Here is a 54,606-nt window from a genome sequence, read left to right as displayed (position 1 = left end):
GATCATGTTCTTTTTCCAACTTTAGACCAAGCTGCAATCTTCAGGGCTGAAAGATTATGGCATCACAAAAATGCAGTTCCTGGAGGCGCCGCTTGAGGCTGCCTTCAAAAGCCAGTCATCCCAGTTACTCCCCATATCAATATGTCCAACATAACAGCAAAAACACACATTTATATACCTGGTACAAAACATGTTTTAGTGTTTAAATGTATAAACCTTGCTATAATCTCTCTGATTTAGATGAGTAGTAAACCATGAAACTGTTACCAGTTTTATCTGATCTCAGAAAAAATTCTTTGTGGTCTCATCTGGTCTCGTCCGGTCTCGTCTCGTCGTTTGCCTGGGCACTACAAACAAAACAGCTGCACCAGACAGTTACAGCTTTACCAAACTTTAATCGTATTGTATTCTCTGTTATCCATTTAAAAAATCTGCTCTTCTAAATATTGTGTGTTGTCGCAGAATATATCTTTTTCCAGTAAATAAGCCTGATGCTCAGTATTACATGGCGGTTAAAGTTAGCCACTGGCTGGATAACAAAGCAGCATTGAGCAAGCTAAAATAATGTATTTGGCATTGGGGGGAAACCTTAGAAGAGTTAATGCAGCGCATTAAAACAGGAACTATTTTCTTTTGAGGGTCGGCAACATTGTGAATAACATTTTTGTAATTTGATTTTCAAGAACACACAGTTAAGTCGAGCTTTGGTTACAGCTCAATTAGGCCATTTAATTGGACTTCCACTTTTGTTCCAGTATACAAGCACCAGGGGAGAATCAATATAGTGACAGAAGCACGTCATGTACTCAAAGGTATACAATGGTATACGATGCACTGCTGCATGTAGTATGTACTCTTGCACTGCTTTACTTAAGGTACGAATGAGATGCACACTATCCTTCATGCTTATGTTGATATCTGATAGGTGACAACGCTCTATACTCCCAGAGTGTTCCAACAACTTCCAGGTATGGAAGACGGCATGGTACTATGAAGCATGCTCAGAACGCCATGGCCAGATTGGATGCAATTGAGGAGTATACATGCAAGATGGACCGCCACCTACATTACCTAGTTGTGAAATTCGACTTGGTACGATTTCATGTGGACTTACATTACATGTACTGTAAGAGTCTAGAATCTAGTTTTAGTCGGACTGACACAATAAATTGACTTTTTTTTTCACATTATGTGACATTAACAACTGACTGCCAACAAACAAACTGAAGTAGAGCAGGGTTGATCCATCGATTGTTAAGTTTTCCTTTGGCCTGTTTTCTTCCGGATGATGTGCACTTGTGCCAAGAGTTCAGCAGGAAGACTGAGGAAACAATTAATTTCTCTTTGGGGTAAAGAAAGTTAACCCCGGGGTCACTGCAGCAGGCGGCGCTCATATGTGGGCACCGATGAGGCCCCTGGTGTCAATTTCCTCCACTCATGTCTGACGGAAATATGCTTCATGCTAAAAACAACACAGAGCCCTGCAGTCCAGATGAGTTTTGGATTACGCGATCAAAGAAGCTAATTAGGTGAGAACAGGTCAACTATACATCACAGTGACACAAAACAGAACAATGTGATTCCTAAACAGTACAGAGTGAAACTCAAAAGATTAAGACTATATGACCTGTTGTGAACTTTCATCTTTCTTGAGTAAAAATAGATGCATTGAGCTTTGGTAAAATATTTATTTAGCCATATCTTTCAATAATCCCAGCAGAAAAGTATGGATGACTTCACTGAATGCAGAGGATTGATTGGTCCTCATCAGATACAAACTATATAATAAATAATTCCTGATGACTTGGATGTTTTAGATCCTCAAGAACAGATTTACAACACATACTGAAAGAAAAAATCTGTCTTAATATTATGAACGTCTATTTGCTTTGGATACTTTCTACGTGGACTTTCTGTTCTGTTAAAATAATCAGATTTTCTTGTTTCAAGTTGTCTCCTTGTTGTTGTCTCTATTTTACTGGCCTCAAATGTCTTCTGGGTTTGAAAGCGGGGGAGGGGGCTGGGGCAAGATGACTTAAACAGACGAGCCAAGACCACGAAACTGCATGTTAGGAAAGAGGGGGGAAAGTCTTCAGAGCCTTGGCAGTTTGGAGGCTCAGGCTCAGTTAGGAGGGAGGATTGTTGAAGTACAAGTTGGAGATAGCGAACGGGGGGGGGGGGGGGGGGGGGGGGGGGGGGGGTTTCCGTTGTAGGAAGTTCGATCATAGCTTACATCGCCTTGGAGGCTTTCTGCCTGTCCAATCAGATCTTTTAGAAGTTTTACTTTCAGTGTAACTAATCAAAGGTTTGGTGTTATGTTACTGAAGGCATCATCAAGTTCAAGGATCAAGTTTAACCATCCTCAGGTTAAAGAAGTTGATCTGATATGAAGTCTTATCTTAAATGCACAGTTTGCACCAGGGTTAGCTTCAGAACAGTACCTAACACCTGAAACCAGGCTCCTAAGACATGCCAAAGTTTAGAAACAGTCCTTATCTGAATCTAGAACAATTTTAATGTGATTTTACTGACCAAATATACAATGGTTAATGGCCCAACTCCAATTTACAGTTTGGACTCCTTCCACTCTGGAATGCACCATTAGTTCTGCCAAGAAGTTTCTCCTTGAACTTCCCAAACATTCAAAAACTATCATGCAGAAGTAGTAAGAGCCTGAAAACTTCACATTTTGTTCCAAACTTTGAGAGGGTAATCTAAACTAGACAACCAAACAGTAGATAAATGACAAGAAATACAACGTGGCAAAGATCAGGAAATACATGGTACAGTGGACTCCACACAGAAGTTTAGAGTAGCTTATAAATTGGGCTGAAAATCCCCCAAATTTTATCCAACATTAGTATTGAAAGCAAAGAGGTGTCTTCAAAAAAGTCAAAAGGGGGTGAAAGTCAAACAGGGTTGTCCATTATCGTGACAGGGTCAACAGATCGGTGGGAAACTGCCTTTTCCTATAGTTCACATGGGTATGAAATAATCCTCAAAAAGACCTTAAATTAGAGTTACTGATATCACTGAGTAACTTCAAGAGTATCATAAAGAATGTCGCGAAAGAGGAATGATTGGTTGTTATCTTGAAAAGGCTGCTTTTCATTTGAAAGCCACCATGTTGTGTTGTTTAAGTTGTTTTTTTTAAATGTATTTTGTGATTTGTGTTTTTGCTGATACTTTGGCCAGGTCCCTCTTGTTAAAGAGACTTTGGATCTCAATGGGACTTCCTAGTAAAAAAAAAAGGGTAAATAAAACTATGGTGACCCTGGAGGCCCAAGCACAACATTTTGGAAAACACAACAAACTTTCACAAAACAATCCAATTCAACACCATAACATAAAATATTTCAGGTTTTGGAAATAGTAACACAACAATTCTTGTCCATAATTGGAAGGAACCAAAGTAAAGGAGGCTGCTGTTTTTGTAATAGTTTTGTCAAAATATCACAGTGCTTACAGGAAGGCTGTTGTGATTGACCTTCAGGGCCACCATAGTTGATGATACACAGCTGATGTTTACACTTTACTACACCATCTTTAAAAGAGTTATTCATAAATGTCAATAATTCTTACAAATGTAAGTGTTTAATGTCCTCTGATACTTATTATTGATGCTCTTATTCTCTTGAGCCTCTTGAAGAAAATTGCTTCATAAATAAAGATAATATCAATATGATTATTACAGTGCAGCTGTGTCAAATATTTACAAGAATGTAGGCCATCTTAGAGGGTCTTTTTTTTTTTATCTCTGCGTGATGGTTTGACGGCATCCTCTCTGATATACAACATGGAGGTCTGCAATGTACAACAGGCTCCATCTGCTCTCCATCTGCTCCCACATTCTTCCTGTCCTATCCAATGGTTAAGTTTACATGAAAGAAACACAAGTAAAAGGAAATATTTCTGAGCATTAAAATGCAAGCTTTAAAAATCATAGGTGGAAATAGAAGTAGCTCTTGGTAAAGGATGGCTTCTTTGTCTGTGGAGAGCTGAGCTCACTGATGGTGTGTGAGCTCTGGCTGCACAGTCTGTTTATTGCAATATTTTGGCAGGCGTATCCTTGGAGACTTTGACACAGCTAATTATTTCCATCCTCTGTTTCAGTCCAAAGCTAAGGTTATTTGGGAACATATCAAAGAAGCAAGCCCATCATGTCTGTCAATACCTTCAAATCCAACAATGTCTGGAAAAGCGCACATAATGTGCAGTTGCATTTTTTCTTCTTCGAGCGTAAAGACCAAAAAATATTATTTTAATTCAACTTGAAGGAACGCAAAAAAAATGCTGACTTTCTATAATTTTTAAAAAAGTTCTATTATTAGATAGGTATTTCCAACTGTGAACTCCTGGTTTCCAAAATTACTTCAGCAGACATTTTCTGTAACTGCTGCCGTCATCAGTTTTAGCAACAAAGACATTTTAACACCACATTTGAACAGGAGAATGTCTAATGTCTGGATTTAGGCTTAGTATGTGGACCTCGTTGGAAAAATATCAGTAGGAGGAGTTTAATATTCTGTGAGGAAATGGTGAAGTGAATTGGAGGAGGATGTCTGCTGTTAAAAGTATTTGTTAACCTCTTCCTTGTACTGCAGTCCTAATTAATTTTTAAATTAGCCTATCGTACCCTTAAAGTCTCTGTCTTGAGTTTTTTATTTAAACCCAATGGAACGAGATGGGTGTGTCCTTGTTCAGCTGTGCCTGGGGCATTTGACCATATAAGGAGTTCTGGGACTTTGTGATGTCACAAAATCTACAACGTAGAAAAAATGTGTGTGAAGCTAACAGATGGCTTTCTGAAGACTGAGGGGTTACTGGGTGATACTTTTACCTTCTGATTTAAAACTTGTAGAACAAACGTGTAGTACACGATTATCCAACACTGTAACAATAAATGAAAATGTGTACGCACTTCTCGCGAGATGCCCTGGGCCCGCTGCAACAAAAAAAATCCATACTGCAGTATACAGGTGATCAGGCCGCTCTGTGGACATGTGAGAGAGACACCATTCTCCATGTTGAACGTTATTGTGCTATTAAATCCACCTTTAAATTACTATTTTAAGGCGGAAAAGTTACATAGTGTTGCTTTAAACCTTGCTCAGAGATCAGGTTAGACCCTTTAATTTTAGAATAATATAATATACTGGTATTGTCTAATATGGAATAAATCTGTATGTAATAGATCTTTAATGTCTGACAGGAGAGATTCACAAGCTCAGAAAGTTGCCAGAGCATAAAAACAACAAAATTTGTACAAAACAGCTGTATATTCATTTGATTCCCTTCTTACTGTATAAAGCATTTATCCATGCAATAACTGGGTATCTGTCCTTCCATACAATTCACATAATAAATACAATCAAAAGCTTCAAATTTGTAATGTAAATTCTAAAAACCTTTAACAATCCAGCACAGACTGAATTTGACAATTTAAAATATATACAGAGGAAAGCAGTACCTGAATGAAGTCTGTTTGACTAATGCTAAGTCATTCTTTTGCTCACATTGATACCCACTTTGACATACTCTGTCACACATACACAAAATATTTGTTTCATTCATTCCAAGCCAAAGAAAGGAGAGTTGTATTACACAGTAAGGTAAAAGGTAACAGGCTTTTTTTTTATGTATCAAGGCAGGAAGCAGAGCTGGATAAGAATCTCCAAACCTCCTGAAATCTGAATCAAAATAGTCCTTCTGTCTTTTGAATTACTGTATGTGATGACAGCATAATGTTTGAAACTGTGCCTTTATGGAACAGGAAACCTGGAGTTGTGGATTGATCTGCTGCCTTTAGATGGAGATCACCAGAGACGCAGACAGACACTGTGCACTCAGCAGATTTGCATTGTGGACATTTGATTACATTTGTTAGTACTAATGCAACTTTTGGGCTATTTTGTCTCTTGAAATTGTTATTTTTTTTCTTTTTTCAATTTCATCTTAACCATAGCACCACCAACAGACAAAAAAAATCTGAAATAGGTAAATTAACATCTGCCTTGCGCAGTGGACCCATTTTACTTAATCATGAAAGTTCATAATGACTGAAGTGTGATGTAGATTAATTGCTGGCCTTTTATTTACCTGGAAGTCATCTCACAAACTTTACCATGCTTTGCAAGCCGTGGAAAACAGTGAGCATTATTTTTGTAAAGCTGTGATGGACCCCCCTGTTATAACTCCAGGCCCCCATAGGGGTCCTGCACCCCACTTTGGGGACCACTGGCTTGATGGATTGCCACAAAGTTTGGTACAGGTTTCTCTGATCCCCAGAGGATGTATTATATTGAATTTGATAATCCATTAATTTACCATAAATGTCAATGGTGTCAGTGGTTTGCCGGCCTCTGAACACATGCCCCAGAAGTGGCTTTCAGGTCGGCTCATGCTCTTCACATTCAGAGATGTTAGCCTGTTTATCAGCTTAAGAGAAGTTGTATGAATATAAAAACTGTAGATCAAAAAATCACAACACAAAGAGGTTTATTGGTCATTATCTGCAGTTTTTTGGACATACATTTTCAGATTTGATTACAAAAACTCCCACAGATAAGAGAGCCAACACTTGACTATGAGTTGTCATGTCCCTTGGATCAGTGAAAGATAAATGGACTTGAGCTTGTAAAATGCTTTTCTTGTTGTCTGACTACTCACACCCATTCACACACTGATGGTAGAGGTTGCTATGTAAAGTATCCATCAATGTTAATTTATATGCTAACGCAAGGGCAGTGGGAGCACCTTGGGGTTAGGTGTCTTGCCCAAGGAAACATCAAATGTGTGGCTGCAGGAGCTGGGGATCGAACCCCCAACCTTTGGTTAAAAGAAGACCTACTTTACCAACTGAGCCACAGCCGCCCCTGTTAGGCTACATATAAAAATGTCAGCAGCTCATACTGTATGAAACTGCCGAAGACACTCTGGCTCTAAATGCAGACTAAAATAGTTTACTTTCCAACCAATCAGTCCAAAGCAAGCATGTTCACAGACCAGCAGGGGACAAACCATGAAAACAGCTCCTTCACCTTCCCTTTTGGAAACATTCTTTCAGTGACAAAATCCTTTGGCAAACAAAGGACAACTGTTAGTACTGTCAGTGTTCACGGTTTCTTTTTCCTCGACTGTTTCCACACAAAATACAACTGTAGCATCTTGTGAGTCTTGTTGCACGGGGGGACTCTGGATGGGCTTACCCTGTTTGTGGGCGGGATCGACAAGAAAACAGCTGTCTTTCTCATTAGCTCTGCTTTAGTCTCTGGAACCCCCCACCTTTTACACACATACACACCATGCACACACACACCGTGTTTGATGGGAAGCTAATCACCTGATGCTTTTAGCACCACAGCTGTTTCCTGTCATTTGGTTCAGGGTTAGTTTTGTGTGGCAAAGCTTTGGGGAAGACTTGGTGTCATTTTAATACGATCAGTAAAAGTATTTGATAGTGATTTTCAAGATTTCGATATCTATTGAACACTGTTTTTTTTAAATTACATTGTAGAGAAGTTTTTTCTAAAATAACAATTCATGGATAAAAACAAGGTGTGAACAGATGCAGTATGCCATAAAATCATTTGTGTGGTCTCTTTTTAATCCTTTTTAACAATAGTTATGATACATGAAAATACAAATACAAGAATATAAGAAAGAACAAAATGTGTGACTGCTGAATGAAAGAGAAAAAAAATCAATCTCTTTGGAGAATCCTTCTGGTTTTTGGTCCCTCAGATGGGTGTAATTTCCCCAAACACGAATCAATAGCTTCTTTTATATGCTGCTTAATTGATTGCTTAATAGGACTAATGAAGTGCAGCAGATTCCTTCATGTCTTTTGGGGGGAGAGAATCCTGTATTATTCAAAGATTATCATTTTTTTTTTTAAATACTCACATTTGATCTATAAACTTGATAAATCCCTGGCTTTTGGGTGTGCATGGTATGTTGTGAGTCAAAATTGATGGAAATGACTGAATGTGTTTCAGCTGTTTTCACACATACATTCCTGAAAGTTTCTAGAAAATTTGAGGACAGCCTGTCCCTGAGTTGCTTATTCACACATGTCCCCCATGACAGCTTGAAGCTTTCCCTATTTTGCTGGAGAAGGAAATGGCTTTAAGGAGACAAAGATGTTGCGTATTATAAGATGTATTCACATTATCAACAGGAGTGGAAAAAATACTGGTGAGCAGAAAAAAGTATAAAGCAGCTTTACAACATGTATGAAGAGTGCACAAAGCTGTAGCTGTGTCCCCACATCAGCTCACCACGACTCCACATGAAAAGTTGAACAGGAAAAAGTCTGGGTATTGTCTGGGTGAAAAATTTGGGTGTTTGCTTTCACACATGCAGCTAACCCTGAAAATTTTGGGAAATTTCAGAAGTTTTGTGCATGTGTGAAAACAACAATTAAAACAGTGAACAGCAGATCCCTTCATTTTATAATACGAATAAATATTTGATCTTTGGGGAGTACATGGCATGTTTTTTCATTGCCGAAATGTGTTTCATATGTTTGTGCTGTATCTTAGGATCTGGATTAAGACTTTTAGACACATCTGCAGCCAGTGATGTTAAAAACTGTTCTCTGATCAAAGATGACTGTGGTATTGACACTGTGGGTAGGTTTCATGTTCTCACCTATAGGTCAAAGGTGTTGACCTCAGATTTCTCTCCAAATTTAAACTCTGGATTCCCAATCATGACCACCTACATCCCGACCACCCACAGACCCCGTCACACGCAGTTTCACTTTGCTTTCGACCTCTCCTGCTGTAAGATAGTCCAACCTAAGAGAAACCACTGATTTTATAAGCAAACACACAAACAAGCAATCTTGTATGCTACCAGTTCTCGACAGCAAACAATCCAGTTATAAACTCTATTCTTACTTTAATTGCCTTGTTTAAGAGGATTCTCTCAGCTTACTGTGTGTCCTTCTCGGTGCCCCAGAGACAGCAATAAAACAGCACTTTTTATGGTCGCGCTTAGCAACCACTTCTGAAGAGAGGCAACAATCAGTGACACCACCAAAAACCAAAAGTCATTTTTTTCCTGATTTGTTCCCTGCTATCTTTAAATGTAAGTCTATTAGAGACTATTAAGACTTCTCCATTCTGAGACACAGACAGAGAGAAACACTGGAAAGTATGAGAACTTGTGAACATGGGTGTAGTTCTCCCACAGCCACTAAAGCCTATGAGAGGATGGTTATGGGAGAGGGCTGACAAAAGGGGGAGGAAAATTAGGCTCTCCAGCATTCTTCTCATTTAAAGCTGTAACTACACAAAAAAAGCACTCACGCAGTCTGGGCTGGGTCTGCTTGCTGCTTACAAGGAGGGGGACTCTTGTATTCATGGTGGTGCAGTGATAACCTGAGCATTTTTCCCTCTTTTTTTCATCTTTTTTCCCCTTTTTCTTTTTGGGCACAGGGAAGGCTCATGTCTGTCTTATAGACATGATGGGCTTCGTGCATTTAAGGACTTTCTTTTTTCTCATTGTCTCCGGGGCTCAGGTTTTGATTGTTTCATGTCAAGACGGGACCAGTGGTAAGTGAACTCCTCTGCTGTTTATTTTTACACCTAATTGCTGTTGAGTATAATGTGTGAATGATGGTTGCCCTTTGAATTGTCTGAACCTTAGCTTTTTACAACTTACAAAGCAACTTTTCTCCTTCTGTGGTTAAAGCAACTGATACAGAATGTCCTTAAGTTTGGTATTAATTAAGGAGAGAGTCACTTAAGATAAGACAGATTTGAGATTTGCTCATTTCCTGGGTTAGCTTTTTTGAATAGCAGAGGGATCTCTGCTTGTACATGACAGCTTGATTTGTTCTTTTTGTTAAGAATTGTGGTTATTTTGTTGGATAGCTGCCTAAATGTTTAGTGTGTGCATTGTTCATGTAAGTTAGAGCTCTTGCTGATAGGACTGAGACAAACATAATCTCATTATTCAAGACTGAGTCTAGCTTAGAGAAGATTTAAAAGAGATGACAGCAACACCAATGTGGATTATCTGCAATTGTCAAACAACCCGTGTATGTCAGGAAACAGTCCCGGGGACATCTGCCAGTGATTGACTGTGATGTCACCCTCAGGCACTGAATATGTGTTCAGAGGAGGGAAACCAGCACCTTTGCGGTTTTGTATTTCTCCTGCACTGCTTAGCCACTTTGGAACATTCATTAAGTGTTTTTTTTTGTTTTTTTCCCCACTCTCATTCGGACAGCGTTGTACATCTGTTAAAAGAATTTGCACAGCGGAGCTTGTGCGTCGGTGAGGGAACACAGACTGCATGTTAATGCGGAGCAGATGTGAGGAGACATGAGAAGCAGAGATGCTGTTGGATTCTTTGAGTCACTCGGTGTGACTGTGGGGGCTGCTCATGTCTTCAGCTGGCAACATCCACACCTGGAACACCTGAGTGCTCGTGTTTTACTTGAACTGTGCTTCCCCTGCTTTTTTTTTTTTCCCAGCTGAAGTGTTTGATGTGTCGTGTCGTCACAGGGACTCTGTTGTTTCTGTAAATGACTACACACTGAGCTCTGGAAAGTTCACTTGATGGGCCCCTGATGGAGTGTGGAGTCAAACAGTGCAGCCAGACAGTTTTGTTTATCTTGTATTTTGAAGCTATGTGGACAATTTAAGTTTTTCTTTTCCTTATAACATTCACACATAAAGTTCATATAAAGCAGAGACAGCCGAATGACATCATGATACAAGTTAGAGCACCACCATGTGGTGAGTGAAGCACAGGGCCTAAAACATACAGATTGTGCTTGTATAAACTACGCTAAACAAACAACAATGGTGCTGGCACTAGATTAATAGTGCAACACTTCATTTTGAGAAGACTTTATGGACATTTATGTAGTTTTTAAATACATTAAAAGAAACAATATACAACTTAAGCAAGCTCTAAATGTTGTGTCTAATGTGACTCAAAAGCTCTTACTGACTAATACTTGGAACTGTCTGTCCATACTCCAGCAAAGTGATCCTGCAGGCTTCTTTCCATGCAGTGGTGGGTGAGATGATTGCATTTCGACCTAAGTCAAACAGTGGAAAGTTGATGGTTTCTGTTGACTCAGGGAAAATGTGGTTCAGCAGAGCTTTTGGACGCTGTTCTCGCGCGTGTGTGTGTGCGTGTGTGTGTGTGTGTGTGTGTGTGTGTGTGTGTGTGTGTGTGTGTGTGTGCGTGTGTGTGCGTGTGTGTGTGTGTTTAAGAGGGGGGAGGGGGGTCTTCCAGGGCTTGCTCCACGTGATGACCAGTGACAGGAGGCCTATTTGATGTTCAGATTTGTTGGAGTTTGTTAGCAAAGATGCTAAGTAATACGAAAGCCCTTTAGGAACTAAAGAAACATTTAACAAGTCCACACATGCAAATTAACTCCCACAGATGGCCACACAAATACAAGTCCCTGTGTTTCTTGCATTTAATTGGGGCTTTTATTTGGAAAATTGCAGCTTCAAGTTGAATGTGGTTAAATGTTGACGAAGCTACATAATTGCAAGCAGACTCATTCTCTCGGTAAAATATCAACATTATTCCTCTGAAAGAAACAAAAAGAAGTCAGCAAAAGTTGAGGACATTGAGGTTGTTTGCAAAGATTCCTCAGGAGCCAGACTTTAATGGAATTTAGAAAATCATATGTAGCGCATGAAAGACCGAAAACCATGTTTAAAACAAATGTTGAAATGTTTCGTTATGGAGCTCTGGATGAAAGTCATATGGCGGCACATGTGCGGAAAGTTAGCTTGCAAGAGAACACAAGTTGGCAAATGAGATCAAGGAGCAGACGTAGAGCACAGAATTGGAAAAATGGTGATGCCAGCATAAATTACCGGGATAAAACTATAGTTAAAGCCTCGATGCCAAAACCTACAGGAGAAGCAGAGGTGTTTCAATAATATTAGGAGTAAGGTTAAGGGATGTGAACATGGAACAAGTCGAAAAACCCAGATAGGTTTCTGATTAAAAAACAAACAGCAGGAATCTGTGCCCATAGCTTTAACCTCAGATAGCTTAATACATCTGCATGTGTGTGTGTGTGTGTGTGTGTGTGTGTGTGTGTGTGTGAGCATGATCATAACTCCTCCCAGACGCTGACATAGCTGTAAAACATCTTCAAAGATTCCACTTAGCGCCATACATCAAAGAGACCAAACACTCAGACTAACAGTGAATTTGGTTTGTTAGTAGAGTCATCGTTGTCTCGTGGTTTTTTTTATTTTATTTTTTTATTTCAGACTCATTCCAAGCGAAACGCATATCTGGAAAATGTTTCCCCACTCTGAGAGAAGCACTCGAGCAGAAAGCAAAAAAAATCTGGTATTCCAAATCAACGCACCAACATGAGGTCACCCTGTCCTCCAAATTGCTTCCAGTTGCTGTTGCCACATCACTGACATTGCAACAAATGGGCTGTTTTCTACCAAAGCAGAAACGTCCAAACATGTGAATTCAACCAGGTCCACAGACGGCTTTGATTAGAACCACATGCTGCATTTTTCAGCTATGACTTGATTACACGCCTCTTTTCTTCCACAGTTAAGGGGGTCGGCACACCCGATTGTACAGTGTCTTAGGTTACACGTTTTGAGGAGGGTTTTTATCAGAGAAGCGTCTGAAGTGAACCTGAGATCTTTCGGTGGCACAGACGATGGAGCTGATAAGTTTTAATGCAGCTTATGCCTCTAAGGACTGCTCCATGGGAACTACTTATAAACCAAATTATTGCAGTCAGCAAATGGAGGCTTGGGGAGGGGGGATGATTTCCAGATGTTAAAATAGTGGCTTTGGCAGTATTTGGATATTATTGGGGGAAAAAAAGATTTAGCCTTAGAGATAGTTGGAACGGGAGGACGTTAAACGGCTGATGTAAGACATTATGTGTCAATATTGTTTTAGGGTGACTTGTGCATGGATGGATGTGGCTCTTATTGGCTCTTGTTTTGCCCAAACAGTCTCCAGTATCTTTACAGTACGCTGAAATCCTCCACAGGTTCAAGTTAAAGTAACTATTCGTTCAAAGGCCTGACAATTACAGCCCCCACTGACAGGTTTCCTGCTCCCTGATTGGCACTTAGCCTCCAATCTGCCCTGTGATCCTCTCAGCCGGTCCATGTGGGAGGATGACAGGGCAGGACGTAAACACTGAATGGGCTGGGTTCCCATGTGCTGTAGCAGTTTTGGCTCATTCTAATTAAGAGTGGACCAAAAACTGCTACTGGTTCCAGTCACAAGCCGTCTCCTGAAAAAGTCCTGAAGTTTTTGCGGTGAGCTGCACGTGTGGATGCAAACAGACACATTTTACACTCTGACTTATCCGGAGTTTCTCCTGCCAACCCCCTAATACTTTTTCCGCAGGAAGTCTGAGTGAACTGATGTGAGAACTCAGCAGGATATTTCATTTTGAGCGAGTTGGAGGGGATGATGACATTTAATCCGTCATTTACCTTACCTTATACCTTATCCACCATACCTTTTTGGGGGGAAATGCAAAATAATGGAATTTCAAACATGTGATTAAAATGCCATTAAGCGCATTTAACTTTTAAATTTCAGCTTTAACCGCCATTAAAAGTGTTATCAGCCTTAATAATTACTGAGCTTAACAAGCTGCCTTTTCCAAGTTCTTAACTTGGTGTTAAAAGTTAAGAAACAAACAATGGCAACATATATAAAACAAGCACAACTTAGAAATTAAGACCAACATTATCTTTCCCAACAACTTAAAGTTTACATTGTCCATCCTAATATGCTACAAAAAACAAACACAACCAAAATGTTAATGTCTTTGTTTGGAGGAGGCCAGCCGCCAGTTTTCCTGTGCGAAGTGTTGACACAGCTGGTTGTCGTTATTCCAAAAGGAGGATTTTTGCCCTCTGGAGCTCATCCTCTGCAGGTTGGCAGGTCTCAGTGTAATATTACGCTCCCTCCGAGCATGTTCTCTGGCTCTCCCCTGCTGACTTTTTCAAAGGCTGCTGTAATTGTTTCAAATCCTCCAATTTCAAGCGAGGTTGTGTCCCATCTGGTAGCTTCTCTCTTGAGGCGAAGTGCTCTGGGCTGAGGTATGATTCAGCAGAATCAGATTTAAGTGGGGGTTCAGTAGATTTCTGTAAAATAAACGTGATTGTAGAGATAGAGAAGAAATAAATGCATCAGAGGCCTTAAGGAAGGCTTAAAGCAGAAGCACAACTGGATTAAAATTTGACTGCAGTTAAGGAACATGTATCGTACAAATTTCTAGCAGAAGCCCTCTTCTTAAAAATTTGATCATTTAGATTCTTAAGCACTACGCTTACTCGTTAAAATGCCACAAACTGGAGACTGTCAGCCATAATTGCAGGTTTCGGTTAGACCTAAATTCTATGTTGCAGCGAGGTTGTGTATATTACAACTGCTGAGGGTGAACAAGTGGAGCTACATGGGTGATGGTGGGTGACAAGGGTTAGCAATGTGGCCTGAGTTATGTTTAGGCTTTGACAGCTTGTTGGACAGCTGATTGACTCAATGGTGAAACACCTCATATAAGTGCGGCAAAAAAGCCTTCAGGTCTTGTTAAATCCAGGTGGTCTACCTGGGGAGGAGCTGATGTAGTGGATGTTATTTCTGCCGTCTTTTTAAAAACTAACCATTAACTTGTAGATAAAAGACAGAACAGTATGATTGTATCCTCGTCTTACATCAGTTCATGAAATGGTCTTTCAAACTAGATTTTACATTTGGAAATACAGTTTCCTGCAACCTGAAAGTGTGTGCCTGGATGACAGCCTTGTCTCTTGGTGGCACCATTTACGTGTACCGTAACTTTTATGTTTTTCTGCCTGGCAGCTCTTCCTCTTTCAACAAGGAAGCTGCAGCTCGTGCCCCATGAGAAACCAGAGGTTAAAATTATGTTTTAATTACACCCAAACTTTGATCATTTTCCAAACCAAACCAAATATTGTTGTACCTAAATTTAGTCTGGTAACATTTTGGCACATTTTGATTCTGTAGAAAAGGTCGGATTAAACCATCACATGTCAGGGAAGCTATACAACAATGGTTCCCGACCTTTTTTCCTTGGAGCCCCTCCTCGACTTCTATCTAAGTAAAGCTGTGGCTGTGTCAAAAAAAGTGATGCTGTCAAAGAGTTCAAATAGATTTGAATTGATTGATAAAAGTCCATGAGAATATGCCTTCATACTTGCTCTTACCGAAATACAAAAGCTTCCCAGTAAGTGTGATGTCATGATTTAACCACCACCACCACCACCAGAAATCTCTGGTGCCCCCCAAGTTGAGTATAATGGGGGCCAGACCCCAGGTTGGGAACCGATGTTATTAAAGAAGGTAGTAAATTCAGTAATTCACTTTCCAGTTTCGATCTTGCTCACAAACTCTTGCAGACTTTCTAGTTTTATTTAGAACATTGTCTTTTTACTTTAAGGCTTTGTTGAAGGCACAGAATATACCTACATGTATTTATTTATTTGACATGCTGACTTAGACTAAAAAATGAAATTCCTGTGTATGGCATGTACACAGTTCTAGACCTAATTCATGACTATTTCATGGACTCATCCATGAGATCATGATTTTGCTGTTTCCAGGTTTTTGTTTAAATTCACAATCTGTGGATTTCTTTAACTTAAGAGAAAGCTGGACCAGAGTTTCCTTTTAAGACTTACAGGATATACAGATGAAGTTAAAATGATGATGATGCCTTATATAATGAATCATCCAAATGAATGTACCATAGTCCTCAGTTGAACAGGAGACTCATGTTCAGAGGGGGAAATGTTCAGTAGTGATCCAACACACATAGTGTTGGATTCTTCACTCGTGCAACATTGCCAGATCTCAACAGAAGGTATGATGTTTCTTGAAATGTCATCTTCTATTAAGCTCATCTCGTGTACAAAGCAAATGTGGTGGCTGGGAACAGCATCTAAAACGTGGCTACAGACATTTTCCAGGTCAGCGAGAAAAAGTAAGACTAAGGGGATTCTGGCGTACTTAGATACCCCCCCCCCCCCCACACACACACACACACACACACACTAGATCATGGTCGGTTGCATCAAACTTTTCTATGTGAAAAAGGGTGCATTCTTTTAACACAATGTGAGTCTGTGCTGCCCCATACTTACTGGGCGCAACGTCCAGTCAGCGTTCCCGAACAAACACTTCTCACACAGTTAGACCAGTGACATGTGGAAATGTCTGCTTGTAGCCGGTGACTCATCGCAACAATTTAACCTCGATGATTTCACCAAACGGGTAAAACGCTGCTGCAGAGTAGAAGAGGTGGAATTTTTCGAGAATGATTTAAAGACATCCTTTGATATTGTTTGCCTTTAACGTGTCAGCAACCAGGCTTTACAAAAACAGCTACTTGGACTCTCCATCATTTCATTGACTACAATAATCTTGGAAAAATAAGAGACTTTTAAACCAGAAGAACAACAAATCTGAATGCTGTCCTGGTAATTTATAGTCTGAGCGCTTTAAAATGGTATCCATATGACTTCAAACATGGGCTCTTTAGGTTTTTGTAAATAAACTTCAGAATAAAAGCCTCGTGGGTTTTCCAAAAGACACAGTATCCTGTAAAGTAAGCGTATAATTGCTGTGGTCTATAGACATTTTGACTTCACTTTATCAGCCACATCATGTCTTACACCAACAAACACACAGGGTTCACACAGCTGCGTCGTGCATGATGCCAATATTTATTTACCTGTGTTACATTAGAGCTCTTATTATAGGCTTTGAGTCATGACTTCTATTTAATCTTTCTCTCCCTCTTGTTTCTAAGCCTTTCACTGATGGGGACTCATAATGAAAGGGATTAGCTGTAAACATTGGAACTTCATTTCATCATGATTTCATAAGTACTGAAAGGGGGGGGGGGGGGGGGGGGTGAAGGGAAAGAAAAGACCTAAGTAGAGAGATCAAGAGGGCTGAAGGAGAAAAGTAGGAGAGAGGATGGACAGGAATCAAGGCAGGAAAGAGGAAAAGAGAAATGAAAAAACAAAAGTTAGAAAGTAGGGAAGCCCAAGACGGTTGTTTGGTTATTAATGACAGATACATCTCTGTATTCGTATCCCTACCGCCTCTAGGAGATATTAGACTGATCCTAATCCAGCACAGGAAGTAATGTGAAAATGGAATTTCCTCTGGAAAAGTCGATTTCATTGCTGTTGTAAGCGAGCATTATGATTCAATGTCAATAAGAAACTAAAGATGAGATTGAAACATTGTTTTTTGGTGTATATGTAACTTGTTGTGCAAATGCCTGCCTTGTCTAAATATTGTGCACACAAAGGCAAAGCAAATGATAGCTGTTTGTGTTCAAAAGGAGACGTTAACTTTGCCCAAAGGTTGTTTTAGTTTTGCGAGAATTAGAAAACGAGATCAGCTGTGAGAAATGGAAGACAACCATGATTTTAGATGATGAGTTTTTTTCTCATGTTGGACGCGGCCTTTTGGGAAGACATTTCTAAGGCTCACACAGCTGCTGATGACATGCTGAATAAAGAATGCCCCTGTTACTAATGAAAGGGAGGAGTCTGAGCAAACAAACTGCAGCACATCTGCCAAGAACTAAACCTCTGCTGAAGGCAGTGCAAGAATGCTCTAAAGATGCTTGTAAAATGGTGCTTCACTGGTTTGAGCAGAGTGAGTGGGGTTTATTATTATTTCTTTTTTGGTAAAGTTACAAGGACCCCCTCACACTTTTCTCATTAGAGACTCTCTGCAAGAGAGAGCATCAGGTTATAAGTAGATCAGCTACAATTAAGTTTGGACTTAACTTCCTTGTAAATACTGAATAATAATACTGAATAATAATGAAATTAAATAAGGTCATGTGGCGTTTCATAATTTTTCAGTCTTATCAGTCCAGTGTAGCTGCATTCAGCAACCACTGCTGATCCTCAACTAGATGAAGTTTGGCTGCAAAAGTGGGGATAACGTACCACTGTTTTATTTGTTTTGGACACAATTGCCTATCATTCCTATGATATGATGTGATTATAGCACCTCACCATTAAGCTCATTGCAAAGACGACCATACAAGGCAAAATCATTTTGTAAAATGTAAACCATAATTGAAGTGCTTTCCTCTTCCTTTCTTTTTTCTTCTACTTAATCTTGTTAGCAAAGTTGCCTTTGTTGGATTGAAGAGCTTTCAAAAACAGGGTTGATAGATATTTGTATGAACATTTTGAATATGTTTGATAAAGTTAAATAAACGTCCATGTTGGTTGTTGGGTTGGCAAAGATGTAATCTCTGAATGCAGAATGTTTTCTGTCCTCAGCATTCCGGTTTTCATCTGTGGAGTCCATTTGTATACCAAGTGTTATTGAACAATGGTGTAACCGGGCTGTGGTTGCATGAAGGAAAAGAGTCTGTGGGAAAGTGAAAGAAGCCGAAGACCAAACTGGAATCTATCATATGAATGTGTGGAAATAATTTGGTCATAGAGTTCATCTCTCAATATTTTTTTCCTTTAAAGTTTCTAAAGTTGCTTTTGGGGCTTCAATTACTCTTCAAAGGATGGAAGCTGAACCATTGGCCTAGATGTCTGTTGTCAGTTTTATAAAAAATTGGCTTGGTACACCCAAAGTCCACTAACGATGGTCTTTGCCAACAGAGGTTAAATTGTCATCAGATGATGGACGACTGGATCCAAAAAAGACGAAGAAATAACAGAAACACTGCCTCTAAACTACTTGAAACAATTCCATTTTTATTTCCAGTTTATGTATCCGTAAACTTATACTCCAAACACAAAACTGAAATAGTCCTATTGCACTGGATTGGCAGCGCATGAACGATGGAGCTTTAGTGACTTTCACAGATTTCAACCCCCTAAGGGAATCTGTGTGGCCTCTACGTTAGCAGGCTTTTGCAACCTCGCTAACATTAAGAGCATCATAACACTGACGCTCTGACGTCGTCACCCCTCTCCGTCTGTGTCTGTCTCCAGCATTTACAAAAATGCTGGCTGCCATAAACTTCAAAGCCTCCATTTAGCAATAAAGAGAAAGTGGTAAATTCTGTTTGTCCCCCGAGGCTTCAGCCTGAGTAATATCACCTCAGCGAGCGGCCTCTTGGTGTTGACCTGTTCTCGGGCTCAGTTATCCACCCACAGCTAACAGTGGCTACTGGCCAGCAGAGCCACTACAGTGTTTAATCCCCAGTGTTTAAACTCTTTAAAGAAGAGGGTGTGTTCTGCAGCTAATGGGAGTCCCAGGTGGTTTGTACCTGCAGAGAGACAATCACTGGACACTGCCCAGGCTGTTATCCCTCTGTGTTTTTCGTGGAGCTCAGCAGGCTTTAACTGCTGCTGTTAGAATAATAGTGGATGTCTATCCAGGCAGAGTAGTAATGGATGTCTCCTGAAAGCCTGGAAAGCTTGTTGGGAACAGTTGATTTAGTTCACCTGGATTAAGTCATTGTTTCCATTTCTGAGATGATACCGAACCAAAGCCAACTCAAGCACATCACACAATGTTTGGAGGAAATTTTGGCCTAAACATCGGCTCAGACACTGTTTTCTCAACAGATTTGGACTCTGCTTTCAAAAAGCCTCTCCATAACATTGGCTTTGGGTTGGGATTTCAGGACTGTAACACAACTTTGTATTTGCCTTTCCTGTGAATACAATCATGTCAGATAACTTTGAGACAAGTATCTCCCAGAAGTGTTTGGCAAAAATATGGTACAGCTTTCAGCATTTAAAACCTTTTTGTTGTGGCATTAAAGGGCAATACAAGTATTTGAATTCATGGGCCCTATTTCCTTTCTGGGTTAGGGTTAGGGTTAGGGTTAGGGGTTAGGGTAGGCCAATGGCAGGCTCAGATTTTTTTCAGTGTCAGACAACACAAGGATGAAGATTGAATCTATTCGGTTAAAAAAAAATGAAGTGGACTTGTATATTTCTTTTCTAGTCTTCTGACTACTCAAAGCACTTTTTACACCGCATGTCACACCTACACATTCACACACTGATGGCAGATGCTGCTGAGTAAAGTGAACATCAGTATTAGCTAATCCCATTGATACACATTCACACGCTGCCGACGCAGCAGTGGGACCAATTTGGTGTTTAGTGTCTTACCAAAGGACACGCAAATCGCTTCAAGTCGTCATGATAAGGCTAATTGTAAATGTAAAACAAGTGATGTCTTTGTCTACTGCTGTATTGATTTAGTTTTTTGTTTGAGATTGTGTTACTCTTTTGAATTGTTAATTGGCAGCACTGGATCATCAGATCTCTTGTCCTGTGAGATCAAATAACTGTTTTTGTCAAAGGAGTCTGGTGAGATTTGAAGTTTGATGTTTCCAGTTTAAAACATCTTACTCAGGGGGAATCAATTTCATGATGTTATTTGACAGTTTGAATAAATATCTGAGTCTGTCAGTTGTGAAAATTGGCCTTGTAGTGTTCCTAAAGGTGCCTCTAGATCAGGTGCTTTTGCCTCAAAGGGTTAAGTGGAGGTCATTTGGATTCTGTGTATTTTAGGTATACTGGAACAGTTAAAAAACTATTGCACCTGTCAGTAGTAAAGGCCCTTAGTTTAAAGGGCCAATGTTAAAAACTATACCTGTATAACCTTTGAAGCAATGAATTGTCTTCCATTCAAGCCTGATAAACTCGTCAAAGATATAATGATTACTGTGAAAGTTTCAGAGGCTGTGTACCTCATGTATCTCTCATTTAAATGAGCTGTCTAAGAAAGGAAGTAATAAACATGAATAAATGAAGTATTGGATTTCATTAAGGGGTTTGTGCACACTCAAAAATATGATTTAACACAGTAATGCTGGATTTAGGCCAGGACAATTATTTTTTTATTTCATGGGGACTTCATTTGAACTGATTGTGTTCTTGCAGCGTTTTTTAAGGCATTCTGGATGTGAGCATCAGTTAAAGCTCACCATCTATTATAAACATAAATGATCTTTTGAACTTGCACTATGCAGTCCGGCTGAATATGTAAATATTTATGGGGAACATCATCCGTTGCCTTAGGCGCTGCACATACAACATATGATATACTCTTGTGCAGAGGCCTCTCGGTTGCATCATTTCTCTGAGCTTTAAGAAAAACAAAATGGAGACACAAAAGGACCAGAGTGAGGAAAAAAAAAGTTCTACAGGAACAGAAAAGAACAAAACAGGAACAAGCATAGGAGTGTGGAGGAAAAGTCCAGAAGGAGACAGTTTACTTTGCAAGGGATGAGGTTAGAGAGAGGGAGATTGGAGAGCTTAGATGAGAAAACTCAGGCTACGGCGGAAGAATCAGTGGGATTTAAAAAATGGAGCCTCCGGCAGCCATTTAGTTTGAGGAGAGGATGCATCATCATTCAACTGCTTTAGTACTGAGGTCAGACAAACTGTGGAGCCAATAAGTCTCTCATGCCTTAAAGGCTGCTACACACCACTTAAATAGGCCATCTTAAAAACAGCAAAATCCTTTCCATCCTGATGAATGATAACGTTTGGACATGTGATTCCAATCATTTGTTTTGTTTTTATGGTCAGCATTGCCTTCTCCTTTTAACTCATTAAAAACTTTGTTTACAGATAGTTCTGCATTCGAGGGATCTTTGTCAGCTGAGCTGCAACTTTGTGCGTGAAAGTTTTGTGTGATGAGTTTGATGTTGCTCCTGTTTTACTTCAGGTATTAAACTGCAGAAGGTGAAATGGTTAACACGATGTCAAAGTAAAATGCAGAGAAAAAGGAGGCAGACATTATGTGCCTGGGCCTTGAAAAAACAAAGGTGTAACGCTCTGATCCAAACAGCAGATGCCATGGATGGTAATGACTTACAGTATGCTGACGGTTAACCAAAACCATGAAGAACACATTTCTATCATTACCCGTTAATATTGAGCCATGCAGTCATTTCAAATATTCTGCTGAGTTTATTGGAAACCAGTCTCTAATTGAAATAGATGTATGTGTTTGTGTGTGTGTGTGTGTGTGTGTGTGTGTGTGTGTGTGTGTGTATGTGTGTGTGTGTGTGTGTGTGTGTGTGTGTGTGTGTGTGTGTGTGTGTGTGTGTGTGTGTGTGCGTGTGCTAAAGGTCTTTGACAAATTTCCTGTGAATATTCCTTTCAAAAAACTCTCAAATGTAATCAGGAATCTGCAGATCAGCTGCAGCTTTCTTAGGGATTAAACCTTCTGTGGGCACTTTTCATGTTGCTCTTTTGGTGTCGTGGGACTAATTGGACACCAGTGTCCAACTTGTCTCTGACATACTCCCTCTGTTGTTTGTTTGTAAATGTATGCATGGTCTGGATTATCTGTGGGACAGCCCTCTTTGATAAATAACATTTTCTAAGTCTAAGTCAGTGAAGGGACGTTCCAACCCCCGATGATGTCCTGGCTCTGGCTGCCCATGAGTCTATATGGTTGAGTTTTCGGGGCCAGAAGGGTCCATGTGGTAGGGTAGGTATCGCTGTTGTCACCACCTGGCTGGCTAGCATGAACGGAGCCGGGGTCTGTTGAACTTGATAACGCTGTTTTGGTTGGGGTGGAAACTAAGGGCCATAAAGTAGGTTCTGTAGCTTATCAGAAGGGCATACGTGTATAATTGGGATGAGGGGTTTCTCTACATTGACTTGTGTCAACACTGGATATAAACTTTATTCAACTTTTTGCGAGGAGTTTATTATTTATTATTTATTTAGCATTTGAGTGTAGAGATTGAAACCAATAGCTTGTCAATACAAAAACACTAGATGTCATACTGTTTGTGGGGGGGAAATGGAAATTCACAAAGCAGAGAATAAAATATACAACTGATGAAGTGTGGATAGAGAGCTTGCAATCGTGCATGATGTGATGCGACATTCAACGCTTGAGGATTTTAGATTACCAAGAGTAGCTTAGACACTGCTTGTGTCACTTTTTTGCAACATTTTCAATGTAAAGTTTAAATGCTTTGGATTCACAGCTTTGATTTGATTTGAAATGAAATGTACCAGACACTGGTTGAGTTAGAACACATTTCATTTTTTTCACAGCAAAAACATGAGGAACCCAACACAGTTAGATTTTTTTTTTTTAAAACCCAAAATGTCTTTGGTAAAATAAAAAAAAGTGTTATGTTGTTGCATTACACCTCACAGTTTATAATAAACACTCCTTGTTGAAGGACCAGTTCACCACTGTCATAAGTGTAGCTCTCATGAAGCACGTCATTCAAAAGACATTTTGTGACGGATTTTAAGTTTCAACATTTTTCCCCCTTTGTTGGTTATGAATAATTCATAACTTGTCACAGATGTGTCCAGCAGAGCAAAGCTTAGAATGCAGAGGAAGTTCAGCCACTGTAACACTTCAAACATTTCTTTCCACAGTTTCTCGTTTAAGCTGACCATATTGTCAACACATGTCCGGTTACTATATTCATGGACTTTTTTTTTTTTTTTAAGTATAAATGGCTTGAAACACAATCCTTTATTGTATTTCAGCCACACGGCAAGAACATATTGTGCTGGAAAACACTTCTCTGAGTTCCTGGTAGAGAATCCACAGTTTATTCTTCCACATCTGGCAGAGTGCTCAGTTGATGTGAAACTCCGGGGCGCTCTGACCCTGTGTATCTGCAAACGCTCTGCTAAACTGGAATGTTTGACATCACCTATTTTCCTTTGCTGCATTTCTGCTTTTAAATTGACCAGCTAATGATATTAGCATCTTTCAAAATGTAATGCAACTTGACAAACATGTCTATGAAAATAATACGAGGAGTGTGTTCACTAGAAAAATGTTCCGAGCTTGAACTGGCTTTGTACTCTGGGACTAGAAATAAAAACACTTCCTGATCAGATCTGATGGCCTGGCTGTCCTTATCAACTATTCCAGTGCTTAAAGGTACACTACTATGATAACAAACACTGTTTCCTATTAGTGCAATTTCATGAAGTAAAGGTTAGACAGGCACAGTGTTCACATGTTTAAAAAAAGAGTCAGTGTGTGTGATTTAGCTTGATCAATGCTCCTTGGACCTACCTTTGGAGGATATGAAAACCACATGTTTGACATTTAACCAGCACTTTGTGTAAGATCTGATTTCAAATCAAACAGCTCCGCCTGCTTAAAGTTGAACAGACTTTTAGGTGATTTGTTCTCTACCCAGAGGCTATTTCAACTTACATGGAGAACAGGATCTGCTTTCTGCAGTTATTGACTCAAGTCTGTTAAGTTCATTTGGTTGCAGTTTAAACACTTAACTTTCATAGTTTTTCTACAACTGTGTAAACATCCATTATCTTCAGTCTGTAGTCACATATTCAAACCTCTTACCATAATAAGCATCGCAACAGTCTCACAATTAGTGTCAATTTTGCAGCATAAGCAGCCAATTAACAGGTTTCTTTACTGGTTAAATTGACTTATACCAGTCCACTCAATACCTGCATTGGGGATATTCCATTTCTCATTTTGAAATGCTTTCAAACAAATGGTAGTCTTTCTAGTCAATGCGGTTTTACACCGCAGGTCATACCTACACATTCACACACTGATGTTAGAGGTTGCTATGTAAAGTGACCATCAGAAGCAACTAATCCCATTCTTACACATTCACACACCACCAATGAACCAGGGGGAGCAACTGGGTTGAGTGTCTTGCCCAAGGACATGTCAGACATGTAGCTGCAGGAGCTGGGGATCGAACCCCTGACCTTCCGGTTGAGAGACGACCGACGTGATTATATATAGTATGAAGCTTTAACTGCTGTTACAACATTAATTTTAAAGTCGTATTTAAACAGCTGATGAACATTTTTAAATGAACCATACATTAAAAAAATTGAGATGTACCCATTCATTGTTTAACCTACTTATTAGATGTTGTTGCATCAGTCATGTCTCTATTTGTTTTGGTTTACTGGAAAATGTGTGGCACAAACATTACTGTGACATGGGATTGTTCAAGGCAACGCATATGTTCAGTGTTCTGAATTATAGGAACCAGAATGCAAAGAGGGAACGTGCAGTTTGAAGGTATAAACTTTCATGTTTACATTCCTCGTTTTGCTATGGTAAAGGACTTGGATGGATGTATACACTAAACAACACTTCCTTCTAGTCACGTCTGCAGCAGATCTTACACAGAAGAGCAGAGCATTGAAACATAGAGCTTTCATGGTCACAGAGAAACTTGAATATTATCAAACATAAAAACCATGGAAAATGAATCAAAGAGAGACCAGAGGAAAACTCCACATGTTTTCAATCAGTGTGTTGAACTCTGTTGTACAGAGGATTTCATATTGGGCACATTTCATGCCCATATAGAGTGGCCTGTTTTTGAACCTGTCTTTTCATTCTGTATTTACAGCAAAATCATGCTCTTTCTGATACATCTTTTTTATTTCATTATGATTTTAAATACTTATGTGGTCATTTGAATTTTCTATATGACATGTAGACATAGAAGCCGTTTGTTTGTTACAACTGTAAGAACCAAATATGTCTATCTCAGTGGTTGCTCTAGCTTTGAATTATTTTCAGCTCAAAAACATATTTATCTTATTCTATCATCAGTTAAACCCCTCATTTGAGCCTCTGCTTAAAACGTCTCATTTTAGTGGAGGGCCTGCAGTATGTAAGAGGTTTCAACGGTGAACATATAGAGGCTTGAAGCTGTCTTGTGAAATTCTTGGTTTCATATCAGGGAACTATTGCATGATCTGTAGAACAAGCCGTTTAGCGCCCTTTCTAGACTTATCTTGGGATTACTCCAACATAAGTTGAAGAGGAAACTTTTCCCATGTTTAGTACAGTATGGGCATCCAGCTTGTAGCACTTTATGTGAGGTTTTTTTTCTAATGAATTGCCCTTACAGATGTTTGGGAACATGTTACTGTACCATGGCCTGCACATTAAGTCAAGACAAACATGTTGGTAACATAACGGAAAAGTCACAGTTTGATTACGTTTTTTGAAGCAAAAGCATCATGGTTTGGTTTCAAGTCAATCCGCTAGTCCTGATAAATTATAATACATGGTTTAAGTAAAGTTTCATACATGGGTTAAGCTACGTATGTGGGATAATGTCCTTGCTGACATACGCTGAGGGAAATATCGCACATTAACTAGAAAGATGTTAAAGTAAGAAAACAGATTGTGTTTCAGATTTTAATTACATTTCATACGTTGGTTACTTTGCCAATTTGTGTGTATGTGATGTTTGGATGTAACCAAAGTCCTGTGTTGTGTCCAAAAGCGAATTTAATAGCTTAACCAACTAGATTGGAATTTAGATATAGATTTCAAAACCTCTCTGTTTTTTTTCTCTCTGTTCTACATCACACATTAAGTTCTAAGATGGAGTTGAATCAAGGCAACAGAAAGCAAGAAGTCAGTCAGCCGAGCAGAAGAGGGGGGCGAGGAGGGGGGATGTGTAATTTAGCCGAACTACAATCCTCCCTGGGCTGAGCGGGGGAAAGGAACAGCTCATATCTGTGGTTGCCTCTTTAAAAGGAAGACCCATCGGAGACGGGGGCTTGTTGATGGAAAAGCCCAGACGTGTAATCAGCAAGCTGATTCATTTTAACTTTCCTGGCCTGAGCTTCCCTCCCCTCCCTCTAGATACTGAGCTTTGTTTGTTGAAGCCAAGGTGAAGAGCATGTTCGAACTAGAGCTTTATTTCAGATTTCAAGCCCCTATGAGCTCAAAACAGCAAATCCTCCATGCTTTAGGATACGGAACAGATAGACTTTGTTTTTAAAAGTAAAATCATTTTCCAAGCATTTGAAATCAGAAGGGTTAGGGGCTAATTTAAAGTGTTGATTTCCTTTGAAGAAAAACAAGGCGTTGACTTGTTTTTGACCCTAATGTGGGAAGACAACGTCTGCTTTCATGGACAGCTTCATCAGTGGAACAATCCCAGGTTGGGCTAAAGGTCCTTTACAGAGGGAAGATTTATGTTCAGCCATGACACCAAGGGGTTCAGAGCAGGAAAGTGCAGCTGCTGCAGAGCCCCCCCCCCCTCAGCAGCTGTAACTCATCTGCATCTGGACAAGCAATCAGTCCTCTCAGTATCAACCACGTAGGGCAAGTTGCTCTCACCACCATGTAGAACTTGTTCAGAACGAGTGGAAACAAACGACAGAAATGGTTTTGTAAAATCTATATCAGTTCAGTAAAAATCATTAAAAATTTAAAATGAGGCCATCAGTGTGAGTCCTGCAGTTGGACTCTTTTCTAAAGGAAATGAGAGTTCCAGTTCTGTGTGACTCATTGTTTCCATAAGGTCATTTTCTAACCCCTCGACTTGTGGCTGCAATAGATTCTCTCTGAACACAGTGTGTTGTGAGTATTAACTGGGGAAAATCCATAAACTATCTAGTTTTTTCCCTCCATCTTCTCACTGTTTTTTTCCAGCTGTCTCGTTTTTGGCAATGCAAAAGTAGGTTTTCAAGCTTCTCCCAGTAGACTGTAAACAAGGAGTGGATATTATCAAGTGACCTTTTGCTTTGCGGGCTGTTTTGCAGCCTTGAGAGAAGCAATTTTAGCAACGCTCATCTTAAGCCTCAGAAGTGACCTTATTGTCATAAGAGGGTAGGGATTTGGCAAACGATAAGTTATCATCTAGCTAACGCAAACACTAGCTTTGTTGGCAAGATACATCAGTAAATACTCTGGGATGCTAACCTAAAGCATGGTATGGTTTACATATGATTGAACTACTGAAGAAGACCATTAACTAATTTGGAAAATGTTGACTTAGGTCATAAACAAACAGAGAAAAACATTTATTTAAAAAAAACCCAAGTCCTTGGATGTAGTCTCAGTGACGTCACCCACTGGTTTCTGAAGCGGTATTTTATAGCCCACTATGTGGAGGTCGCCATGTTGTAAATCCTGTCTCAGATTAACTTTCGGTCAACCAAGTAACAGGCAAAGAGGTGTGCGGGCCTTACAGATTGTAGAATTTTTAGAGTAAAATTTCTCAATTCAATATAAATTGACTTAACCTATGTTGTATTTTTTTTTACATCAAATGTTTGAAATAGTTATCAAAGCCAGAGAAAACCTTAATTTTATAGTTGTAACAGCCTGTCTCTTGTCCTGACAGACACAACATGTTTATGGTTGCTGTGGAAATATTGGATGTGTTGTGATGGAAGTAGGAACTGCGAATGAAAGCTGCCATACTGTTGCTGCCTGTGCTGCTGTGATAAAAATGTCATGATAACTGTTCTTGGAAACATTACCTCGTCTGTAATAAAGTCATTTTACTCATCTCTGTTTTGCCTGTACATCTTGACTATGGTCAACACGGAGATCATATTCATCAGGAGTGGGGGTAGTTTAGCAGAGAGAATCACTCGCGTTATCCCCGCTAGCTTCTAATTCATCTTTTGTCATTGTTGATTGAGAGCCCCCTTGGTGGGGCGAACTTCTGCTTTGGCTTCTTATTTCAACACTGTCAGCCGATGCTTGACGCTTCATTACAATAGTACTTTTTTTTTAAACGAGCACAGTCTCCCCCTGTTGGCAGATAGAATCAATGCAAGTGAAAAGCACTTCTTGTTCTCACTTTTTTAAACGTAGAGGAACACCAACTACTCATCAAGAGTTTTTGGTTTTCACTCGTGGTTTTGATGTGTGCCATGACTCAAAGGAGAAGTCATTGGGTTTCTTTGTTATCTGTCTGGTGGGCTTCACTTAATGATAGGTAGAGTGTAGACACATGAGTCATGTTGAAAAGCTCCAGACGCCATGTTTTTTAACCAGAAGAGGAAACCGTCTGCCCTCGGAGCTGACTAGTGGAAAATCCAGATCAAGCATTTACCATCAGAAGGGAGCATGCCTTTTAACCGTTTTCACCATCAAACCGTGCTTTTACGGCATCTGTGGAAAAGTGTGGGCCCTGCGATGAATTAGCTGAGAGGAGGGGAAAAAGTAAACCTCCCTCTTCTCCTCCTCCTCAAGGCTTGTGGTGGGTTTTTTTTTTAATACCGCTCTCGAAAACCACACTTCTCTTCCAGTAAATCTCAAACTCCCAACATGAAATCTCTCAAAACCAAACAGAAAAATCACCTTCCGTGGCAGACATCCTCAGTTTGATTTATTAAGTCTCGGCAAAGAGAAGGACTCATGTTAAACAGTTTAACTCCTGTAAAGACAAAACCAAAGTAAATAGGACGCCATAAGGAAACTATGTTTGAGGCAAAAAGAACAATATGAAGACATATTTAATTAGTAACAGATTTATAAGGGAACATTTTGTACTGTGATTTAGGAAAAAATGTTTTAAAAGAAAAGTAGGTTGCTTTCCAATAAATGAAGATTCATGACATGAGTTCATCCAAATGATTCACCACAAATGAAGAGAGATGAATTGTGGAGTTCCATGAGGGGCTGTCTTTCATTTTGAAGGACCACAGCTGAGACAGTGGGATGTTTCTGGCTGTTAGAAAGCAGGAAGTGTGTTTTAATGCTGTTTAATTGAATCATCTGACAGAACAAGAGCGACTGAGAAAGCTTTGTCTACCCATTTTTATTTCTTTTTTATGAGAAAAAATTAAACAAAAAACTTAAAAGTGTTAGAAAAAGAAATAACACAAACCACATTAAGAATAGAAGATCATGTATGTCCTCCATACCATTGTCTGTTATTACCAAAACATCACATGTGTGTACTTTGGAGATCAGAGGTAAGAACCTAAAGAGAGTCTGATTACATGGTGCATCTGAACAGCTTCCAGGTCAAGTCCTTTAGTTCCAGGTATTTCAGAGGTAATGTCTTGTTATGGCATGTTTTAATGAAATGTAATTCATCACCCACATCCTCAATCTACCTACACATTAACCGTCTTAGATTTGAACCTTTTTATCCTAGAAAACAAAGTCAAGTTCATCAGCTTTTAAACAGGCTTTGATTATAAGACGAGTAGTTTAATTTGTAGCTCAGGTGAGTTCAGTGTTGTTGTTTTTTCATAAAAGGGGGAACCAAAGTTTCCAAATTCCCATTGGTGCTAACTGAAGTAAAGGTTGTGATGCCGGTTACTGTCGTTGCTGATCTTTACAGCAGCTTCCCTGAGAGCATATTTTCTTAAAGTGTAAGTCTTAAAAGGCAAGACGAGATGTCGATGCATTTGTTTGACTCAAGGACAGCAGAGCTTCAAGTTCTTGTCCTCTGGCACACGGTCACTATTCTTGAATAATTCTGCTCTCATAACTCTGATATTAGCTATATTATTAGCGAGGGGTTTCACACCCACTGTGTTAAAGTTGGCACCCAGAATTAATCAGGATTTAACTTGCACAATACTGTAAAGGTGAGCCTTGGACTAGGGGAGTGTTTCTCTCCTTCATGACTCTTCATGACACACATTTCTGATATTTTCAATGAAATATATTTATTTAATGGAAAATTGTAGAGTATGGACTTCAGACAGTGCAAAACATGTGACTGATAAAAAGGAACAAACTTCATAGACTTTTTGACAAATTTATTCCCCCAAGGCAAAGGGTTCGTGACCCACTGAAAATGACTCTGCGACCCACTTTTGGATCCCAACCCAAACCAGCATTTGGGGCGTGAGACTGTCTCTGCTCGTAGGTTATCAAAATAAGTTTCGGACATATATATAACTAAAATAGGGGCACTGGTGGCCCCATGTATGGAGGCCATGGTCCTCCAAGCGGGCGGCCCAGGTTCAAATGGCATGTCATTCCCCACTCTCTTTCTCTATCCACTGTCCTGTCTCTCCTGTCTCACAAAAGCCCAAAAATAAATATATATATATTAACTAAAATAAAGATAACACACGTACTGGTTAGTTTATTCAAAGTCTGAAGAATAAACTGTGTAGAGATGTTTCCCCTCTCAAAATATCAGACATTCTTGTCAGCAACATTTGTAACTCAGCTTACAAAGAATTCAACAATGGAACCCTATTTTTTCGTTTGGCACCTTGGGGTCTCTGAGGAAGAAGGTTGGGAACCACTTGACTAGGAATTATAATCTCAAACATTTAATTAAGTCACACTGAAGTTATGGTACAACACAAATCAAAGAAGAACATGTCCAAATCATAACAACTGTATATGAGGTCTCCGTGAATGTGCTGGCTATACATCTCTCGCTTTCCCTATACTGTACGTCTGTGTGAGTCAGTATGTTTCACTAAAGATGAGATGGTTACTAAAAAGTTAAACTTATATCCACTAAATTGGCCACTCCAGTTGATTGTGATCATTGTTTAAACATTCCTTAGTTTGTTTTCATTTTCTTTCGACAGCTGACTCCTGAGGTGAACTCTGGACTTAAATATCTAAACTGACAACTTCTGTAAACAGATACCCATTACTGCTTCTTCCTGTCACAGGCTTGTCCTAAGACAAATATGAAAAGGGGTTGAAACAGCATAAAGCCATGAGTTTAAGAACACCTGCACTTTTTCCTTCTTCTAATTGTTGCACATTTACTTTTACATTATTATTGCAGCTCTTTGATTTTTAGGATTCCCAACAGGTCTGGGAAAGTATTGTCAAACATGCACCCAAGTACCTAATGTAGCATCTGCTGTACTCAAAGAAAACTATGAGAATCTCTATCAGTAAGTCAAAGGCTCCTCTCCTGAACCTGACTTACCTGCAGTCTGAAGCTCAGAGCTGCCACCTGCTGTTTGTGTGAGGAACAGGTGAAGGATTCAGAGTGTGTCTCTGAGGACCTGAGAGGGGGGGGGGGGGGCTCAGGTTACAGAGTCCTTATACTCCCTGTTCGTGTTAAATCCAGACTCATATCACAATGAGCCCGGGGCCTCCCTCTTTATTAATATATCTTGTTTCATTATATTGTATTCTGCAAAAGATTTAATTTGAACTTTAAAAAAAATAGAAATAGCTTTTAATAATTTGCAAGTTGAAGTTCATCTGATCCAGTTGTTTGTGAAGAACAGCTTTTTGAATGTAAGTCAAGTCTCTGAGACACTTTCCTCTGGAGGAAATGACCTCATGTCTGACGGCTGGAGACCTCATAACTGCATGTTTTCCAGACCTTTTTCCTCCCCGACTGTGTCTGTGCAGAAAATGGTGGAAAATCTTGTTTCAAATAAGTTGAACAGCAACAGCTGTTCTGAGGGGCAGTAAATGAATTAACGGCAGCATGGTTTGGTGTTTAGTCTTGTTGCCTTGTGGTAAGAAAGTATTCTTTGTTTGTGTCGATGCTCTCTCAACCGCATAAAAAATGCTTCATGCGTTAACACTACAGCCTTATTTTTTTGCATGATGTCGCTGGGCCTTTAGGGAAACAAAGAAAATATAGAATGGAGGAATTCACATTAACTTGGTTGAATGTTTGAAGGAATTTACGTTCTTTTTTGTATTTGGGGTTTTAATGAGCTTACATGATCATCAGTTCAGTGTGAACACCAGCAAAAGGGCTTTTTTGTCATATCTTATCTGTTGACTCAGAAAATGTAGAAAAGCAGTGATGAAAAAAAAGTTGAGCTTTCAATTTGGTTAACTTTAAAGGTCGCATATTCTCCTCATTTTCAACAAGTTTAAATCAGTCTCAGAGTTCCCCAAAACAAAAATCAATTTATTGTTCTAAATCCACTCTGATCCTGTATTTGATCATGTCTGTAAACCCCTCAGAACAGGCTGTTTCTGTGCCTGTAGCTTTAAATGTAAATGAGCTGTGTCTGACCACGCCCCTCTAGAAGGGCTTGGGTGGCTCTGGCTTTCCATCTTGAGACTCAGAGGCCAAACAAACACCTAGCTGTGGGAGTGTCAGTAACCTGGGGGAGAGGTTACTGCCCTTTGTGATGTCATGAAGGGAACATCTCCAAGCCTGTTTGAGCACACATTTTCTGAAAAGTGGAGCAGGCATAAGACGGAGGGGATGGACTTTTCTCATAATTGGGGACTTTGTAGACAGAATAGGGACACATATTAGTGTTAGAAAAACGTGATAAAATGTATTTTGCACAAGATGTGACCTTTAAGTTGATATAGAGAAAGAAAATCACAGTCTATCAGTTAGTTTTGCTTTATTGTAACTGACCAAAAGTTAAGAAAAACTAAGTGTGTATTCTCCACCTGTGTGTGTTCCAGGAGATGAATTGGGCTGCACGGCTGACGGCCAGACTTACACCAACAAGGACATCTGGAAGCCGGAGCCATGCAGGATCTGTGTGTGCGACAACGGCCAGGTCCTGTGCGATGAGATTCAGTGTGACGAGCTGAGCAACTGTGACAAAGTGGTCATCCCCGATGGAGAGTGCTGTCCTGTGTGTCAGAGTGGCTCATCAGGCGGCGGTGGCGGCGGCGGCGGCGGCGGCGGGGGTGAGGGAGCAGCTGATCTCTGTTAAAGTGGAAAAGAATAAGAATATATTCGTACCTAGAAACGTTTTTATATACGTCTTTATATTTCAAGTATGTGGGGGGAGGTGGCAGTTATAGAAACCCACTTCAAGAAAAGTCAGAAGAAATAATAATCACATCTTAAATCAATGATTATAACGATGATGTCATCAGTTTGAAATGTTTGAGCTTCGACAAGTCTTTGTGTTGCTGCTTCAAAATCACTGAACAAATGATGCCATCATCAAACTGTTAACATCAATAGACTCTAAGAGTGAGTCATCGGGGTTCATGAAGGAGTTCAAATGGACAATTTTAACTTCATTGACCTTCTAAATGATGACAAATTGATGTGTTTATTTCACCTCTACATTCTTCTCTAATAAACTCGATATATTATGGAAGGCCTGAGAGGCAACTGAAGAAAAAGGAGTCGATTTTTTTTCTATTTATTGTTTATGACTTCAAGCCTCTTGTGGCCGAAATGAGTATTACAAAAACAAACACTAAAATGGGCCTAAGATTTTTTTCAGTCAGTTTTCAAGTCCAACTTTTTTTTTTGCACCTTGTCACATGAACAAAACAACACCCAGACTGTTTTCACAGACAAAAAGCTTGTGTTGGAGACAACAACATCAAAGTCTTTTTTTCACTAGCCAAGACTTTTTTCAGCTTTTCACCACAGCATTGAAATGAATGAATTCATGAATTAATGGACGAAAGGATGAATGAATCAATAATTTCATTATTAAAAATTATATTTGAATTTGAAGTTAAATGTTATTCAAAACAAAAAATGGAATTAGAATTACAAGCCAAGACAAACAATTGTTTTAATCATTTCCCCAAACTTTTTCAGAAACAAAAAATTTGGGAACCTACAGAAATTATTCTGACCATTTCCTAGTTTAGAAAAATAATTATCAGCATTTTTTTTTCTTCACTGCCACATAGTGCTTCTAACATTTATGTTAAAAAAATAATTATTTCATTCTTTCTCCTCCTTGTAGGTGGTGGCGGCCGGATCTTTAGGGTGAGCCCACAATTGTGATCGTTACAACATTTTTGTCTTGTTTTATATTATTATCAACATCATGGAGAATGGGCTTTAAACATTGTCTCTGTTTCTATCAGGGCCAGAAAGGAGAACCAGGGGATGTCCCACTCGTGAGTGTTTGCTATTTAAATGATTAAACACTACAATATTTGTAATAAATAAAAATATTTATTCATCTATTTAATGTTATCCTTGCAGGTGACTGGTATTAGAGGTCGCCCTGGACCTATGGTGAGCATCTTGGCCGCCTCATTTCCTGCATGTGACACCTTCCCCAGTTTCTTTTTTTTACTTGTTGAGCCAGTTAAGCTAACACTAGATGGCATAAGAGGACAGTTCACTTTCCTAACTTCCCCTTAAAAGGACTTCTGCAGAATGTGATCTACCTCTGAGTCACTGTGACATTTAAAGCTGTTGTCATATATTTACGAGCATCACATCGTTGTGCTTTGATTTGATCACTATCTGAATCTTGTTGTTTCTGTTTGTTCATCACAACAGGGACCTCCCGGCTCTCCAGGAGAGAGGGGAGCTCGAGGAAATAAAGGAAGGCCTGTAAGTCTTATCCACAAGCCTCCACAGACAGAACAGAGAACCTTAATGTCAAACTGTTATCGACTGTCGAAGGACCCCACCTTTGTCATTTAAGTAAAATTTACCAAAACAGTCGATAACAGTTTGTTTTATATTATTATCAACGTCATGGACATCATCAAATTAACCCCTCGCTTCTTTCACTTGATATCATTGAAGTAGAAATGTTTTCATGCAAACCTTAGATAATAATTGTTTTTGTGGTGGATAAATGTCAGTACACAAACAGGTTTAACAGCAGTATTTCAAAATGAATTAGGCTACATAAAACATGAACATTCCTTCAAGGACCACCCACACAGTCCCCCCCGGAGCAACAATAGAATACATTTTCTGCACATTTGAACTAAAAAATAAAAAAACCTGTAGTGGGCCCTGTAGAACCAGAGTGATTAACAAGTTACACTTTAATACAATTAATACAATTTCAAAGTTATATCATCAAAGATATTGTCTCATTCGCTCTGGCTACATTTCTGTGGTTTTATTTCAACACTATATTGAAGGACTAAATAATTAATCCTTGTGGCTTCATGGATCAAACATATTTATATTTTTTAATATATTTTTTAATAAAAATAGTGGAATGCATTATCCTGTTTAAATAATCCACTGGAAGCTTCACTCATCCAGAAGTCACATGACATTTTTGACTTGCTGCATGGGGTCGTGAGAACGAGTCCTGATTAGACAACAAGACTTTAGCAGTCTGTTACAAAGTGGTTCCTATTTTAACAAAGAAGGAAGCTCAAACGAACTTCAACATGTTATGTGCTTTTATGAAAAGTATATGAATCTGTAAGATCAGTAGTGTAGCTGCATTGGAGACAATGAGCCAGGTGTGCTTGTTTGGCCTGATGGCCCCTTTCTCCACTCACAATCTGCAGGCCACATAGAAAGACAATCTACACACCAATCAGGACAACCTCAGGATCAAGCTATCTGAATTGGTCAAAAGAGAAGCAAAATATTTGAATGTGTGTATCATTTATAACTTCTTGGTTCGAGTGCAGGATACTAAATGCCAAAATAATTTAGGATATGTCAGCTTGTTGTATAATTTGCTTTGCAAGCAGAATTCTAGCAGGATGATGAATGAACAGGTCTCTCTGACTGCAGAGGAAGGCAGCATCGAGGGTGATTTATAGAACATAAACCGTGCATTTCCTGCTAAACTGTAAAGGCATGGGTCATAAACCAACATCATTTTTATTTATCATTATACTTTGGAAAGTGGTTTTGGTTTTTCTTTAAAAAGAAAGTAACATTTCCACTAAATATGTTAGTCAAAACAAGTATACCTACGTTTATCTACTACACTGGTTGAATGATGAATGTGTACTTTAGTCTGTGAGTTAACAACAAAACCCCAGCTGTTACAGGATAATGAGTCAGTGTCTGGCTGAGACTATTTTGTTGTAAAATGTTATTTTTAGTAAAGCTAATCAGCTTCTCTCTCTCGGCTCTTTAGGGACTACGAGGCTCTGGAGGTTATGATGGAGAGCCTGGAGTACCAGGTCAGCCTGGGGAACCAGGACCTCCAGGACATCCAACGCACCCAGGAGTGAGTCAAGCACGCCTGCGAAATGCTGCAGAAACACATTTGTACACCTATGCATGTGCTTACATGCACAGAATGCACAAAGACACAACTTAATACCCTCAAGACAGATTGTTAATCAGACAAACCTGAAACCAAAAATACACTTGCAACGACGTCAGCCTTACTCATCCTACATAATGTCAAAAGCATTCACTTCAACCACTTCCACTGATGCAATATTTTTAAAAATATATATAATTCTATCTTTTTTTTGTGTGCATCATTTGTCTCCAAATTTTATTTTAATGTTTTGCCTGTAGGCCATTCTGATGACTGATGGAAACACACTGACTGAACTAAAGTGTGTGTGTTGTTCTCCTGCAGGGCCTGGGATCTGAGATGGCTGGATTATCAGAGGGAAAAATGGGACCTCAGGGCATGTTAACTGGCTCAAGGGTGAGTGGATGTTTACAAAGTATGATTTAACTTAATTTGTCATTGTTTCTTTTCCAGCACAAAAGGACACTATTAGATTACTGGTCTTTTCAGATAAGACTTAGTTTGAATCCAGTTTCCACCTGCAGCTGAGATGAGAGGGACTTTGGCATAAAAAAATAATAATAATAAAGGAACAGTTTTACAAATTTTGCAAATACTGATTTGATCCTCCAATGTTAGAAGGTGTGGTGCTGTCTCAGATGTTTTTTGTGGCAAATTGGGGATCTTTAATCTAATTGAACGTTCTGTAGTTTTTTCATTAGTCAATACTGTAATGCCCTCTTCAATGATGCCTTTCCATAAACTCAAGCAGCACCTAAGAAAGTACCAGTATATAGAAAATGATTGTCAATATACCAATTTTACTTATCTTTGTCTTTTTAACATCAGTGTTAACCAGTTTGAATGTCACAAATGTGCCAAGTTTGCAATTCAGGCCGTTGATTGGAAATAATTAATCTCCTTAAACTGATGACATCACACGTTAGCCTTTTTAGACTTTGGGATGCACCCACCAGAGCTATGAGGAGATAGTAGAATATTTTAAGATGATACTATAGCAAAACATTTATTCATGGAACACTGTTCTTCTATTAAGAACCATCCATCAATCCATTATCTATACCGATTTTCCTGTTTGGGGTCGTGGGGGGCTTGAGCCGATCCCAGATGTCATTGGGCGAAAGGCGGGGTTACACCCTGGACTGTTCGCCAGTCATTTACTGGGCGGACATAGAGACAGACAACACATTCACACCTACGGTAACATTTTTAGAGTTACCAAATAACCTAACGAGTCTTAACAAGACTGTGGGAGGAATCTGGAGTACCAGGAAAGAACCCACACATGCACACGGAGAACATGCAAACTCCACACAGAAACACTCATGTACGACTGGGATTCAAACCAGGAACCCCCAGCCCTCTTCTCTTAACATTGTTACCAAAATATGCAAACTCAAGATCAAGATATTTCAAGTGGTTCAGCTTTAAGCAGGCTGGTTTTTATTGGACTTGGATGAATGAACTTTGTTTTCATTATTAAATACATTTCTACATTTCAATTCACCAGAAACCAACTGCACTAGTTAAGCAGACTGGAATCCGCACATGCTTCGACTTTATGAGCATGAAGCAGAATGATGGATTGATGAATTGGACTGCAAAGATATTTCATAGTTATCGAGATAAGTTAAACGTTCCCTCAAACAGATTGGCATGGTCTTTGCTTATATTCTAGTCAAACGTTAGCAAAATAGCAAAAGATCTGTTGAGTTAGATATCTGTATATCTGTAGATAGATAGATATATTTACTTTATTGATCCCAAACTGGGAAATTGTGGTGTTACAGCAGCAGGTTATCAAACATTTCAGTGTGCTTTGATTTGAAATCAATCAATAATTGAAGGACTCTTGGACTTTCTGTTAGCAGGGTTAAAAAAAATTAACAGCCATATTAATTAATTAAATTAATTATTAATTCCATTTGTGTCTTTGACCTCAGAGGGCAGGTTTAAGTATCTCTGGCCTTTTACTTAATGATGTCCATCATTTGTTTTTGCATCATGTTTGATTTAAGGGGGAGGCTGGAGCCAGAGGACCACCTGGACCAAACGGCACACCTGTAAGTCCACAGCAAGCTTTGAAACAGGGAAATTACTAAAAGCGATTTGATTTTGTTTGTTTTGCCCGATCTGTCTCTTTTAAACATTTCCCTCAATCCGCATAGGGTCATGCTGGAACACAGGGACCTCCTGGAGAAGTCGGTGATCCAGGACACATGGTGAAACTTCATTCTTTTGTACACTTTTTTTATACACATGGTCAGATTAGTAATTCACTTCCTCTGGTAGAGGCTTAAAAGAGAGAAACAACACCTAAACACTCATCAATGAAGCTCATTAGATTTTAATTGTATTGGGATGGATTTGTTGTTTTGCAGAATGTTTAAAATCTGACTTCTTTTGTTTGCTTGTTTGTTTGTTTTAGGGAACATCTGGGCAGAGGGGACCTGAGGGCCCTCCAGGGAAACCAGGTGAAGATGTAAGTAAGATCTCGGAACCTCAAAATGTAATATAACAAAGAGTAAGGTCTTTTACCTGCTCTTTTGTAAAGTGCCTTGAGATAACATTTGTTATGATTTGTTGCTAAACAAATACAGATTGATTGACTGACTGATTGATTGATTGATTGATTGATTGATTGATTGTTTAATTGTTTGATTGAAAATGTCAGACGTTACATGTTTAAAAGTTACTCTCCACACAATCAAAACATAAAAATCATTGTAGAAAAGTTGAGTTTAAATCTGTTACACCATGAAGCAAACAGGCCTGAATACTTTCCTTACATTGTGGATTGGAACATCCTGGACATGCATGATGATTACATGTAGATTTACAGTGAAGCCACAGACGTTAACTAAACCATCAGATCGTTGTTATAATGAGGTATCAGAAGTGACCTTCACATACTTTGTTTTTCATGTCAAACTGACAGACCGCTGAGCCTCCCTTTGAATCGACTACATTAAAATAATTAATTTGTTTAGCACTTTTCTTTGATTTCCTGTCAGGGGCTAATAAGGGGAAAAAAAAGACTGAACATTATTGTCCAACAACGTGAGAAAATGAAAGCCCAATGCATTTATAATAGGCCATCAGCATGTGTGCATTATCCTAAAATCTTGATAATTAACTACAAACAAATGAAAACACTTAATAGCCATATCTATCAGATCCAAGCTATGGACCCGTAATGTTTGTCACATATGAAGGTTTTTGAAATGAATTTCTTATTCCCCCACAGGGAGAGTCGGGCACATCAGGAAATAGTGGAGAAGTTGGATTCCCTGGATCAGCTGTAAGCTTATGGACCTCTACACCTCCATCACTTAACTGAACACAATGTATCTTCTGTCTGTTGTTCAGGATGAAGTTTGATGATGTGTGTAATTGGTGCATCTATAGTTTGAATAACTAACCCTTGTTTTTATTTGACACATTTCAGGGATCCAGAGGATTTCCAGGAACTCCTGGACCTCCTGGGCTGAAGGGTCACAGGGTGAGTTTAGTTCATTGACACTTTGGCAGCTAAGTTACATAAATCGAAAGTATCAATGGCATCTCCTTTACAATGTTTTCTGTCTCTTGACTTGGTTGCTACACTACAGTTTATTGCAAACCTGTGCATGAAAGTGGTTTCACCTTATTTTAATGTTTTCTACTGTTCTGTTATCATTTGATACGGGTTCAGCTGCATAGACAGAAATGTTTACAGTGTTTTCCTGTTTTTGTTCTTAGGGTCACGGTGGACCTATTGGCCAAAAAGGTGAACATGGAACTGTTGGATCCAAGGTATAAATCAAATTTGAAGCAAAACATAGATTGTATTTGTTGTTTGGTTGGCAGATTTCTTACTGTTAGACTCAAGTGCCTCCTTTGCCAAAAGGACTTTGAGACATCATGCCGTGTCATATGGCTATATTGTGAAACTAAACTTGTACCTTTTGTTGTTTTCCAGGGTGCTACAGGCCCCTCTGGTCCAATGGGAGCACCTGGACCCATGGTAAGATATATTCAGAAAATGTAAGTTTCCAATGGTTTTGAAAGATTTCAATACCCACTGAATGGTCAAGGGTATCTGACACTCTTTAGTTGTTGAAGCGACCCATGCACTTTTATATTGTTTGTTATGCTTTTTTCTAATCTCCTCTTTACTGAAGGTAAATCATGAGTAAGACTTGCTCACTGTTGACTTTTGTGTGGAACAGGGTCCTGCTGGGATGCCAGGGGAGAGAGGACGCTCTGGACCTGGCGGTATAGCTGTAAGGATGATACTATCATTTTCTGTCTGTCACAGATTTTGAAAGAAATGGCTGGTTTTAAAAAGGGACACCATTTTGTTCTGACATCACAGTTTAACTGTAATTTATAAATTAAAGTGTTTTTTTTATTATTATTATAGGGAAAGCGTGGTCCACCTGGTAACGTCGGGAAACCTGGTCCAATGGTAGGTGTTTTACCCTTTTGGATTTGTACACTCATGTTACCATCTTTAGGCACATTTCCACCAAACGTTTCTGGGACTTTTAGTACTAGGAGTTACGTTTAATGGAGTAAGGGATTAAAAGGTTCAACCAATTGTTGTTTGCATCCTTTTTAAGCGTCTATAGACCTTTGAAGATAAGATACAATTCAACCTACTGACATGTGAAGGATGCTTCTGAATGCTGCTAAATGACCTAATATCAGAAATATTCCAAACTACAAGTCCCCCCCAAGTCCCTCTTTAATAAACTACTATCACCCATAACTGGGACATTTTGGGGGTATCCTTGATTTTGATGATTCAGACCCTTGTTTCCACAAATTTCACATTGCAGCCCTTGTTCCTTGATGAAAGTTCCTGCAGTGGAAATGCAGTCTAATATATTTAGCATAGACTAGCATTTGGGTTGATGTATTAAAGTTTAATTGTATTTTTTGGTTATTTAACAGGGTCCCTTGGGTCTCAGTGGACCATCTGGATATCCTGGATCACCAGGAATGAAGGTAAGGACCGTAAACAACCCTTATGCTATATGTGCATTCTAAAGGACTCTTATACTGTCTATTGAATTGAATATGTATAATTGTTTTTTTTTATAAATCAAATTATAATACTCACTTATCTGATACGTTTTCAATTGGCACATTTTAACTGGATACAAACCAAACCAATGTACCTGTATCATATTTCTGTATAGTAACTTTACTTGGTGAACCTTCACAGGGACAACCTGGCCCCACAGGAGTCCGTGGTCCAGAGGGCCCCCAGGGACAGAGAGGAGAGACCGGTCACCTTGGCAGGGCTGGACCAGTTGGCCTCAGGGTAAATAACTTACTTTACTTACACATAACCAACAGAAACGTAATAAGTATGTGCCTAACAAAGCAACTTATTTATCAAACTGGTCAAGATTATTCTTGTAGTTGTATGGTATTCTTTCACAGGATAGTTGGCTAAAGGTTATCACAGAACAGTACTTGTCAACATGCTTCTCAGTGTTCTGCTATGATGATCTAAATGTCATTTCGTCTTATAGGGAGTCATGGGTACAGATGGTGGCCCGGGTGCCAAAGGACCAGTGGTATGTTCTCAGTAAATTATTTAAAACTCATCAAGTATTTAAAATAAGGATACTTAAGAGGTCACATATAACATGACTGACTCTCCACAGGGTAATCTTGGCCCACAAGGTCAAGGTGGCCATCTTGGACCTGCTGGTCCACCGGGACCCCAGGGAAGCACTGGTCAGCCTGGGATCAAAGGAACACTGGTAAAGCAGCTTTAAATTTGAAAAATTATTGCATTTATGCCTGGCATCATTTTTATAGTCAACTCTTGCCGTTTAGGGAACTCATGCTTTTACACTTTTCTGCGACAGGGAGATGTTGGTGTGCCAGGATTCAAAGGAGAAGCTGGACCCAAAGGAGAACCTGTAAGTTTGAAATACATCTGAAGAACCAACAAGATCTTACTTCTATTGAACAAGAAAATGAAGCGTTATCTAGGTAAGTGAACCTGCTTTTATATAATTTTCTGTGGGGTTTTGTCAATGTTCTAGGGTCCTCCAGGATCCCAAGGAGTGATTGGACCTCAGGGTGAAGAAGGAAAGCGAGGACAACGCGGTGACTCTGGCTCTGTCGGCCCTGCAGGCCCCTTTGGAGAGAGAGTAAGTCAGCATTCTGGCTCCAAATGTAACTGCTATCTGCAACATATCTGCACTTTAAAAGCAAAGGATATGTAATGAATGGGAGGAAGAGAATGAATCATTTAGGGACAAATTGAGCACTCATGGTATATGTGTGAAATTGGCAGTTTCTATTCATGCATGTCACAGGTAACATGTGGTTAAGTGGTATGGCAATGGCTGACACCAACAACTCATTGCAAAAAGGTTGGGGGTCTGAATCTCAGGCCGCCATGGCCTTTCTGCATGGAGTTTGCAAGTTCTTCATGTCTGTGTAGCCTTTGGACTTCTGCCACAGTCTAAAAGTTAGGTGAACTTGATAATCCAAATTGCCAACAGATTTCAAAGACTCAAAACAATTTAAAGCTTGGATGATGAATAGTGGATGTCCCTCTTGTAATTTGCGGAGAAGTCCAGATTCAAATGTTTCTGTTGACGGAACTTCAATTCTGAATTTGTAAATGGTTTCTTAACTACAATTATTTCCAATCTTTGTTGGATAAATAACATGATATGGTTTCTAACTAACTTTTAGGGATCTCCTGGTAACAGAGGATTCCCTGGTGCTGATGGCATGCCAGGACCCAAGGTATGTATATTTTAGACTCAGAAGTTGTTCTACTGCTGTTTATTTGAATACATTATTTAAACAAACGAGGCAATATAATTTGGAAGCACAGTAGCATTCAGATTGTGCATGGGTTTGTGTCCTGGGCATTTTGATTGGCACTCAAATATCTTATCTTGTTTTTTTTAAGGGTGCCCTAGGAGATCGTGGAACATCTGGACCACATGGGCCCAAAGGCTCACTAGGAGACCCTGGTCGTACAGGAGAGGCTGGTCTACCAGGTGCAAGGGTAACACTGAACATCTTTATATCCAGCTTTAATCTCTACCAATTATATTATCAAATGCATTCTGTTCATGTCCATATCCAACATTTCCATTGCATGTTCATTTTATCTCTCCATCCTAGGGTCTCACTGGTACCCCTGGAGTCCAGGGAGCAGAAGGAAAGCCAGGTCCACTGGTAGGTTACTGTGCTCAATTACATTAACACTACTGGATTTTAGGTTTTAGGTTATGATAACTGAAAAAACATGATTCAGACAAAGTTTGGTTTCCTTTGTAGGGTGCCGCAGGTGAAGATGGTCGTCCAGGCCCTGCAGGGTCCATTGGAAACAGAGGACCAGCAGGAACCATGGGAGTGCCAGGCCCTAAAGGATTTAACGTAAGACTTTCAGAGTCCCTCAAAGTTCTGCACGTATAATTCTTCCAGTCAATCCATTTATTTCCTGTTTTATTACTAATTAAAAATAATACTTTCAACTCAAGGGTGACCCAGGAAAGACAGGTGAACAAGGATCTGCAGGAGTAGCTGGTCAGAGAGTGAGTACTGTTTTTTGAAGGTTGTACACTTCAACATTAATGGGAAAAAAAGGCATGTGCTTTATGATTCACAAAGTAAGCACAGCAATAATATAACATAAATAACATTTTGTCTTTAGGGTCCTCCTGGAAAAGATGGAGAAGTTGGCCCTGCTGGACCCCCTGGCCCTGCTGTAAGAGTCTTATTTCTCTATTGTAACATTAAATGCATTTTTACCTGCAATCATAAATGACTGAGACATTTCATTTTCATCTCAAAGGGTGTCGCAGGAGACAGAGGAGAGCAGGGACCTCCAGGTGTAAATGGATTTCAGGTGGGTAAAAGATATTTGGCAATAAGCCGTGAGAAAGTTGCAATACCTAATTGCTGCCTTTGATGCATTTGATGTGAAAAATGTAACAGTATACAACTTATATTGAGACCTTGATGTGACAGGAAGAAGGCTTATAATGGTTATATTGGATTATCTTGTGTTCTTAGGGTCTGCCTGGAAATCAAGGCCCTCCAGGAGAATCCGGAAAACCAGGCGACCAAGTGAGTGTGACAAAAAGCTAGAAATGAAGCTTGGACCAACTTCTTTTCAATTTGTACTTCTATCTTTAAACCATCATTAAATCCTTTGAATTGACATACATTCCATATCAATAAGAGATGTTTTTATTTATTTATTTAAGGGTATTCCTGGAGAGCTGGGTGCTGTGGGCCAGATTGGACCACGGGTAAGTTCATTTCAATCCACTACATTCTGTAGTTTAGTTAAATTCCTAAGTAAGATTGAATCTGATGGGTTTGGGTTTTCTTCCACAGGGAGAGCGAGGAATCCCTGGGGAGAGAGGAGAGCTGGGTTCAACTGGTCTGCAGGGGCCTAAGGGGATCCCTGGTGCACCCGGTCCTGATGGTCCAAAGGTACCAAGTGGAGACATCACTTATATGTACAGCAATGCAAAACCATTCAAAACATAATGAGACTGATAAGGTCATGTGACTCATACAGCCAATGACTGGAGTAAAGAGGCCAAAGCTACAGTACAGTAATTAGTATTAAAACAGTATGAGGTATATTACGATAATTTTGTAAATGTGATGTTACAGCATATAATACACATTCAGTGTTTTATGCATATATACTTGGATTTTTTAAAAAACATTTTACTTGTAGTGCTATACCCCAAAACACTGATTTGTAAATCAGAGGGAAATCTACAATATAATATGTTACAAATACATTGAATAGAATTGTAATATTTTATGTTTGGTACATTTATTTATTTGATATAAAAATACACAAGTCCACTCTGGTGAAGTTGTGGCAAAAAAGCGTATAAAAGATTCTTTGTGAAGTACTTTGAAAGTTTTAATTAAAATTATGATCAAATACGCACATTTTTATTTTATAGTCTATTTGACACAAAATGTGATAGTCTCGGGTATGCAGGTGTTTATTTAAATGCTTACAGCCTATATTTACAAGGTTTCAGGACATACTAATTTACATGTATGGTGTCACCTGAAATTAAAAGATGTGAAACTTCCTTAAAATAAAATGCATCTGAGGGAAACAAGAGGCTTTGCAAGATACAAAATACATGTCATTTCAGTTCATGCTACAAACACAACGAAAACACAGCTCCAAGGTATGACCCGGAAAATAGTTTGTCAAGGATCATAAGTACTATTGGTTGGCAGTCCTAGGATTAAAAACTGTTGCACTTCAACATATGTCTAAGATTTAATAATGAATCCTGCTCACTTCTGTGTTTGTCACTGCAGGGTAGTCCTGGTCCCCCTGGTGCACTTGGTGATGTTGGTCCCCCAGGTCTTCAAGGAATGCCAGGAGAGAGGGGCATCTCTGGCCCTCCTGGGCCCAAAGGTGACAGAGTAAGTCAATCATTATCTTCTTCTTTTATGCTCACAACTCATGAATGTATTTTATAGTACGCATATATTGCAACAATACTCCGAAACTTGTAGTATCTTGGCTACAAATTGGGTTAACATAAATGGTTGCAAAACCGCATAATCAACCAATTTGTTTAATTGGAAATTCACTTACATAATCTTTGGAAGACGTAGACATTGTTATGTTAGAATCAACAAGTCTGATATTGAATTAAATGTAAGAAGTTGTTACCAAATGATGACTGCCAATAACAGTGATTTTCTTTTTTACAGGGAGCGATTGGTGAGAAAGGATCAGAAGGCACAGCTGGAAATGACGGTGCTAGAGTAAGCAAGCTATCTGTACTTATTCTGTTCAAATGTTAGACTAAAAAAAGAAGGAGAAAGGAGTATTAGTGCACATTTGAGACTTGTCAGGGCTTGTTCAGTCATGTTGGATTGCCTCTGTGATCTCCAACCAACATTATGCACTCTGTCAACAGGGAACCCCGGGTCCTGTCGGCCCACTCGGACCTGCTGGGCCCAGCGGAGAGAAGGTAGAGAGTGTTTTCTTTCTGACACACATTCAAAGGCTGATTTTGTTAGATTGGTTCAAGGCTGAGACAAGTTGTGTTCTAGGAAAGTGTCAATTCCCAGGATGCCTACTATGCTGTTAATCCTTCAGCTTCTTGTGTTCTTGGCTGTGTTCGATGGCATGTTGCAGCATGTGAAGGACAGTCTTTGGCTCACATTGCCTTGCAAAAGTGAAAAAAAAACAACCTGGAAGGAATATTGGAAGAACAGGCTCAATGAATTATTTTAGAAATTACTGTGTGAGTAACTTGTGATATCTTTACAGGGAGAACCTGGACCTAAGGGGCCAGGTGGACCTCCAGGATCCAGAGGAGTGCCAGTGAGTAGACCTACTCAATATTTTTTCTAACTAGTTAACCTTTTTAATTTATGGTCAAACTGCTGTTCCAGTATGTGCTGATTTCATTAGAACTCCTTATCACCTATGTTTGTCTTTGTTGTTTGTTACAGGGGGGAAGAGGTGACCCTGGTCCCATTGGTAGTGTTGGATTTGCTGGAACTCCTGTAAGTGCTATCTCTGGCTTTGAATGTCAAAATGATGATTTATAGATCTTAATAGTGATCCATAATGGGAATTTAAAAGGTTAATTTACAAATTCAACTGGTTTTGATGTATTTTATTATTTTTCATAGGGCCCTGATGGTCAACCTGGAGTCAAGGGAGAGCCTGGAGAGCCAGGCCAGAAAGGAGATGCTGGATCACCAGGACCTCAAGGCTTGTCTGGTGCTCATGGGCCGCCTGTAAGTTGTTACAGAATAAGAATGCTGTCTTATAAATTAGTTTTAAAGTAGTTGTTCTTGTAATTGTGCTCTATATACTGAAAAGTGTCATCAGTTGTACTTTTTTGTGGTCCAGCCTGAATGTTTTAGCGCATTTATTCCTGCAGAAAATAAGCATTTTTCACTCTTTTGGAAGTATTCCTGTTGATAAGTGTTTTCTAATAAAGCTTTGTTTTCATAGGGGCCAACTGGTGTTGCTGGGCTGAAAGGCGGACGAGGAACTCAGGGTGCACCAGTAAGATCAGTTTAAATTACTTATTGTGAATATGATATTATATTCAGATCAATATAACACTGTTGACTGTCATAACACAAACGCTATATGTCTCTTAATTCAAACATTAGCTAATACATTCTGTTCAAAAACCTGCCATAGAGTATGTGATGATCTTGTATAATTTTCCTCTTAAAGGGCCCCACTGGTTTCCCTGGATCTGCAGGGAGAGTTGGTCCTCCGGGTCCCACTGTGAGTACTACCCCCAGTCTGTAATTGTCATATGTTAAGGTCACCATGTGAAAATACAACCAGAATGTGTTATATGTCCCTTACTATGTACGTTAAATACTCTGTTGTATGGATGGTTTGGAAAACAAAACCAATATTAATGACCTTAAACTAAAAAAATATGTATCACTAAAAACTTGACTTCGCTGAAGGGTTTTCATGCAGCATCTTTTAAAAGTTAAAAGCAAGCGATCAAACAATCCTCACACTTTATGTAGTCATTGGCCAGGTCTGCATGCAACAAGTGTCTAATTTTGAGAACCTATAAACACTAACTTTTTACAAGTGGAAGGATTGTATTTTACATCACATACTTTTTTTTTTAAACAACCATAACACTGTAGAGCTAGATGCACCCAATTCATGACCTCTTCCGTTCCTTACAGGGCCCGCTTGGAGAGCCCGGACCCATTGGAGCACCTGGGAAAGAAGGTCCTGCTGGTCTTCGCGGAGACCACGGACCCCCTGGAAGACAAGGAGAACGAGGACCAGCAGGACCAGTAGGAAGCCCCGGAGACAAAGGGGACTCTGGAGAGGACGGACCCACGGTAATCTGATTTTATTCTTTTGATATAATTCTTTTATTAAACTTTCTGAATTGGAATATATTAGTATTGTCTTCAACCAGCGTCTGTTGATTAGATAAAACTGATGAGGTAATTTCTTTCATTTGCAGTAATAATATTTGAATTGATTAAATATAGACTGCTCTGTAGCCTTAATGTGAAGAAAAACAGTCACAGTGTTTCAGTTAAACAGAAGCTTGTGTTCTTTTAATGATTCCCTGCACATTTATTATCTTCTGTGGCTGTTTGTAACTCTGAATGTTTATTGACGCCTCTCTAAGTTGCTGGTTAAGTGTGGTGTACAAAAAGGAGGGACTTCCTGATGACATTTTGAAATAAAGGCTGACCTGTTAGAAAGTTCGAGATTCGCATCTTGAGGCGTTTATTTGTGAAAGCCAGAGCTGATAAACCGGTTTATCATTTTTATTATAATAGTTATTAATCTACATATGTGTGGCTTTAGGGTCCTGATGGTCCTCCAGGTCCAGCTGGAACTACAGGACAGAGAGGCATTGTGGGTCTTCCTGGTCAGAGAGGAGAGCGCGGGATGCCAGGCCTTCCAGGACCTGGGGTATGTACTTTTCTTCAGTCTTGATTCTGCTGCTCATGAAATCCTTTCGTAATCTCATGCAATGAACACATTCAAGTGTGTGTGTTGTGGAACAGTTGTTTTAGTGTCATGTTTCTTCTTCTTTAGGGTCCACCAGGAAAACAAGGATCCACCGGAACACCTGGAGATAAAGGCCCTCCAGGACCAGTTGGTTCTCCTGGGTTAAACGGACCTCGTGGTGATCCTGGTCCTGATGTAAATACGAATGATAATCTTTCTTGTTGTTCTCAAATGACTTCACTTGAGTTTCTCTTTAAAGTGTTTAATGTCTCTTATCTGGTCCTCAGGGCCCTGCAGGGTCTGATGGTCCTCCAGGCAAAGATGGAGTTCTTGGACAGCGGGTAAGAGCAACAAAGATGCTGAAAAGTCACTTAAGATTTGTGTTTTTTCTGGGCGTTTAACAGATGTTTCTTTTGTAGGGAGACCGTGGAGATTTTGGTCCAGAAGGTATGGTTGGTCCTCAGGGACTTCCCGGCCCTCCAGGTCCTGTTGGAGCACCAGGTGATGCTGGAAGAAGAGGAGAGGCTGTGAGTGGACTTTTTTGTTTTCCTGCTTCTGTTTCTCCTGGAATGTCCTGCTCTTTGTGTTTCTGTGAGTCCATCAGCAGGACACAAGGCGGGTAACAGTCTTAAAGCTGTGAACACGTGATTTGAGCTCTGAGGGCGTGCTGAGACTTGAATGACTTTATACGAGGTGCTAACAGTGATGGGTTTGGCTTTAAGAAGGAGTTGGACAGTTTTCTAGTGCTGGCTTCCTAATGATTAAACTGCTTTTCCAGGGCTCAAGAGGACCTGTTGGCCCACCTGGCTCAGCTGGAAAGAGAGGACTAGTGGTGAGTCTTTGTAGGATTTTTTTTTGCAGTAGATCATCAGTCAGCATTACCCCAGAAGAACCAAGTATAAACCCTCAAATTTCCAAAGATGTATCAATAAATGTTTCAAATCTCTCTAACTCAGGGACCTCAAGGACCAAGAGGAGATAAGGGTGACCTTGGAGATCATGGAGAGAGGGGACAGAAGGGTCATCGTGGCTTCACTGGTCTGCAGGGTCTTCCTGGACCTCCAGTAAGTCCCTGTGGTGCTAAATTTAAATGATGCCAAACCTGTTTTAAATGCTAATGCAAATTAATTCACAGATTTTTTTCAGTGCTGTTGACTTCTTTGAACATAGTTTTCTGTACTTAACCATAATAAGAATGTAAGTAATGTTTCACCAAAGAGTCTTCTATGAGTGCAGTTTTTTAATTATTTCACAACTTAAAAGACAAACATGCGTCTTCATCGCTGCAGCCATGGCCTAAGCCCTCATAGAAACTAAAGGCTAATACCAGATGACTGACTTAATGAACAACTTTGGGGAAAAAATGTATGAAGCTTACATTTTTTGTAATCAAAAGTTGAACCCTCACAATCTGAGATTATCTGATCATCAAGTCTGTGTGGGTGTAGTTTAGTAATTTCAGTTTGACACTGGTGACAACATCACAAACGATTGTACATCTGACATCAGGTTTGGATTTACATATTGTTATATCTTGATGAGGTCATGAGAGCATGCGTTTCATGGCCATCTGTGTAATTTGTTCCTTTAGTTTTTAAAATTAATTTGAATATACAAAGACTGTATTAAACATAAAATAGTAAAGGAACACAAGCAGTCAAAAGATTGTGTTGCATTATGTAATAGTGTCTAATAGATACAAACCTGTTGCTTTTAGGGTACCACAGGTGAGCAGGGAGCTCCAGGAATCGTTGGACCAGGCGGGCCGAGGGTAAATACTACAATTTCATTTGTTTCTTAAGATTCTTACGAAAATGTTTTATAAGGACGAAACATCTTATATACTTAAGTGTATTGTCTGCATTCTAATTTAATGTTTAACTGATATGATTTAGGGGCCTCCTGGACCTATTGGACCTCCTGGAAAAGAAGGATACATTGGTCTGCCCGGACCCATGGGACCTCCTGGAACTCGTGGACTCAGCGGAGAAATTGGACCCGAGGTACTTTCTTAAAATAAAAAGAGGAAGTTCTTATTAGAGTGTTTGAGATGAACTCATGAAAAGAGAACATTATATCAGTATGAAAAGCAAAAAAACAGTGCTTACAGGCAAAAAAAAGTGTCAGACTGTCATTCAGTTGTTGAACATCAATTAAACAGATGTTCAGGAAATAGAGATCAGGGTTAAAAAAAATAATAATAAGGAAATATTTTATAAAACCTGCTACTTCTTAAACCTCAGGGCCCTCCAGGAGAGTCTGGACCCGCCGGCCCCCCTGGTCCCCCAGGACCCCCCATGGCTGCTATGGATGACCTGTTCGGCGGCCTTCACGATTACGACTCTGGCCCTCCTCCTCCTCCTGAGTTCAGCGAGGACGAGGCTCTGCCCAGCAGCAACTCCTCCACCATCTTGGCCGTGGACCCCGGCGTGCAGGCCACCCTGAAGGCCCTCAGCAGCCAGATCAACAGCATGAAGAGCCCCGACGGCAGCAAGAAACACCCAGCCAGGACCTGTGACGACCTGAAGAGGTGCTACCCCATGAAGAAGAGCGGTGAGTACGCTTTCTAACCTCATATTTCTCCTCCTGTCCTCTATCTTATTACTCTCTTACATAAACTGCTATTTTCCTGTTTATCCTTCCAGTGCTTTAAAATCTGGAAATATTATCAGGGCAAAGTTTTGAACTGTCAACTAGACTTAATTATATGCAATAAAACAGAATTAATTTACTGTTGCAGACACAGCAGCTGCAGAATAAATCAAAAAGAGCCATTCATCCAAATGTTTGCGTACAGAATGCTGATGATGTTGTTGTGCAGGTGAGTACTGGGTGGATCCAAACCAAGGCAGTGTGGAGGACGCCATCAAAGTGCACTGCAACATGGACTCCGGAGAGACCTGCATCTCTGCCAACCCGGCCAGCATTCCTCGTAAAGTGTGGTGGAGCGCTTCCAGGAACAAACCTGTGTGGTTCGGAGCTGACATCAACAGTGGAACACATGTGAGCACTCAAGAGTTGTTGTGATGGGGGAGCAAAGGAAGCAGGGCTGTGAAGACGCAGTGAAGTTGTTAAAGACTTCATAATGTGAAAAAATGTGTTCTTGCTCCTAAAGAAGAATAACTGACAACTGAGTTATACCTTTTTGTATACCTGTACTGTTTCTTGTTTGACTGATGATTTTTCTCGCTTTTGTATTGATTGTTTCTTTTTTTGTTTCCCTAGTTCGCTTATGGCAACAAAGAGCAGCCGGCTAACTCGGTCACAGTTCAGATGACTTTCATCCGCCTGCTCTCCAAAGAGGCCTCCCAGACCATCACCTACCACTGCAAGAACTCAGTGGGCTACAAGGACGAGAAGAATGGCAACTACAAGAAAGCTGTGATCCTTAAAGGCTCCAACGACCTGGAGCTCAAAGCAGAGGGAAACAACCGCTTCAGATACACAGTGGTGGAGGACTCCTGCTCGGTAGGTTCCAATATTTACTCGGCTCACATATTTATCTTTAAGGCTGACAGCATTCATCTTTATTTTTACATGTCTCAATACATCTCATGAAGTGACCAATGAGTTAGTGACTCTCTAAAAACCTTCTGACAATTTAATCTTCACCAAAAGTTCTACATGTATTTTAATTAAACTTCATTGTTTCAATATGTTGAGTTGTATCTAAATAAGTATACTGTGGGTTGTAGCTGACAAAGCTCCTCATTCCTTTTTTTCATTTTAAAGCTCTTGTCAGGAACTTTCAGTTTAAGTCGGTTTTGGCGCCCCCTGTGGACAAAGCTGTGCATTGTATCCCTTGTCCTGTACATTTGCAGGAACCAAAACAATCTCATCCTGTTTTTTTTCATGGTCAAATGGATCACATGCTTTGAATCTCTGCAGTGGAAAATGTAGACTAAGACAGTTATTCACTGTGTCTGACACTTACCCCACTACAGTGGTTACAGCCATGAAAAGATTACTATAAGAAAATGATCGGTCTTGTTTATGGTCTTGTTTGCTTTTTTAATTCGCGAAGAGGCTGTGTTATCACCTTTAAAACTATTCAAAGGTGTAGGGAGTGGGATTTAGCGGCATCTGGTGGTGAGGTTGCAGAGTGTCGCTGATAAAAATTGCTCCCCGCACTCTTAAACTATTTCTTGTTCTGGAGGAGACAAAACCAGAAAGTAAAGACAGAGAGATGGGACTAGAACAGCTGCAGTATTACAATTCTACTACAATTCTACAATTGACTTAGCAGACGCTTTTATCCAAAGCGACGTACATCAGAGAGTAAGTACAACACAAGGGAACAATGTCAGTAAGAGCAAACGATCAGCTTTGAGTCCGATTGGACACACAGATGCTGACAGGCATTGTAAAGCACAACATTGACGGCAGTTCTTGAGAGCTCTAATCAGTATAGAAACCATCTTATAAGTCGTCGTTATCAAACAATAGTTATAGTGAATCTACAGGAAAAAAAAGTTATAGTTAGTTATAAAATAATAGTTATTATTATATAGTTTCATTTATTGTTCACAGCTTTCAGTGCTGCCACCAAGTGGCTGAAAATTAAATGTTTGCCTTTTTAAAAAGAATAGTAAAACAATGCACATGTTGGGGAATATTTCAGCAACTGGTTCATCCAAATTCTGTACTCTGATTGGTTAAGGCCTGCAGGATAGCCTAATAACATACAATGAATCTACTCGGCTTTGGATCAACATTCATTATAATGTTCAGTCCTGGTTTTGGTCTTTTCATGGGATTTGTTGATGACAAAAAGGAGAAAGGGTCTAGTGCAAATGTAAGAAAACTTGTCTCTGAAATCAGTGGCCATACTTGTTTTATATTTAGTTGCCTTCAGGCCAAGAACGTCTTGGAAATTGTGTTTAAAATTTCATTAAGAGAACAACGGAAGAGATCAGTTGAGTTCAAATCTAAACTCCTTTCTTGTTTTTCTTTCACAGCAAGCAAATGGCCGGTGGGGCAAGACAGTGTTTGAGTACAGGACACAGAAAACAGCAAGACTTCCTATTGTGGACATTGCCCCCGTGGACATTGGTGGCTCGGATCAAGAGTTCGGCGTCGACATCGGGCCCGTGTGCTTCTTGTAAAACCGTCAGCAGGGACGCATGGAGGAGAATCCTGAGACTATTGAACTAGCAAGCTGACGCGATCAGCCACATTGTACATACGAGTACTGAGGACTATTGTGGCCCTGTGGCAAGATATTTATTGTGCCTTCAACCCAGATCAAGACATCGAAGATTTGTAAGTTAGGATGAATGTTTGAAATTGACTTAAAGAAATTGGTACAAATCAGAATCATTCCTCTGTCTTCTTGTGTATGTTTGACTTTAAGCATGACGCATTCAATGCTAACCTCTTCAATAGTTTAATTTAGTCCTGACGATTTGACTATTTCATACCATAAATTTGCCAAAGATTTAAGACTACAGAGGCTTTAAATAGTAACTGCTGTTTATAGGCTGAAAGATCCCACCGAAGCTACGTTAA

At 39.6% G+C, this 54,606-nt stretch overlaps 1 protein-coding gene across 1 annotated transcript; it reads left to right on the top strand.

Annotated features, from left to right (window-relative positions):
* Nucleotides 1-9,287: 9,287 nt before the first annotated feature.
* On the top strand, nucleotides 9,288-54,394 carry LOC132987074 (collagen alpha-2(V) chain-like). Its single transcript, XM_061053888.1, has 54 exons — nucleotides 9,288-9,560; nucleotides 33,100-33,312; nucleotides 34,359-34,381; nucleotides 34,483-34,515; nucleotides 34,604-34,636; nucleotides 34,907-34,960; nucleotides 36,471-36,563; nucleotides 36,927-36,998; nucleotides 38,621-38,665; nucleotides 38,771-38,824; nucleotides 39,031-39,084; nucleotides 39,850-39,903; nucleotides 40,051-40,104; nucleotides 40,344-40,397; nucleotides 40,564-40,608; nucleotides 40,814-40,867; nucleotides 41,008-41,052; nucleotides 41,541-41,594; nucleotides 41,815-41,913; nucleotides 42,128-42,172; nucleotides 42,263-42,361; nucleotides 42,470-42,523; nucleotides 42,650-42,757; nucleotides 43,311-43,364; nucleotides 43,534-43,632; nucleotides 43,752-43,805; nucleotides 43,908-44,006; nucleotides 44,111-44,164; nucleotides 44,284-44,337; nucleotides 44,425-44,478; nucleotides 44,646-44,699; nucleotides 44,840-44,884; nucleotides 44,973-45,071; nucleotides 45,936-46,043; nucleotides 46,338-46,391; nucleotides 46,547-46,600; nucleotides 46,903-46,956; nucleotides 47,088-47,141; nucleotides 47,271-47,378; nucleotides 47,599-47,652; nucleotides 47,830-47,883; nucleotides 48,309-48,470; nucleotides 48,952-49,059; nucleotides 49,186-49,293; nucleotides 49,386-49,439; nucleotides 49,518-49,625; nucleotides 49,877-49,930; nucleotides 50,055-50,162; nucleotides 50,816-50,869; nucleotides 50,994-51,101; nucleotides 51,342-51,651; nucleotides 51,920-52,101; nucleotides 52,324-52,566; nucleotides 54,057-54,394. The coding sequence occupies exons 1-54, from the start codon at nucleotides 9,470-9,472 to the stop codon at nucleotides 54,201-54,203; spliced, it is 4,482 nt and encodes a 1,493-aa protein (XP_060909871.1). The 5' UTR covers nucleotides 9,288-9,469; the 3' UTR covers nucleotides 54,204-54,394.
* The last annotated feature ends 212 nt before the right edge of the window (nucleotides 54,395-54,606 follow it).

This window comes from Labrus mixtus, chromosome 13 (assembly GCF_963584025.1).
Source record: "Labrus mixtus chromosome 13, fLabMix1.1, whole genome shotgun sequence".
NCBI lineage: Eukaryota > Metazoa > Chordata > Actinopteri > Labriformes > Labridae > Labrus > Labrus mixtus.
This window is presented reverse-complemented; position numbering and strand designations above follow the sequence as displayed.

Coding starts and splice junctions, on each gene's coding strand:
- LOC132987074 (XM_061053888.1), top strand. CDS start 9,470: ATGATGGGCTTCGTGCATTTAAGGACTTTCTTTTTTCTCATTGTCTCC. Junction 36,999..38,620: donor GCATGTTAACTGGCTCAAGG/GTGAGTGGATGT, acceptor GTTTGATTTAAG/GGGGAGGCTGGAGCCAGAGG. Junction 44,700..44,839: donor CCGGAAAACCAGGCGACCAA/GTGAGTGTGACA, acceptor TATTTATTTAAG/GGTATTCCTGGAGAGCTGGG.